Consider the following 72,089-nt stretch of genomic DNA (forward strand, 5'->3'; position numbering starts at 1 on the left):
TGGTCAACACAAGAAGGGTCCATAAATACGACCTTCAGAAGTCGAGGGTTAGCTAGTGCTGCTGAATATTTACCAATGCGATAGGAGTTACTGACAGAGGCATTCAAGTGCAGAGTGTTGAAGATTTTATTTACTTCATTAGTATCATGATTGTTTCTGACTGCTTGCTGGGCTTCCTTGGACTCAGTAACACCAAACATGATAATATTATTACGGCGTGAAAATTTGTCTTCGTCTTCTGCCAAAATTGTGGTGTTTACAATCTCCTTATTAGATAAAGATTGAACCTTGTCCTTAAGTATTTTAATGGTTCCAGTATTTTCCTTTCATTCTGCGTGAATAGCTGCTACATCAGTCACAATAGCTACATTATCATTCTCAACAAGTGAGACTTTGCCGCTAATGGCCTGTGTTATTTGTTGGAATGATTTACGAAGCAAATCTACGCTATTTTGAATTGGCTGCAAGACATTTTGAAAGTCCGCTTGAATCTCAGTCCGGAGCTCTTGATTTTCATGTCTGAGCAAATCCCTGATGTCATCCAACGAAAGCGCCTTTTTAGGTCCACAGCATCTCTGAATCCCTCCATTGGATATTGTGAAAGTACTCTTAGCACACGATGGATGATAAGATGTAGCACACTTAGGACAATTGACGTAGTCAGTGACAATCGTACTTCAACATTCTTTACATCTCCTCTGTGAGTTACCAGTATTTCCATCCTTGTCTTTACCGGACATTTTTTTTTTCTGATAAAGTAGAAACAAGAGTTTCGGTAGATAGTTGATTACCGAAACGCGCCCAGAGAAGGCACCAGGTGATACCACGAGATACTAAGCGAAAAATGTAGTCCAAATGCTCAACGTGTAGGTTGGAAATTTTTCACCAGATTATTTATTGAATATCACACTTGCGTGCAACTAGCCAACAACAATTAATAGCACAAATTGAAGCACAATTTTTTATGAATATAATCAAATAAACCACTTTTAGCTTGACAGATTTAAACTAAATACTGATCAAATAATTCACCTTAGATAAAACTGCACTGTTATACTCATGCCGCCATTACATACATTATTGAATTTTTATTAAAATTATCAATTATTTTAACAGAGTAAAATTTATTATTTTGAGTTTGAGTGAGGAAAAATTCCGTATCTTTCTCTCTCTCACAAGTGCTGAGAGATAATATTGAATAAAAATATTGTTATTATTTATTATTGTGGAAAAGTTTAAATAAAATAATTGTTTCTTTTATTTAATATTAAAAATCTATAGTATTAATTAAATTCAATTATATTTATTTTTTTTTTTTTTGGTTTATTGAGTTTATATAATTTGTTTTGATACTGCGATTATTGTGCGATACAAACTACCCCAGCGGCTGAAATTTATAACGATTTTAATTGTAGTTTTGGCAATCACCAGATATTATTGTTATTCATTCAAACAAAACTAAATATTGTGTAAAATCATTATTTTTATTATTATTTATATTATTAAACAGTCGGGAACCAACAGCTGTCGGGGAAAATTTAATATTTATTTTCCTCTAGATCTTTTCCTACTGTTTTATCTACTTTTTCCTAATCTCATTTATTATCTGTATGTAATTGACTACTATTTATCTACAATTTTTTTTTCTATTATTTATTTAATTTCTATTGGGTCGCTCGAGTGTTTATCCGCTTCGTTACAACCGCTTGCTCGGATTTTCCCTCGTAAATCCCCTCTGAATAATTTTTGTCCGTTTTGGATAAACGACCTGGCGCCTGTGTGCACTAACCCAGCCTGAGGAGCTGGTTCAGGTACACTAATTATTTATTATTTATAATTTAACAATTATTTAAATTCATTATTATATTATAATTTGATCTCAGTATTTATTATCATTTAATATCATTTTTATTATCATATATTTATCACGTGGGTAGCTACATACAATATCGGACTGTTCCGCGTCTCCGTCGAGGAATTTTAAGACAGTATACGTTATATGTTATTTAACTATTTATTTATTAATCTACCATCATTGTCTACCAATTCCATGAGAAATCTTTGAGCTTGATATTTCAGTTTTAATTTTTAAACATTAAAATGTTTGCTTGCGCCGTTTTTAATCATTTTTATGAATTTATAACTCTCAAATTTTCGATGAATTGTGTATGTTTTTATCGATACATATTTTATTACGTATGTATATTTTCATTTCTAACCAAGTTTACTTAAAGCCAGTTTATAAATCCGAAATTTTAGTAATACGCGGTTAGCTTAGTATTGCCCGTACATTTATATCTAAATAGATAAGTATGCTAACAATATTTTAATCTCTGATTGAAGAACTGACCTTCAAAAATTGGCTTCAACATCAGTAAAAATGAACAAGGGCTGTCTTCATTTTAAACTAAGCGCGAGCTAGCAAAGAGAGAGGTGTAAAAATTTTTTAAAAAATCTACCTTCAATTCTGGCTGCCAGATGGCATTTTTTATTAATTATTTTTTTCCTATTTATGTATCACATTTCAATTATAAAATTGTGACTATGTTAACATAGCAACTATTTTTTACTCTTTTTTTGTTGAGGGGCAAGGTTCATAGCACTAGTATATTTCCGAATGTTCTCGAACGTATTAGATATACTACTTGTCTAATTATCTACAGGGGTTAGTTCTTACCTGTACACCATCCTAGATGGACGTTGATTGCTCGGTCGAATGGCTCAGTCGAAGTTGAAATAGTGATCATAGATGTCACCAAAATTTGCTCACCGGGTAGTTATTTATTGTATTTAAATAATTTGAAACCACGAGTCGATGTCGAATTTTTCATCATGTTACAATCCTTATCAGGTTATATCAGGGCATATGAAAAAATTATACATAAACATATTAAGCTAGATCAAGACATATCAAATCTAATATGGACACATCAAGTTGATATAGCTTAATTTGGCCAATTTTCATATCAATCTATATCAGGACATATCAAAAATTATATATTGGCACATCAGATCAGATCAGGCCAGATATGGATTGATTAAATTTTTTGATATGGCCATATCAGGTCATATAAGGCCTGATCAGAAAATTTTTTGACGGGTATGTACGTAAATATTCTATAAGTTTTGAACGGATGAACCGATTTTGATCTCCAAGGTGGCATTTGACGTGGCTTGTTAATTTCTACAAGCTGCAAGAAATTTGGCTTCATCGGTAAGGTGTGTTCGAAGATATGCCAAAAATACAATTTTTCTAAAATCGAAAAGATATCGTTGAAGAATAGTATATTATACAACTAGTGCGGTAAGTTGTCGATTGCCCATCAGAGCGAAGTTGAGCGCACGAACGAATTGAGTGCGCTCATTCATTCGTGTGGGTCATCGACAGCACCGCACGAATTGAACATACTTTTTTATCATTAATGCGATATAAATACTATTTGAGTGCATACTGTTTTGTTCCTCGAGTAACTTTTTGCTGATTCAACTATTGCCACGTCATTTTTGTGGGTTAAATTATAATCTGCATGCGACTATAAGTAAATGTGCGTGCGACAAGTTTGCTTGTCGCACTCAAATTTATTTGTCACATTTATTTAATCGTTTAATGCACACAAATGTCGTGAAAACAGTTGAATCGGCAAACAGCTATTTGGTAGACAAAAAAGCGTGCGATAAGACAGCACTTATATTGCATAAATGATAAAAAAATGGTAAAAAACGTTTTTTTTTCCGAAAACAAAGGTATACAAAAGTATTTTCGAGCTCGAAGAGCTCGAACATGTATTCACAACAATGTTTCCGAGCTCCTTGAGGTCCTTGAGCTCCGTGAGCTCCTTGAGCTTGAAAACAGCAGGAACTTTTGGAGCTGGCCCACAAGGTCAACTGAGAGACCGATTTTTTTAATTTTTGCGACAACGGTATCTCTAGAACTAATGAACCGATTTTAATAGTTGAGATGGCACTCGACGCAGCTTATAAAGTTTTAGAGCTGATTAGATTTTGTAATAAATCCATTGAACACATTACAAGTTATCCAAAAAAAAAATTTTAGAAAGAATTTTATTATTGAAATATCTCCGAACACACCCTACTGATAAAGTTCCAATTTTTATAGCTTGTAGAAATTAACAAGCCGCGTCAAATGCCACCCCACCCATCAAATTTGGTTCATTCATTAAAAAGTTACAACTATTAACATACGTACGTACATATACACATACATTCATTCGGATATCATCTTAAAATTAATCGGAATAATTCCTAGAACCTCAAAACGTTAAAATCTGATTGAGATTCGATTTTTGAAAATCGGACTAAAATCAATAACTTTCTAAATTTTTGAAAATTTTTAATTTTCTTAGCGGAAAGTCAAAAATTTAATTAAATAGCAAAACTTAAAGAGAAATAATAAAAGATCAACGGAATACGATCTCGTTTTCTTGGCGTAGATATACTGTTGGGACTTTATAGTTGGTTCTTGGTGTTAGTAGTGTTGCATTACCCCTTTCGTCTAGAGTTTATGAAGGATCGCGGCACTGGATGCTTATCTCTGCATCTTCTAACTTGTTAATATACCTAACCTGCCTACAACCGACAACTTTACGAGCTATACCTCATCACCAGTAACCAGTAGACAAAACATGAGTATTTTACATAGAATCAGTAGGTATATATTTACGATATCAGCAACAACTTAAACTTTGTTCACTATGGTGTCATTTTTTTACCATTCTTATTCTGTAGAATTTAGGAATTTCGAGAGCTTCGAATAATGATAACAATTTGATATTTATCGAAATTTTTAACTCGTCTATTATTTTCTTGTTAGAAGAACAGGACAAGACAAATTTTCGAAATATATTGACTTTTTGGGATTATGGTAAGTTTATTATTGTAGATAGTAATATTTCAAAATTTTATTTTTTAAATGGACGTAATATACAAAGAAATTTACATTAACTGATGTTTGTACGATTATAACCCCAGTCGAAATTTAAGGTCTGTTTCGATTGTATTTTCTTTCTATACAATTTAGACACAAATTTTACGATTAAAACGACTCTCGACTGTATTAATACCTGTACAATAGCCCGCCTGGTTTCATCGTAACTAGTTGATTTTTTTCCACTTTTGACTGTTTTCCGATAAAAACAGACCAGAAATAATTATAACCATCTTCAAAAGTATCTAACGAGCGTGGGTTCGAATCCCACATAGATTTTTTTAACTGCTCGCTCTGGAAATTGCAAATATTTAAAAAAAGGGAAGTAATTGGTTTTAGTCAGAATTTTGGAAATCGAGTTTTCATCAGATTCGACATTTTGAGGTCCTAGGAATCTATTCTGACTATTTCAGGGTTGACGTCCTTGTGTATGTGTGTGTGTCTGTGTAAACTTTTTTTGGCCGACAATATCTTCGGAACGAATAAACCGATATGTTCTTGGTAGCAATCGAAAGGGCTCACCAAGGCTTGAAATTGATCAGATGTTGAAATCGATTGATCATGTCCCAGTGAACTCATCAACGTAACAGGGATGTCACATTTATAGAATGAAAACTTTTGATTACGTAAAATCGTAAGTCAAAAGTACATCACATCTTTATAACATGTATATCACAATTTCACACTTATTTACGTAACATTGTTACGTAACATAGTAAACGTAAATGTGATATCAAAGTGACGTAAATGTTACATTGGTGATATAGCGGTGATGTGATTTGAATATCATATTTACATAACATAGAAGTCATGAAGAACTACAAATTTTACGTTGAAGTTATATAACAGTGACCTCTAAGTGACATCATTTTCTGTTAAATTGTACAAAGCACTTTTATGCGCTAGAAATTATAATTGCAATGTTAAAAAAAAATAAAATCATAAAGAAAAAATATGAGATATTAATATGTGATATATTGGCTGAAAAACATGCATACATTTTTTTATACGAAAGTATATTTCTTTTTAATAAATATTTCAAAATCTCCAAGTTCTTATTTTTTTTAATACTGAAATATTTTGTTTTTATTCAAGTATCGTCCCACATGGGCCCATACGACAAAAATTATTTATTTTTATTTATTTATTTATTTATTTGGCTATGAAGTTAAGACTTCTTGCAGCCATCCAAGTACAATATAATGCAATACAATAGCATATTACAGGATAGTATAAATTGCTTATTACAATATAAATATATATATAGAATAACTTATTAAATTATTAATTTATATTTCAATATCATTCATTACAATATCTATTGGTATCATTCATTATGTCTTATTCAATATCGTTACAATGCTAATTAGTTAGTTACACTTAAAAAGTATTCAAAACATGATTCACGGAACTCTTTAAATGTTAATTTACTAGTACAATTTACTGGTAGGTTGTTCCATGCCCTTATTGCACATACAATGAACGACTTGTCATATTTAGTACTACGACAATTCGGTAGTGCTAATAAATCTTGTCGTATATCACCTCTGCGTAATTTAGGCTCCAAATAAAAATTTCACGGTGGAATAAAGGCATGTAACCCATATGGATTGACTTATACATTAAACAGCAATAAAAGAATTCACGCCTTGCTTTTAGTGTATGCCATCTTAATTTTTTATAATATGGAGTAACGTGTTCGTATTTAGGGATATTAAATATGAAGCGTACGCAGGCATTCATTTTTCTCTGTAATTTTAATTGTTGCTGTGCAGTTATATCGCTATAAATTGCTGCACAATAATCAAATATTGGCCAAATTAATGTGGTAATGAGTTTCTTTCGTACTTGCAAATTAAATATGTCTTTATTCATTATTGATTGTGCAAGTGCTCTCATACTTTTGAAACATAAAACTCATACTTGTTCCGTCCACGATAGTTTACTATCTAAAATAACACCTAAATACTTAACAGAATTCGAGTATGTAATTTCAACATTATCCACTTTAATTTTAGGAGCTACTTTACAAAATTCTGAGTTGACCCTATTAGCGCTTCCAAAAATAACTGTTTTCGTCTTATAAGCATTTAATTTTAACTCATTTACATTACACCAATGATAAATCAATTTAATTTCATTATTAAGTATATTAACAAAGTATGAAATTTCATTAGCTCTACATTTTAAATAAATTACCAAGTCATCGGCATAAAATAAGCGTTTACAATTATTTAATAATGATCCCAAGTCTGATACATACAGTGAGTATAATAACGGACCTAGAACACTGCCCTGAGGGACACCTCTCGAAATTTCATTCCAGTCCGATTGTTAATTGGTATTTTTATTAATAATTTATTGTAATCTGCCTTTTAGATAAAACGATAACCAGTTAATTACGTTCTCTCTAAAACCCATAGCTCTTAGTTTAAATAGGAGAATGTCATGAACAACAGAATCAAACGCTTTACTGAAATCAAAAAATACTGCGATAGTTACCATTGATTCCTCAATACCTAGTCTAATATCGTCACAAAATCTTAACAAAGCATCCTGTGTATTCATGCCATTTTTAAATGCTGTCTGAAAGCCATCAATAACATTTTTATCTGATACAAATGTCATAATTTGATCATAAACGCATCGTTCTAGAGCTTTCGATATCGTACATAATAATGATATTGGCCTGTAATCATTGAAGTTATTTGGATCACGTTTTTTCGGTAATGGTAAAATATAGGAAGTCTTCCATAATGACGGGAAATGTTCTAACTTTAAAGATAAGTTAAATAAATCTGTAATTGATTTTAGAAAGTATGGTAGTAATATTTTATAAGTCTTTATAGTAAACCCATCTGGTCCAATAGCTCCAGAATTTAACCTCATTACTGCACTTTTAACATTAGAACATTCTAAAGTTTGGAAAGTAAAAGTTACGTTAGATTTTATTGCACATATATCTAAGTATTTATAATCAATTTCATCAACGATTACTGAACAGCAGCTAGTATAATAATTATTTAATTCATTTAGATCTAATTCTGGTGATATTATAGAGGAGTGAGTTTTAATTAGACCAAGAATCCTAAATTCATCCCAAAGAGATTTCGAATTCTTACAAGTCTTAACTCGCATATCGAAATATTGTTTTTTAGATTTAATTATTCTTGTTTTTATTAATTTACGAATATTACAATATTCTTTGTATGCGAAACCTGATCTAATAAAAATCCTATATAGCTTCGATCGACGTCTTTGTAGTTTTTTAATATCCTGCGTAAACCGAGGTACTGGAGCATCACGAACAGTTACTTCTTTTAGAGGTGCAACTTCATCAATCACACTATTGATTACATTATGTAAATAGTTGTTTCTCACATCAACAGTTTTGATAGATTCTAAAGTTTCGTAATTTACACTATTACATAACAAATCCAACCTTTCTGAATTTATTCGATTCCACTTTCGCTTCCATATCTTTCTTTTACGATTCTTCGGAACATTGTAATTATACTGAATAGATATTAAATCATGATCCGCTAAAAACGGTTCAGCTGATTGATGTGATGATATTACAAGGTCCAAGTCATTTACTAAACAATGATCGATCCATGTATGTGCCGTCGATGAGTGGTGTGTTGGATCAAATTTAATTAATTGTAGTCCTAAGCAATTGCAGAATTCTAGAAGATAATCAGATTTATTATTTATAATATTTATATTCATGTTAAAATCTCCAAGTAATATAACGTGTTTATAATGTGACATAATTTCATCCAGGTCTGATTCTAAATGATCTAAACAGTTTGATGAAGGTGGGTTACATATTGCACCTGATAGAATCTTATGTCTTGAGGAGGCCCAGGTTTCAATTAATAAATATTCTGCAGTGTTTTCTAAGTACATAGAATGTGAGATATAACGTGATGATAAGATATCCTTAACATAGATAGCCACGCCACCGCCACGTTTATTCGAGCGATCATTACGAAATAGTTTATAGGTTTGTAAAGAAAATTGCACATCAGACATATTATTATTTAGCCATGTTTCGCTTAATACAATAATGTCGTAGTCATGTGTCCTAAAATATTCTTTAAATTGATTAAAGTTACTATTTAAAGACCTTATGTTAACATGGCAGATATTTAAAGATCTAGACGAAGACGATAGGGAAGATTGTAAACCGTGATCTGATTGTAATGATGATATTAAATTATGTTAAATTAATTTTTGACGAAGGGCCACCATCCCTGTTGAAGGAAGAAGTTTTAAAGGTGGTTTTTCAGCAGAAAACCTAACAAAAACAAACGGGCCAGCAATCCACACGCTTTTTGCAGGTAATTTTTTATATTCAGTAAGAATCTGCTTTTTAAATTTGTAGAGTGCCGATAGATGTCTACGATGTATACGCACTGGATCAGAAGATACGTTAGCTGATTTAATTAACACATTGCCCGGTATATTTTTATGCTTAGCTTTGAGAATTATGTCATTCACTAAGTTTTTTGAATCGAATTTTATCATAACATCACGTTGCTGTTGACTAATTATCTGCTCAGAAAGATTTTTAGGTTTACCTAGCCTTTTCACAAATTTCATGTTATTGTCAGTAAACGGAATATCTAGGAATTGCAGTAAGTTATTAGCGACATTTTTAATGTTCTCGTTCTGAGGTTCTGCCAGTCCTGAGATGGTAATTTCTTCAGCCAGATTATTGGATTCAAACTGCAATGCACACAGTTCAATATTATACTTTTCCAACATTTCTGATGTTTTCAATACTGTATTTGAGATTTTTTTAACTTCTTGCGAACAATTACCGCCTTTGGATTCCAATCGTGTGACTCTACTCTCCAGTTCATCAAATTTATTGGTTAATATCGCTTGCTGCTTACATAAAATATCAACTTTTTTATTTATTGAAGCAACTGAAGTCTAAAGTCCATCTAGTATATCTAGCTTTGATAGTTTAGTTAATTGCGATTGTAATGACAGTAAAACATCTGTAACATTATTCTCAGCACAAACTGGACATTCGTTTTTTATAGAAGAAGCAGCTTCAGTGGCTGATGTGAAGTTATATTTAATTTTTGCACATGATGTATAAAATTTATGTTTATATTTACAACCATTGCCTGCTTTGACAGCGAACGCAAGGTCATCTATCACCGCAAAGCACAATATACATGCCATTATGGTAAAACAGTCAAAAAGTTTGAGATATGTCTAATAGCAAGCAGCACTGTCTATTTAACACTATAAGGGAAAAAACCAACCTCAAATCTAAATAATTGAAGCAATCGCAGAACTATAAATTATAATTATTGAAATAATTTCGAAATTATTAGCTTCAAACAATCACTGAATTATTCGGTACACAATGACACCCAATATAACTGATAAAATCTATTAGATTTGTTGCATTTAGAATTAAACATAGAGCGAAATAATAAGCGTCTATACTACAATATACTATACTCAATGTATCCGTTGTAGTGGTTAACTCGAATGTGCATTCGATTGGGGGATAAAAGGTGAATCGCATGTATCCTTGGAGGATAATTTGCGCGCCCACGAATATCTTAGCGGTGGATTCCTGAATTACCAAATATTCATTGTGCAGCAACCGCATGCTCTCACGTCAGACACTTTACTAATTTTTTCCTCCTGCTTTTAAATAATTATTTTTACCGTTATTTATTTATATTTAATTTGATCAATAAGAATAATAACAATAGAAATTTAAAAATCCAAAGAAAATGTCCGATAATAAAATAAATATATTTATAAGCAAATGAAAATACAGATGTAAATTCATATAAATTAATAAAAACGTTTACTCCATCGATTCGACATGAACCTCAGCGCGTTTTAATGTTAAATATTATTTTTTACATAAATAAAATGCAAAAATATTAATTATTACGAATACTTAATTTTTATGCATAACCCTTTCTAACACGATGCCGTCGAAATACGTACATCATTTTAAAGTAAAATTTTTCACATAAATGTGATGAAGTTTTTCGATGTAAAATAAATATGACTATTTTTTATGTAAGAGTGCTGCAACAGCATGAACATACCCGAAACATTACATTGTGATATAAATGTGACGATAAAATAGAATCACCAGGATTATGTCATTTATAAGTCGATTTTATTACGTAATTTTGAGGTAATATCTAGAATGTAAAGCTGATGTTACTATGCGATATAAATATAACGTCACATTAAGGTCACCAATGTGATATTACTCAGTCAGTAACATGCATGTAATTTTAATGTCACATTTATGTCACAAATTTGACGTACCATTCACATTATAATTTACATAATCAGAATGTAAAATTTACGTTGACTTTGTTACATGTTCTCTAGATGTGATATCACTGTTACGTTGGTGTGTTCACTGGGGTAGCTTACTACTTATACAAAAAATAAAAATAGAAATTGTAGTGTAGAAATAGAAGTGTAGTCACTTCTCACTCTTGGTGACCTTTTTCGATTGTCACCAAAAACGCTCGAATTGGTTCATTCGTTCCAAAGATATCATCAAAAATTATTTTTCTTCAGCAAAATGTGTTTTGTTGGTCTAACAGTTTTTTGAGATTGAAGGTTTCTTAATAGTTTAGTGAATTTTATAAAATTTTCTGCTAATGTGTAAAAACTTTGATTTTCATAACGATTTGTTTTGCTGGCTATGATTACGTTACTTGTGAGAAAAGTTTCCATAGGAAAATAGAAAAAAATCTGATATTTACATTGAAATGCTTACTCAGTGCATGGGAGAATAAATCCTATATTTTATGGAAAATGCTTCTACAATATGTGTGAAATATTTCGATGACTTTAGGGTAATTATACCCATAATAGTATGTAAACTAATGAACATTTTGGAAAATTTATTACTCTGGTAAAAAAAATTCTGTGTAATTATTTTTACTTAAAGTTATATCTAAACAATATCTTACTATAACTACATATAATTACGCAAAGTGAGTGAATGATCTGTGGAATTCCGGTGTAGGTGTGGTGAAGTTTAATAAGAAATAACACAATATTCATTATAATCAAGTTAGATGTATTATTAACACTTTATACAATTTAAACTGGGAAAACCAAAAATTAGAAAGTGAATGCAAGGATGTAAAAACTCACATACAACTAGTGACACGAGGTGTAAGTTTGAATCAATTACGCAGTAAATTAATTGCGTTTAATTATACGCGAACAAATCTATATAATCAATAAATAGTCGCCTTATTATACGAACTAATTGTTGAAAATGTATCAGTACTTAATTAGCGGTTTCAACAATCAAGAATACTGAGTAGTAATAAAAGATAATCAAGCGGTTTAATTATGATATGGAGCCGATGTTGTTTCATCAGTTACAGTAGCACGTGCAAATACAGTTGGTATGTTATCTTCAGCAAACCAGTGTATGTACTGTAGATGATGATCTTCTATGTCAACTGTGATCTGACGAAACATTTTAGGTACGTCAGTAGTGAATACGTAGCGGTGACAGCGGATGCGAATAAATACGTCACTGATGTCAACTTTGATTTTGGGACTCACATAGAATATCTCGTTGACTGATACACCAGAAGTTGTCTTCCACCATCCGTTAAAAACTACTCTAAGCTTGATGGTGGTGCTTCGTTATTTTAAAACCCCACGATGAGTCAAAAAGTAGCTGTTTGGTGGTAAATATATCATTTTTATACGTTTCGTGTGTCCCAAGTCTTCATATTCTTTCAAGAAATCGAAGTACAACTTCTTGTAGACTGAATCATTTTCCAATCTCTTGCGAAGACGTAATAAAGCGTATTGAGTGGCCTCTAGTGAATCACCCAGTTGACTTGGTGTAGATTTAAGCGGCAAGCGAACGACATATCGACCATCGAAATTTCTGTAGTGCGTATTGACAAAGTGTTGTTCACACTCTTCTGCATCATTGTATAGCGTGTAGCGAATTCTATCTGTGGCTCTTCTTGATACCAAAACTTGCTCAGCAAATCTTGTTGTTAATCATCAACAGCATCATGATCATATGCATTGAGTTTTTATGTAGTGGTGTCCACTGAACCATAAATGATCCAATCAAGTGTTGTGAACAGAGCGATTGGGTCATTCTCACTACCCTTCTATATTTTAGCGTTTATAATACGTGCAGCTGGTGCTGTGCCCAGTATGATGTCGATAAGTCTTGACGTTAAGACGTCTGGATCAGTGTGCTGTAGCTCAGGTTCTTGTTTAGCAGATGCGTCACAAAGGATAACTCTGATCTTTGATAAACGAGTACACGGGCTTTGAGTGTACTTTCTTTTAGAGAATGCAATCTTACTAAAGCGGTAGTGAGTGATATATCGATTTAAAAAAAATTAACTAAAATAGATGAACATGGAGAGTTCTGCTCCCCAACAATGTAGAGATTTTGCCTTACCGACCACGGACTCGTGTCCGTTTTAACTTGTTTTACTGATGGTGTTAGAGATGACAGTCGATAGTGCAGGTGGGTCTGTTTTACCGGATAAGCTTATTTTCGAGCTTATCTAGGGCCTTTTTGTCGCTAATTCACGCCTATTTGAACTTATCTAGGGCCTTGTTGACATTACATGGATATCGGCGTTGAGAAGTTAAAGAAATAACATTTTATGCTATTTTTTCCGGATAAATCATAATATAATGTACTTAAATGTGTCTGAAATCATACCAAGTCTGCCACTTCCAGATTTCTTTTGTTCATTTGAATCCAATAACTGTACAATGTAATTTTTCTTAATAATAATTACTTACAATAATTTTTTAATGAAATCAAACTTATCTGATATCCAAAAAAAATTAATTTTTTTACCTTTTTCAGAAAGTACTCCATTTTGCCCACAAAAATGAAAATTTTTTCTTATGGTAATTGAAAATTTTGTCTATTCACCTGAATATCATTAGAAAAAAAAAATTTAGAGTATTTGAGTCCTCAAAAACTTAACATTTCCTTAAATACCCCGATTTGCCCCTCCCGACCATATATATACATAGATTTTATATCAATAGAGCGTGATCAGTTCTAATCATATATAGACATAACTATATAGAAGTATAAACTCATATATATGATATGAATCAGTTATGTGCAATCAGATCACAACATTGTTTAAAATTCAATAAGATCCCAGGGATAATGTGTCTATAACATTTTAACAAATTTTATAGCAAAATCAGATAAAACTGTATGCATACAGTTGTCATGGCAATTTTTATAATGCTACAAACTTTATAAAATTTTACAAAATTTTGTGGAATTTTATCAAATTTTACAACATGCTACTTTACACTAGATCGAACAATGACATCAAATTCTCTAGTTTTATGAAATGTTATTAGATTCTATACAATTTTATAAAATTTCATACAATTATGTTGCGTAATTACACCTACATTTGAATTCAAATGTAGTTTCACTTTATGCAGATAGAGGCAGCATCTACTGAGGCCTAGTGTCTGTAAAATTTAAACTTGATCATGCCCAGTGCGGCGCATGCGCATTGACTGTTTCCTGCCTCGTGTCGAGAAGACCGACGCCTTTATATTTTATTACGTACATTCCGAGTGTTATTACGTGCTCTAAGTAATCGTACAATTTGGTACTCGTCATCAAAAGATAATTAATTAAAATAATAATTAAATTAAATTAAGCAATTATCAAGCTCCATACAAGCATAATTATTTTTATAATTTTGGGCACTAGAACTCATCAATAAATCTGTCAAGAACTCAAGAACTCCAGCGATCATCGATTACGTTTTTCAAGAGGTTATTTATTTGGAAAACATTACGGGTGCCTACTTATTAAATGAATAATTATCACAAGTTCTCAAATAAATAAGAGACTAAATTTTATAATTATTTTATTTGTCATTATGCTCAATGTTTTAATTAAACTTAAAGTTAATTCTCGCTCAGTAGCCCATGCAGGAGCTGTCAGAGCTGAAATACGGGTCCCTACTTGGCCCAGCACGGAGGATCCTCGCTTTGGCACACCTGTATTGGCCCGTCCTTTGCTCAAGATTGGGTACTCAGTCCTGGCCGTTACAATGATTACCCGGGCTTGGACCAAGACTGGGTAACCTAGCCTTGGGCATTTAATAAGTAGATCACATAAATGTATTAGTTCAACATTAGTAGGTTTGTCTAGTAGCTACCGTTTGGACCCAGCAATCAGAAGGACGGCAGTTCGTGCTCAGAGCGCAGCAGAATTTTCACCGAGTCCTTTTTACATCATTTACCTCCCTTAGATAGTTTAAACGTTAACGATCATGAACTCTACGAGGTTAATAGTAATAAAAATTTTTTTTAATTAAATTTATTCGTGTCCTCGATGTATGGGTCAGGCCTGGCAATAAAACTTGGGCCAGGTCTGGCAATAAAGCATGGGCCAGGTCTGACAACCAGCCTTGGCCCAAGATTATCATTCCAGACTTTTATCAGAACTGTGCCAAGACTGGCTTATAAACCTGGCCCAAGGTCCTATAAAGTTGGGCCAAGTTTGGGCCCGTGGTACTTTCCTCTCTTCGAGTCTCTGCAATCATGTTACCACGTATTCAACAAATAAATTCAATTCAGTGTAATGTATTATAAGCTCATCGGAATCAATTAAACTAAGTGATCATAATTATTAAAGCTCAATCAACGTAAAATTATGCGTTTAGAGCTATTAAAAATAGTTATTAGAGTGTTCAACTACTAATTTCGCTAGGTAACCTCTGATTTAATGTTGCTTATTATCATGACATTTTTACAATCAACTTAGTGTTCAAATAGACTCAACTAAATTATCTCAATTATTTCAATAAATTACTCAAGCCCCATTCTATATTTTTTATTCGACTAATCACGTATTCACGAGCTCAAACACCTTACAGTATTAATTAAATTCAATCAACGATTTAAATCTGTAACCCAGTGAAATTATGTGTTGTGACAAATAACAATAATGTTATATTCGTTGATATTCATATTTTTACAACATCCCAACCACCAACCAGTCCTAGCCTGTATTTATTAAATCAGAAGACATGGTAGTGTCTCACGCCAAGTACACATTCAAATCAAACACCTGCATATGTGTGAAGTGTCATGGCGCGAGCCTACCGTGTCTCTATACCGTAGACAGAATGATATTTAGCTCCACTTTTTAAAAACTTTAAAAAAAAAAAAAATTCTAAGAAATTCTTTTTTCAGTTGAAAGATTATTGATTGTTCGTCATAAAATTATGAAACTTTAGAGACGAGAAAAATAGTATACACTCCTCTGGAAGTAAATAAGAAAGCTTCAGATCACATGTTTTTGACCTCGGCTTCGCCTCGTCCATCAATTACAAGGACACTATAAAAAAGAAATACTTACAATTACACAAAGATAAATAAATAATTAGTTTCATAAATCGATGCTCCTGATATGTTATTAGAAACTTATTTTTTTATTAATTATTCATTACGAAAATGTTTTTTTTTTTTTACTGCATTTTTTTTTTTTTTTAGTATTACACCTTTAAAACATAATCACGTCGATTTCTGTAAAATAAATTTATTTATACGCCCTTATGGCTCCCAGTACCCAAGTTGGGAGCCATAAGAGCGTATAAAAAAATTTGATTTTTTAAAAAAAAATTTTTCGTATCTAGTATACGTATAAAGCATAATGACGTTAATTTCCGAAAACAAAATTTTGATACGCCCTTATGGCATCTGTAACGCGATGTATTTAAAAGACTTCATTGATTAATTAATTTGAGTTTTTTGGATTATATCTGTGTCTCACAATATATCAGTTCTTTTATGTTAAATAAATATGTTTTAGGCGCCTCTTATGCTCAAAAGCTGAGTCGGAAGCTTGCAGCGCTCAAGGTACGTTATCTTCAAGGGAGGAATTTACTTTTAATCGAAACAGAAATGTACATTGCCACGAACCAGATGAAAATGCTAATTGTAATGCTCGATTTTTATGCGACTTATACGAAGCAAGTACACGACACTTCCGCACCCTACAAAAAATTTATGATGACATCGCACCTTTGTAAGTATATATGAAGAATTATAACGGTTCAAAGAAAAGTAATTGTTATTAAACTAAAATGGACTGACCTTAAAACAGTTCAGCGGGCATCCAATCAATTCATTTATGCTGCACTACAGGGATTGTTGCAAAAAAATTTTGATGAAAACTTAAGAACCTTATTCGAATTATTATTAGAAGTTATGAATATATTATTATAATATTAAACTTAACAATAATTGTTGTTGTACAGCATAAACAATTTTCGAAAACTCATAAAAATATTTAAATTCAATCGACAATACAAATAAAAATTATCAAATTTATGACGCCATCATGTTTCTCTGTGTTATTATAATTACATTAAAAAAAATTGTTAATTATTTTGTTAGCTATTTTAAAACAATAATATAATTGTAATAACAAGCGTAAATTTTTTTGTAAAACGACAACCTCTTTATGTCACACCTTAATTATTATTAATACTTAATTTAATTATTATGCAGGCAACAAGAAAGTGCTGCTGTTCTTAATTTCGAGAGTGTAAGAAATAAAATGCAGTATTGGCAACAAAATGGAAAACTGCCTGATATTGAGACATGTAACGATTTCTACACATACCTCGAAAACTCAGATTACAGTAACATAAATCGACACAATCTGGTAAGAATTGACGTGCAGTTTCGAATAAATGAAGCAAATTAGCATACCGCCATAGTATTGGTGGATGAAGATGTTATTAATAAAATTGATATTGATGAACTCTTTGTTCAATCAACCACTGCAGTTCTTCCAGCGAATGTTGGTGCTATTCAAATGACATGTATCAGTACCCATTTCGCGGATCATGTAAGATAAAAGAAAAGACTTAGATAAACATATATTTTCGATATGTATAATAAAACAATGGCAGTCGATTTCAGATTTTACCAATTTGTTGGGTTTTGGTGTTAGAAAAAACGCCAGAGAGCTGCCAAAATCTTGCAGAAATGTTAATGTCTTTAAAAACGGGTTTATATCCCTTAAAAATATTGCATGATTTTGATGATGATTATTTCAAATCTTTTGAGACCACATTTCCTGGAGCAACTAAAAAAGGCACATCCATGTCTCATTACATGGTATAAAAAATTTTTTGTGAAATATACTGTAAATGACGTTTAAAATTTTTTTTTCTATATTTATTATCTAAAATAATTGGAGTAGTAAAAAAAACATAATTTTTTCAGATCATGATTAAGGAAGCAAATCGCTTAAATATTGACCTCAATGACAATTTCACTATGATTATTTTTGCGAAAATAGTTGCATTAAGCTTATTGCCTCCGCAAAAAATAAAACCAGCATTCCAATGGATCGTGTCATGTATGAGCGATGAACAGTTCACAGTATTTCAAGATTTACTTAATTATTATAACCAAAGCTGGATCAATAAAATCGGTGTAGTGAATCTCAGTTTTTTTAATGACGAGCGTAGTTTACTAAAAAATAGTGACTTGATCTTAAAACGCATGAAAAATAATGTACGTAGAGGCTATACCGCATGGAACTCTCTTGGTAATAAGCTTAAAGTGGCTATTAGGGTAGGGTATGTCAGATAGTAGTCAGTGCCATCTGTAGAAAAAAAATCGGTCTGTCGGTTGACCCTGCGGGCCAGCCTCAAAACTTCCCGCTGTTTTCGACCTCAAAGAGCTCGAAAACATTAGTGTAGATATATTTTCGAGCTCTTCGAGCTCAAAAATGCTATCACATGCAATTGTTTTTTTATGATCTTTTTAAGCTCTAACAAGTTACCTGTTTTGCTGAAGTTTGTAAATTTAAGAATCGAAAATCGTCAATGAAGCGGTTTTTAAAATTCAGTTCCTGATTATGTTCAGTAAAATAAGTGTATTGAGGCAGGAATCAATGTTGGGGATCAAAATCAAGATTTAAATAAATTTTGACTCATGTAAGAAACAATAAAATATGAAATATCCGATAAAAATATTAAAAACTACGTTTTATCGATTTTTTTGTTGATAATATGATTTAAACTAAAAACCAAGTTCGATGACATTATATGATCGAAAGAAACAATAAAAAAGATGAGTTAGTATGATATCAGGCACATTTTAGTACGTTATATTATGATTTATCCGGAAAAAATAACATAAAATGTTATTTTTTTAACTTTTCAACGCCGATATCTTTTGAAATAATCAATCGATTTTGATAGTTGACAAGGCAATCGGCGCGTTTTATTGAATTCTGGAGCTGATTAAAATATAAAATCGATCGCGTCAGTCGTTTCGAAAATATTTAGAAAAAACCGTTTTTCACCATTTCTTTCTCCCGCGATAACTCTCGAACGAATTATCCGATTTTGATGTTTGAGGTGGCAATCGATGCGTTGTATTGAGTACTAGAGCTGATTAGATTTTGAAGTCGATCGTATAAGTCGTTTTTGAGAAATCAATAAAAAACTAAAAAAAAAATTTTTTTTTTTTTTCGTAATTCGCCAATATTTTCGAGTCTATTCGATCAAATAATTTGAAATTTTCAGGAAAATTGAAGGCCAACAAGCTTTTTCGATTGCCACCTCAACCATCTAAATCGATTCATTAGTTCAAAAGTTACAAAGAGTTTACATACATACACACACACACACACACACACACACACACACACACACACACACACACACACACACACACACACACATACATACATACACACACTTGGACATCATTCTGAAAATAGTCAGAATAGCATCCTAGGACCTCAAAACGTCGACATCTGATGAAAACTCGATTTTCGAAAATCGGGGTGAAAACAATAACTTCCCGAAATTTTTGAAAATTGTCAATTTTCTTAGCGGGAAGTTCAAAAAAATAAATCCTACCAAAAACAGTGTTACGTTCTGGCTCTGATTACATTTAAATAATTTTTTTTTTTTTTTTTTTTTTTTTTGGCGCCAAAATATATTTGATGGGTCAGGGCTGGCAACCAGGCTTGGCAAGATGTTATCATTCCAGACTTCTACCAAGGCTGGCTTACAAGCTTGGTCCAGAGTTCTACGTAGTTGAACCAAGCCTGGGCCCGTCATTCTTTCCTGCTAGGGTTTTATTATATTAAACAAAACAGTTTTTTGATGAAAAATTAGGTTTTTTCATCTGAGCTAATGTTATCTGTCAATTTTTTATTGAACACATGGGAAAAATTTTCCTTACTTTCAATACTGAACTTCCTTTTTTAATTCTAAAATATAGAAAGAAAAAAGATTATATTTCTTAAAAAAAATATTTTTCTTCCGAACTTTATACGGAAAATAAGTAAGATCTCATGAAATTTGATTTTCAAAAATTGGATTGATACCAGTAACTTTCCGAATTTTTGAAAATTCGCAATTTTTTTAACGGGAAGTTAAAAAGTGTTTATTTTGAAACACCCTAATCTGACATATATTTCACATAAATGTTTACATATATATATTGACACATACATATATTTATATGCCACCACATACATTTGTATACATATATTCACATGTGTCTGCATATATGTCGACATATATATCTCGAAATATGTTGGCATAAATGTCTACATACATGTCAATATATATATTTACTGATATAGCTACATATATGCCTTTATTTGTATAGCATTTATTCATAATATATGTATTATATATTTTTAATTTTATGTAAACATTTATGTTTACATGTATGCAGATATTTTTTTTTAAATTTGGTTAATATATTTTTTTCTGCGCACATATATATTATATAGGTGACATATATGTTACATATAATTTTAACATGTACATTTTTCCATGTGGGCTTTGATATAGTAAAAAACGAGAATAGCGCGCATGAGTTTAATAAACATTTTTTACGATTTAATAGTATCTAGAACAATTCATTAAAGAAATCAAATTCAGATGTACACGGAAAAAATTTATAGTAACCGTTTCTATTACGTCTATAGAATTCCATCCTATGCCGTTGTGGTAATCATTACTTGGAATTATTAGATATAGGCCCAAACATTCTGGGAAAACTTTCTATCACTATGGAAACAATTTTTATCATTATGTACACAGTTCCCATATCGTATGCTAATAGAATTATTGTGAAAATAACCTTACTCATAGGAATAGTTATAGTTCCTATAAGCAAGTAAGAATGAATCCTATAACCACATTGTGATTGCTTCTAAGTATATATGGAGATAAACCCTATATATTATGCTAACCATCACCATAGTATTATGGTAACTATAACCATAATATTATAGTAACCATCACTATAATACTATGGTTGTCATCGTCATTGATTATTTGAATTATTACCATAATATATGGGAATTATTGCCATTGTATATGGTAACGATTACTACAATATTACAGTAATGATTAAAATAATATTACAGGAATGATATAAATAATATCATACTTTTCTGGGAATAATTACCATAATGACGTTATAACAATCACCATAATTCTAAAGAAGTAATCCGATATCATAAAAGACTTCAACCCACATTTATAGCAGTAAGATCCATAATATATATGAGTGCCGTTCCTATAACTGATATTTCCAAAAAATCGGATACAATGCGTTGTGAGAACCTTTCCCATAATATATCGTAATTGACATTCCAATGTCAAGTCGCTTTTAATCTATTTGAATTTTTTTTTTAATCCGGTAACTAAATTCCGATTGATAATCGCTAAATTTTATAAAATGCATTGGTGAAAGCGGAGAATACGAGACGCTTATCGTATCAACACAGTGCGCATCAAAAAGCATCAAAATATCTTGTTTATTCGCGATAAATATTTCAGCAATCACGTATTTTGTTAAAGAACGTGACTAATCTAATTATAAAAAATGATTATCATCACAAAATAAACAAGCGTGTAAGTTAAAATCAGCTGTATAAGGAATTTTTTTTCACAACTCTAGTATTTGTAACAAGTATCAGAATAAATAGGTTATTTATTTCAGTATTTTTAATTTCTTATTAAATTAGTTTTCTGACTCCGTCAACAATTGACTTTTTATGTGGTCATAATTAAACTGTTTAGGTGGTAAGTCTTGTACGATTGGTAGAAATGATTCGAAAACCATCAGTTTTCATATATTATATAATTAGCCTTGGCTTAATGACATCATATATTTTCGCACGTGATCACTGCATATTCCATTTTTCCGAGGTGAGTACACTTCGAATTAATTTGAATGTAAATATGTCAAACAATTCCAAAGGATTAAGCAAAATTTAATTACAATCATCTTCAAGTGTGATCCTGATTCTAAACAATCCTGTTGTGAACCGTATCAGTGTGTGCTGGACCAAACTGAATTTGTACAGCGGGGCATTTCACGATTCATATGTGCAAAGAACGGTAGTTATGGGCTATAAATTTCTGTTTTTAATAATAGTTTATAATGGATTATAAAAAATTAACAGTAACACTGGGCAGTCCTTGTAATAGATTTATCGATTGCTTGCCGATAGCTAACGCTAAATGTTCGGAAAATAATACATGTGTTTGTCAATTTGGTTCTTATGAATACAACGACACGATTTGTTTGCATAAAAAAGTATATGGAGCATTAAAATCTGAGTTTAATGTTTATTATCGCAGCGCAACTTATGGAAGATTTCGCCTGAAAGAGAACTTTACTTCGGAATCTGGTCTTCATAGAGAATCGAGTAAGACACATTGCTAGGTAGTAAAATATTTGTAACTAATATATAAATTAATAAAAATTTAATTCTTACAATAGAAACAAAATGGGGTGATCCGTGTACCATGTGTATAACAAATCCCAACGGTCTCTTGTGCAACATTGAAAATCGGGTACTGTGTCAGAATGTCTAGGCGTAATTGATTTGTTGAAAACAATCATCCACTATGTCTCATAGGGTGTTTCATTTGTAGGCGATATTTTGAATTTTCCGTTGAGAAAATTGAGATTTAAAAAAAAAAAAAAGAAGTTTTTGGTTGTGACCCGAATCGCAAAAACCGAGTTTTAAAGAGATCTCGACGTTTAACGGTCCTAGGAAGCTACTCTGACTGATTTCGAGATAATTTCCGAGCGTAGATATTACGTACATACGCACGTATGTAAATATTCTGTAACTTTTGAACGAGTGAACTTATTTGCCTTTTGAGCTGGCGTTTGAAACGGCTTATTAATTCTAACAATTGTTGAGAAATTGAGTATAATTGGTACAGTATATTCGGAGATATTCTGTAAATAAAATTTTTTAAATACTGTTTTTTTCGAATAACTTGTAATGTACTTGATGGATTAATTTCAAAATCGAATCAGCTCTTAAACATTATAAGTCGTGTATAATGCCACCTTAACCATTAAAATCAGTTCATTTGTTCAAATAAAATCACTGTTAAAAAAATTTTGAAAAAGCATTTTTTTTTTTTAATAAATTCCAAATTATTGATCTAATTAATGACCGGATTTTTTAACGTTAGTATTCAAAAACTGCATTGAATGTAACCTCGAACGTCGAAATCAGTTTATTATTCCAAAAGATGTTGATTGAAAATAAAAACAATAACGATTTATTTTATTCTTCCCAAATAAGTAATAACATGATTTATTAATATTTTCTTTCAGTCAATGATTAAAACAAATATAATTGATATTTTTTTGCCATCTTATAATTACAATAAAATAAATTCTTAGTTTTTTATCCAATTAATGATTAAGTACATTTAATAAAAACCTTTCAACTACTCGCTATGAAAATTGAAAATTTTCACAAGAAAGGGAAATTGATAACACAACAGTTGGCCTAATGCCAAAATACCCGCGGCAAATTACCCGACGACAAAATATCCGCTGCCAAAATAACCATAAACCAAAACACCCCCGACAGAACACCCATAAACTAAAACACGCGTAACAAAATACCCTCCACAAAATACCCGCAAATCGGAATATTTTACGTTATTAATAAATGTATTTATCATTTTGCATGAATATATTAGTTTAATAATATACTCAAATTGAATTACCCGCGGTTCTGTTAAGAAGTGACACGCTTCGATATCATCAGACAAAATATCCTCATGACGAAATATTTCTAAACAAACTATCTACATGACAAAACATTTCTAAAAAAAGTGACTTAATGGTAAAATAATCGAAAAAAAACCTGCGATTAAAGGGAACAATAATATTGCAAGGGTGTGCGTTTACATATTTTTATATTTACACACACAAAACGCATAAAAAAGGGCATGTGATATTGCATGCGTGTGCATTAATATACACTAGTCCCAAAAATTAAGGGACCAAAAAAAAATTCGAAAAAACAAAAAAAGTAAATTGTAGCCTCAAGTTTCTAGTTTTCAGATCTGGCCTTAAAATTTTTTTATCATGCACGGTCCCGGAGTAATCTTAAGAAAACCGACGAAAAAAAAGTTGTCCAAATTTTTGCTCGTCTTTCAAACAAGACTATGGGCTTCAATAAATTTTTTTGGATAATTTGACCTCATGAGTTTTTTAGGAAATTTTATGCCCTTTAATTTGGCGGCCTCAAAACGGTCTCGACGACGAGTTGGCACCGAGTTATCATTGATCAAAGCAAAAAAATCCATTTTGGCTTTGATAATCAATAACTCCGGACGTATTGGTCGTACAGAGAATGGAAGTAGGGTTTTGAAAACTGGAAAATATTCTCTATAGGACAAAATTAGTCGCTTTCGTGTCAACAACGTGACAACGCTCAATCATCCACCCATGAGTCCCGATTTAAACCCAATTGAGCATGTATGGGACTTGCTTGGGCGTCGATTGCGACGAGACTATCCACATCTGCATACTTTGCAACAGTTGACTCAAGCGTTGTTACAATGTTGGCAAGGGATTACGCAGCGACAAATTCGGCGGTTCATCAACATGCGGGAGCGCTTACAAACGGTGATGCAAAACAGAGGTGGCAATACGCGGTACTAAATTGTGACCCAGAAATTTAGAGGCCCTTCACCAGACGCCGACAAAGACACAAGACAGACGTAGAGACATAGACATTGACAGACGGAGACATAAACGCACGCGCGCACACACACACACATATACACACACAGACGGACACACACACAGACACGCGTGCGTGTGTAAGAAGCGTAAATCGGACCGAGAAACCTTCACGTGGTACGCTTTGGGTAACGCTAATGCCGGCGGTAAAAAAAAATTGAGGAATTTTTTTTGACAATGATAAATCATTGCAAATACAACGAAAAAAAAATGTTAAAAAAAAAATTTTTTGAAAAAAAAAAAAAATTTTTTAAAAAAAAAAATTTTTTTTTCAAAATTTTTTTTCTCAATTTTTTTCGATACTCAATCTTATTGATCAAAGAAATCAAAATTACTGGTGAAAAAAACATTTTGAAATCGAAAAAATGACCAAAAACCGAGAAACTACCATTTATGGAGATTTTTGGCAAAATCGATAAATTTAAAGCTTCGGGACACTAAGAAATAAAAATCGCAGCGCTTTGAAATTTTCAGAGTTTTTTCAGGACACTTTAAGGTTGAAAAAGAAACGACGATATCTTTTGTTCATCCGTTATATCCAAAGTTATAGCAAGATTTCCGAATATCCTTAAATATGCGAATTTTGACCTGTTCTTTAATAAACATTATCGCTTTAAAAAAAATTTTTTTATCAAAAGCGACTAATTTTGTCCTATAGAGAATATTTTCCAGTTTCCAAAACCCTACTTCCATTCTCTGTACGACCAATACGTCCGGAGTTATTGATTATCAAAGCCAAAATGGATTTTTTTGCTTTGATCAATGATAACTCGGTGCCAACTCGTTGTCGAGACCGTTTTGAGGCCACCAAATTGAAGGGCATAAAATTTCCTAAAAGACTCATGAGGTCAGATTATCCAAAAAAATTTATTGAAGCCCATAGTCTTGTTGAAAGACGAGCAAAAATTTGGACAATTTTTTATTCGTCGGTTTTCTTAAGATTACTCCGGAACCGTGCATGATAAAAAAAATTTAAGGCCAGATCTGAAAACTAGAAACTTGAGGCTACAATTTACTTTTTTTTTTTTTTCTACGACTATTTTTCACCGAGTCACAGCATGTTGAAAATCACCCAAAAATTTCGAATTTTTTTTTGATCCCTTAATTTTTGGGACTAGTGTATTTCAGTAATTGCACACGCACAAAGCCTGTGGAAAAATGGCACAATACCATTACAAGTCTGTCTTATTTTTCTGAATTTCATCACATTTCGTTAATTTCACACATTTATTTAACTATGTTTTTGATTTTTTAAGATATTCCACATCTATAAGTATCTCACTTATAGATATTTTGCGATTATCTTGTCACGGCTATTTTGGCAGTGGTAACTTTGTCGCGGGGATTTTAGTATCCGGGTATTTTGTCGTGGGTGTTTTGGTTTTCGGGTCTTTTGTCGCAGGTATTCGTCGCGGGTATTATGTCATTGGGTTAAATGTTACGCAGTTTTTTTGATTTCGGTCCGATTAACGAAAACCGTGCTTTTCAGGAAATCTCGGCGATTTGTGACCCTAGGAAGCTATTCTAATTTTGAGATGATATCCGAGAGTATGTATGTACGAACGTATGCACGTAAATATTCCATAACTTTTGAATAGATCAACCGTTTTAAATAGTTAAGGTAGCATTCGAAGTAGGTAATTAATTTCTACAATCTGTAAAGAACTAAGCTTGATCAGTACTGTATGTTTTGAGTTATTTGAAAAATAATATTTTTTAAAAGACGTTTTTTTCACATAATTTCTGACTTACCCTATCAATTGATTCTGAAATCTAATCAGCCCTAAGCCACCTTTAACGTTATAATCGGACTATTCATTCAAAAAATATTAGTAATAAATATTAAAAAGATTAGAATTGTCCTTATTTTCCCTTCCCCTTGGCTTTAATCGTGCTCATCGATTTTTGTCTGGATTCATGGACTTCATTAAGCAAAATCGTAAACAAAATTTAAAAAACTGCTTGTTAAAACTTGAAGAGCTCAAAAATACGAACGTATTAAAAGATATGTCAAGATTTTCGAATAGGTATTTTTACAAAATCGTCTTCGAATTCAAAGAGCCCAAAAACAGTGGGAAGTTTTGAGGCTGCCCTGGCAGGGTTAACAGGTTTTCAGATTTTTTGTGATCAACTGGATTTTTTGTGGTTAAAGAGTTCATTAAAATGAGTATAAAGTGTGTAGAGCATAAAGTTTGCTACAAATGATCTAGAATCCAGTTGACCCCGCGGGGTAGCCCCAAAAAATTTTACGTAATAAAAAAATAAACGATACTTATAGTCATTATTATAATTTATTTGTCAAAATTTGTATTTAATAATTGATTTAAATGAATAGTTTTCGCTTTTGTAAACTTTTTCGTAGCGAGAATATTTTTTTCTTATCAATTATCAGTTTTATAGACAGGACAAGAAAAAATATCGCCTACAAATAAAACACCCTGATGTTTAATAATTTGTCATACAAATCATGTCGAAATCTACTTAACTTCAGACCTTTCAGGTGGTACTTGATTCTACATTCTATTTCCCAGAATGTGCGTGTCCGAACCGAACAAAGTTTAACGCAAGCAGTTTATCTTGTGAACAACCAGAATTCAATGATTGCTCCAGCAATAAGGATTGTAGCGACCTCGATTATGCTTCATGTTCTGGAGGTAAATGTAGTTGCTTACAAAATTATCAACCCGTAAACGGACGGTGTTTGGGAAATCTTGGCGCAAAGTGTAACCATGATATTGATTGCCGTGTTTTTAATGCAATCTGTCAATCAAGTAGGTGTCAGTGTGAATACGGCTATTATGAAACATATGGTTTATGCAGAAAGTACGCAGAAAGTAAGTAGCGAATGTTTCACCCCCCATTAAATGTTGCTCATTGTTAATGATATAAAAATGCCTATCATTCTATAGAAGTAGAAGGAGATTGCCGCACCAATAAGACTTGTGAGCTCCTCGATCATACTTCATGTTCTATTAGCAACAAATGTCGTTGCTTACCAAGTTATATAAATGTCAACGGAACTTGCCGTAAACATATTCACATGAAAAATAGCGCTGAACCAGAGCTTACTGTTAAAAAACACACTTGTCAAGCCGATCATTATTATGAAAACGGTCACTGCCATGCGTACGCGAAAAGTCAGTCATAAATTTGCTTCCTATCCAACTACTTGCTATTGATATTTTTTACTTTATTTAACACCTTTCTATTATAGGACTGAACGATCACTGTGCCAGCGAAAAAGCTTGTGAACGTCTAACTCTTACCTCATGTCTTAATGGTCGATGTAACTGTTCCAAGTTCAATATCATGTGCAAGGTGTTAAACGTATGGAGTTATTTTGTTTGATTATGCAGATCTCTTCAGCTCAACTGGACTCAGGAGCAGTAAGCAGTTTTCTTGCAGAAAAACCATTCCCGTTACCATTGTCTGCCCTTATATTGTTTCTAGATTTTTACGTTTTTATGCATGACAATTATTGACACATTCATTTTACCATTCTCATAATTGATAACTATTGTATTGCTATAAGTACCATCAGTAAATACTTATTATAGGAATGAATATTAATAAGTTAATATATTTCTGATTATTCATAAGCAAACTTAGGTTGAAAGCAGTTCAGAGGTTTTTGTCTATATTATAACTGAAATGTTAGGATATGGGGTACTTCGGACCAGACTCTTTTGAAAAAAACAATTTGCCTTCATTGAATTCAATCGTGAATATTAACTTGTTTTTTTTTTTTTTTTTTTAATTTCTTCATTGATCTGAACGATAGATGTAATTGGCAACTATTTATTCTATTACTAGCGACCCGCCCCGGCTTCGCACGGGTGCAATGCTGATACTAAATACACTACAGAAAAACTGTGAACGTTGTATATAAAAACATAGCGACCCGCCCCGACTTCGCACGGGTACAATGCTGATACTAAGTACACTACAGAAAAACTGTGAACGTTGTATATAAAAACATAGCGACCCGCTCCGGCTTCGCACGGGTATAAAATATATAGCCTATGTGATTAAAATCGATCCAGTAGTTTTGATTTATTCATTACTGCCCGTGGCCCGCACGCGTTAAGTTTGGAGTAAAACAATCCCCCTTTCCCTATACCATGAAGATTTCCTGCTATCTTTGGAATATCTAAATTCATACACTACATTTTTACTTATTTACTTTATACATTTTTACCTATTTATTTTATTTTTACAAAACATTACAGAATGTCTTTATAAACAACGTTCACAGCTTTCTTGTCATTAGACAATACAAATATGTTTTCGGCACTGTTAGTTAAATCTGAGTTAGTAGTATTAGCTGGCATCGGCAGCCTAAAATCTTTGATCGATTTACCCGAAAGTAATTGCACTACTTTGTTCAATTCCAATAATGCTTCGTCAAATATGTTTTGATCATATTGTACATCATCTGAGTTTAACTCTCTCCGTCGCCGAATCAGAATATCACTGGCCATATTTTCTTGAAATTTATTCCATAGATTAACAGAATCAGTTACTTGACAAAACACTACTATGACGGCAAATAAATATCTTAATGATGTAGCTGAACTACAAACAACTGCTTCTGATAATGTGTTTTCCCAGTGAGAATCGTCTTCCAAGAGCCCCATAGCTTTGCATGCTGCTTGATAAGTATTGTAAACAACATCTTGTACAGTTTTTAGGTGTGCAAAGGATGTCGGGCCTTTTACAATATGCAGTAACATTCTCAGATAAAAGCATTCGCTGTTGTTGGGATGAACCACGTAGACTCTGCCAAGAGCATCCGTTTTTTTTACTCCGGGGAAACCATCAACCGCAGTACCTTGTTTTCGCCGTTGAAAAGTTTTAGAACTCTGGTTCCATGTATAGTAACCTGGAACTCTGTCATATGTCAGTGTTTTCGCGAAATCATCTTGAGCACATAACATGAAGAATGCGGTCAATGTTGTATCCCGCGGGTTATTAACAACTTCTTGTATATTGTTCTCTGTGAAATATACTCTTTGTCCGTTTTTTAAATGAACTGCAAGGTGGACAATTGTGGGAGCCCGGTCGTGCACTTCGAATGATAAAATCCTCCATACAGCTTCAGAGCTGCAGATGTAACGTCTAGACTGATATTTTTCCACTTCATTTGGTGATTGTATGCTGAAAGTGGCTTGATCACTGCCTTTATTAATGTACTTAGTAACATATTGAATTGACTTTATTGAATTGCACAACTCTACGTTGATGTGGGCATCAAAAATTTTCAAAAGGAGCGGATTATAGGGATCGATCCATCGGTTATCAATATCATGGTTTCGGACGGTAGCATTTTGCCCACCCTGTTCTGGCGATCGTCGACGATATTTGGGATATCCGTCATCGCTAGTACTTGTTTGAGTTTGGAACGACTTCGGAAATTTTTTGCTGCATTTAGAATCTCGCATACATGGAGAATTCGGGTTGAAAGTCCCGCAAGGGCCGTGTACCATATGTTTCTTTACGATTTCGTACAGGATAGGATCTTCATCTTTATCCGGTAATTCAGCTGAAATAACCCTGTCAATTTGGTTTGGTCTAATTTTGTTCACTAACCACCTCAACAGGTGTACATGTGGCAAGCCACGTTTCTGCCATTCTATTGTGTACATATGACAGCGCGGCGGACCGAATATATGAGACTTGTTAATGAGGTGCAGGAGTTTTTGTACTCTTAAATGGAAGACTCTGTTAACTATATCGTATCTTTCTTGTGGAGTTAAGTTGGTGTTAATATTTTCTTTGATTTCCGGCCAATTTGGGTTACATGTTGCAGTTATAAATAAATCAGGTTTGCCGTAATTTCTTACGTAAGTCATGGCGTCTTGCGATTTTTCGTGTAAATATCGAGGTCCACCTGTGAATGATGAAGGTAGTATAACCAACTGCCCAATGCCGTTGCGGTGTTCATTCGCCTGTAAAGCATCCTGAAGATGAACGTAATTTTCAGCTTTCAATTTAGTTTGATTATTACGAATGTAGGCCAATCTCTCAGATTCAATTTTCGCATATTGATCTACCAAGTATTGGTTTGTTAACATTCCATATCTAAGCAAAGTATTGAAATTGTTACGTCTTGTCATTATACGGTAGCAATAGTAGTTCATACATGACACTGTTTTACGCAGAGGTGTACCACCGATTGGGTCAACTTGAGAAATATTAATGGCATAACCATTTTCTCCACGACATAGCATCAAAGGATATTGTAAGCTGTCATAAGATCTGTGTAACTCTGAAATTTTTGCAAATTATCATCACGACTATGCAATACAATATCTCTTTTGTCAAATTGCTGTCCAGCTATCACCACTGCTACTTCACTCGTGGAAGGCACATTGTATCGTCCTCTGTGTTCTCCAACAGGAACTTTATTTGCATGGATTACGACATTAAAGTCAGGAGTATTTGCTGGAACACTCTCAATCACAGTTGTGAAAGACTGTAAGTAGCAATTATGAGAATGTAACATATCTTGGAGAGATCTAATCAAATCTCTATCAATTGGTTGTGCAACACTTGTACACCGCGTAGATGCTTGTGTATCTGGATCTGCAATAAGATATATTTGCAGAAATTTGTAATCATCGGGACGAAGTGGTAGCAAGCTCCCAGCTAAGTGGTACACTTGCCCTTGAATTTTAAATGTAGGCATGAACCCACGCTCAACGACTTGCTTACTCTTAAAAGAGGTCATTTGAAATGTGTTATTATAACGGCGTATATTGCACATGAATTGCTTGGATTCCAGATGATCACCCGTAAGAAGAGAGTGAAGTGGTTCAGGTGGAGGGAGAACTTCTTCTAATTTGACTTTTCCTTGTAAGCAACACATGCCTTTTGATTCGTCCTTGAATTTCAATGACAAGCAATGTTCACACACTACTGACATAGTACCTATTGATACTATACGATCGTCCTTGTAAGAAATCGAAGGATCGTAATTCATGGCAGAATTTTCTTTATTCACCCATGAATTAGTAACTCGTGCTGATGATTCTCTGGCACTCTGTATTCGATGTCTTTCCCTATCTCGGCTGCGGTGAACCTCACGCTCTACTGAAGATTCTCTCTCTCTCTCTCAGCTCTATATCTATCCCGAAGCTGACTGAGGCGAGCCTCACGTTCCGTTGACGATTCTTCATCTCTTGCTGAACGTCCTCTTCTGGCATTCACTGTACTACGACCTATGTTCGAACGACGACGTCTTCCAGACATGACTTTATAATTTCTGTACAAAATTTACTCAGTTCTATATGTATGATTACCTATGCACAAATTGCCATATTATTAGTATGTGCCGCAGTAAAAAATATCTAAATTCTTACCATTTAGAAACAAAAGATTATCAACAATCATAAAAAACAAAAGATACCTATTCTATTCAGTTCTTTTTTTTTACTGAAATACCTCAACTTAAACAACGATTTTAATTAAATTAAAAGTACTTAAAAAATAATTTGCTTTTCGTGCGACTAAAAACAAAAGATAATCAACAATCATCAACAACAAAAGATACCTATTCTATTAAGTACTTTTTCTGAACTTACATATCTTACCTTAAATCACGATTTTTGAAAATAATTTCCCTAATATTAAATTGATCTAACTGTAAATTTTAATCAAGATTTTAATAGAAAATTGCAATCCATAAATTATGGTTTTATTTAATCTAATCTTATCTCACCTTATGTAGGTACTTATAATTACTATAAGTGCGATTTAAAAATTAACCTTAGAATAGAATATAATTTATACTTTAAAACTACTATCATACAATTATTTATCGTAACTTACTTATAATTACTGATACGTTGTCGCGCTGAAAAGCACGTTTTTATTACCTAAGTATTGCTATTTTCCTCGCTGGAGAGCTCCGATATAATAAACGCGTCCGATCGCTGCTAAATTCGAAGTGCTACAGGGAAAACCGCGGCCTCAGACGCGCTATTTACAGGCACGCTCTTGCCGCACTGGGCGGCCGGCCGGTACCGCCGCAAACGCTACGTCCCGCAATTTTTAAATCTGTAATATCTTCGAAAATATTCACTTGAATCATACGGTGTAAAGGGCCATATAGATCTATATTAAATGAACAATGTATTCAAGGTATTTGATTGGTTAAGGATTAAGGCTGTATTGGTTAAAATCGCTTTGAAAATTAGCCATTATTTCTCGTAAAAAGTAAATGACAAAAAAAAGTTATTGTGGGTTATCCATAAGAGATAGACATATACCATGACGGACTTTTCTGTAGACCTTTACAATGTGTACAATACTTAGTACATTATTTTGATAAAACTCGTAGGGTTTAGCCTGCGTTTGCAATGTAAGCGGAAAAAATGTAATTATTTACGACATCACATTAGAAACCTCAAAAATAACAGTACTTCTCCACTATTTAATGGATGTTATTATACATATTGTCACGATTGGAGATCGTGATGGGCGTAGGTACGATATTCGTATAAAGTATAGTGAATAAAAAGGTACTTACATTGATCAAGGACCGATCCTATGACCTGGGCTCACGTGACCAAATGCTCAGTTTATTCTATTTTATATTTAATTCGCGCCCACACAATATTGTTGAAGACAATATTGATAAAACCCAAAACGATTTCCAATTTATTATGTGACTGATCTAATTTCACAATCAAACGTCGAGCGGTAAACGTAAGATTGTGTACCCCCTACTGTGAACTATCGGTCTGAGCGGCTAGACAGGTAGTAAAATAAGGGATAAAGGAAGGTGGGTTGCCGAAAAGCCTCGTGAAGCTATTATCTCGTTGTTAAAGTAAAATTGTCTGATAAATAATGTTTTTCAAATGTTTTATGTTAACGAGTATTTATTTATTAAATGACTCAATATTCTCAAAATACAAAAGGGGTTACAAATGGCAATATTAAGAATAGTAAATATAAAAGCAAATGTTTCGTGCATATGGGTTACAATTATTTCAGAGTACATAAAAATAAAAATACCAAACAATGGTTACAATATTCAAAAACTTACCCTAAACAGGTTTTGGTGAGGTGTCAAGACTGTCAGCAGTTACACAGGACACTTATTCACGACGCGTTCTCGCGGTCAATTAATGTGATTTTAAATTTATCGAATTATTTATTTATTTAGTCTACCTTGTTGTAGAAGCTTCAATGGTTATGCGTTTTTAAATCTCTGTAGGTTAAATTAAAAATGAAAGTCTTCGCGCTTTTCGCGGTAAAATAATTTCAATGTATTCAAATTCTTCGCGTCTTCGCGGTAATATAAATTTATAAAATCTTCGCGTATTTTTCGCGGAAAAAAAATATTTCTAAATATTATTCAAAATCTTCGCCTTTTCGCGGTAAAATATTCTTTAAAATCTTCGCATTTATCGCGGTAAAACATTCTTTAAAATCTTCGCATTTATCGCGGTAAAATATTCTTTGATTCTCCACGTTTCTCGTGGTATATTTCAATATAAAAATAATAAAATGAATGAAATTAAATGGTTTATAATAAGATGAAGATAATCAATGCTGTACCGGTGCTAAACGGTTGATATTAGTTCACGACTTACAACGATCAAGGACCAATCGTACGATCTGGGCTCACGTGATCGGATGCTATACGCTAATATCGCGTTGATTATGCTTCTGAAGCTAGTAGAAAATAATATACCGATTATACGAGTGCTTACGACGATCAAGGACCGATCCAATGATCTGGGCTCACGTGACCGAATGCTCAATCGGGATATCAATCCTCTAGCCACGAACACCGTCAAGTGTCTGGAGTTCGGTAAGGTTCAGAGTTTGATGCCCAAAAGAACTAATGAGCTAAAGTCCATGGTCTTTTTATATGATCCTCGCATATGAAAAGTGGTGGTAACCAGTTTCCCATACGAGAGGACTCGGACTCGCCCGAAAGTTCTAGGCCCATGCACACGTGTGATCCCTGGGAAACAGATTTTGACTATTAAAGTAGGCTGATGACCTGGCGTCACTCTGTCGCTGAGCATGCTCGTGTAGGAAACCATAAATTTGGAGATTTCCATTAGCTTTCTCTAATTTCCAAGAATCACATGCAGGTGCGCATGAGTTGGGTGGTCTATAATTTTAAGATGAAAAATCAAAGAATATCACCGCTTCTATGCTTAGATTAGTTAAATGGGAACGGATACATAAATTTCAAAAGTACATTAAGTAAAAATGATGAAATTTCCAGAAAGAGAAGATATAAAATACGCGTGGTCCATTAGTACAATACGACTTAATTGTAAAGCGTTGACAACGCTCAGGTAGGTATATTTGTCCGGTACGACTTCTGGCGTCAGTAAGTTGGCGTTATACATAAAAAGGTTTACGTACAGGAGGTTTTAGTGTGTACTTATTTTGGAAGAGAGAGAAAAAAAATTAAAAATTTTTGAATGTAGCAGCCGTGACAATATAAACCTTCCTCTTGAATCACTCTATCTATTAAAAAAACCCGCATCAAAATCCGTGGCGTAGTTTCAAAGATTTAAGCATACAAAGGGACATAGAGACAGAAAAAGCGACTTTGTTTTGTACTATATAGTGATACGCTATGTTTGTATTGATTTTTTATTGTCCCTTCATATCATAAAGCACAACCTCGCCACTTCGCGTTCGAGGCGTGCAATAAAAGAAACAGAAAAATTTTAGAAATTTTTTAATGATTTTTGCAAAACTGTAGCTTTGTAAAAAATAATCGTATTAAGATTTTAAAAAAATGCATTTTATAGCTTGAAATCTCTAGTTTCGACGCATTTTTAACAAATTATTTTGCGAGCTACGGACATTGCGCAAACATTATAAATACCGCGAGACAAAAATTTTCTAAATTTTTCATTTTCTTTGACAGAGTCCACGGGCTTTGGAAAAATTTAATTAGCTCAACCAATGCATAGGTCAGTTAGAAAATTTATTCAGCTTAAATTTGATTTTTTTTTAAGACTTGTACGACAATCTGTTGCAAAGATATTAGCTACAAACGAAAAAGGATTTTTTTTGGCTTTAGTAACCGATATCTCAGCTACTAATAATTGCACGGAAATTTAGGAAAAATTATAATAAAGAGTGTGACGTTCTGGCTTTAATTAAATTTAAATAAAAATTTTAGAAATTTTTTTTTCGAAGTCTCGAATTATTTATTCACCAAAATAGGCGAATAAATGGATCGACACTTCTTATAATAATAAATAAATCAATAAATTTTTACTTTGTTGGTAATTATTTCTTTTCACCACTAACAATGTAACGGAAATCTATTGCGATAAGAATATCACGGTGGCTGGCGGATAGTCTAAACAGATGTCGACGCATGAGACCCGGGCCACGGCGATTCTCTAATAGAAAACCTGAGATGCAACGTTAACATTTCGTTGAATGTACTTAGTTGAAGAGTAGCAGAATCAGCTCAGTTAATCGCGAGATCTCAAAGAGCACAAAACTCTGTATCATTAACTGACTGATTCTCTTGTTTCCAAATTCAGAGGAATCAAACCTAAAATTTAACCTGAATACAAATCTTTTATCTAAAGAACCTTAAAAGGGTGAGCGCTTACTAACTGTTCCATCTTTCCTTTGCTTTGAGCGCTAATCAGTAGTTCGGGCTCCTTCACCACCTATCATACCACCATTTATGCTGCGAGGCCGATAAAGCAGGAGGCCAGGATGTACAGTACAGCTCAGTCGCGGGATTCGAGGTGTCATCACGGAACTCACCAAAGGTCGTCCGAAAATTAAATTTGAGGAAGTTGTTATAGAGCCTTCGAGATCATGTGTTGCTGAGCTTTCGAGCTCATGTGTTGTTGGGTAACACGACAATTGACCTGATGCTAAAATACCTGACAACAAAATACCCGCAAACCAAAACACCCCCGACAAAACACCCGCCACACAGTGTGACGCTTTTTGAGACCAAGACAATTCATCTTCTGATAACTCATCCCCGATAATTCATCCCCGCGACAGTTCATCTTTTGACAACTCATCCCCGACAATTCATCACTTAATTCTAACTTTCTTAATAGAAATCTAGAGAATTTTTAATAAAAATCAATAAAAAAAAAAAAAAAGAAGAAAATCGTTTTGTTTTTTTTCCGTGAAAAAAGAGTCTCTCAATAAGGGGGTCCAGGGACGAAGCTCCGGCAGGGTTCAGGGACTTAGTGCAATTTTTGACATTTTTTTATGTGTGGGTATATCTTTTTAATTGCCTACACACAAAACTCATGAAAAAAGAGCGCAACTTCTATACTGTTTTGTGGTGTTCCAATCGATTTCAAAATCTAATCAGGTTTAAAACTCATCGATTGCCATCTTAACCGTCTCAATTGGTCAATTTGTTTGAGAGATATCGTTGGAGAAAAAATGGTAATAAGCGTTTTTTTTTCGGAAACATTGGCATCCAAAAGTATTTTGGAGCCCGATAAGGTCGAAAACGCATACACAACAATGTTTTCGAGCTCAAGGAGCTTGAAGATAGCGGGAAGTTTTAGGGCTGGCCCACAGGGTCAATCGGAAGATGGATTTTTCTAATTGTACACACACAAAATTCGTATTTAATAATTATAATGGTTGTTAGTATTTTATTTTTTTGTGAAAAAAAAAAAAAAAAAAAAAAATGTTTGATTAAAAAAATTAATTATTTGCATTTCTCTTCATTTGGAGTAGTTCGGAGTAATTGTGGTAGGAATGAATTGTCGCGAAGGATGAATTGTCCGGGATGAATTGTCTTGGTCTCGAAAAGCGTCATACCGTGTGGTGGGTGTTTTTGATTGCGGGTGTTTTGTAGGTGGTGTTTAGGTTTGCGGGTGTTTTTTCGTCGGATATTTTGTCGCGGATATTATGTCGTCGTGTCAAATTTTACGCAGCCGTGTTGTTGAGCTTTCGAGCTCGTGTATTGTTGAAGCTATCGAGATCATGTGTTGCTGAGCCGTCGAGCTCTTGTATTGTTAAGCCTTCGAGCTCTTGTATTGTTAAGCCTTCGAGCTCTTGTGTTGTTGAGCCTTCGAGCTCTGGTGATTAATCGACTAATTGGAATTACCTTTCCTTGCTGAGGAACCAGGCTTTCAAAGCTCGTCTTGGTCGCACTCAAAGGAGGCATCAAGGGATTATTTGGGCCGACTTATAGGGCCCATAATCTCCACCATGGTAAGTAAATAAACTTATTTTGCATAAATTAAAGGAAGGTCAACAACTGACCCACTTGGGGTCTATCGACACCCTAATGACGTCAACCTAGTCTATTTAAAAATATTCTGTGTAATAAATAGATAAGCCCGAACGCAACAAAAGAAAAAAATATTTTTAATTTTCAACATCCATTAGAAATAAGTACAAAAAATGACTTTTTTTGGATATTTAGTGAGTCAACCGCTTTTTTGTAAATATCGATCAAAAGACTAATGCTGCCAAGTTTTTTTTCTGCTTAATGCACCCCCAATAACTCTGTAAATTTTTAAGTTGATGCATTTAAGTTGAGTTAATTCTGTCCGTGTAAAACATTAATTAAATACGGCAAAGTAATAATTTTTTTCTTCAATGTTTGAAACTCTAGAACATTATAAGATGCGTCGATCGTCGCGAGAATCATCTTAATCGATTAATTTGATTAAACTATATTTACTTAGTTCTAATAACTTTTTTTGCGTGGTTTTCTGAGCATTAGCAAGATAGTATAAAAACCCGAATTTCCCAAAAAGTTCTGATGAGTAAGAAAATGTTGATATTTAGTTATAAAAAACCAAAATTTGCCAATAATTTCTTGTAAGAGTAAAAAAATGTTCATAATTGGTTCTAAAAACTTTTTATTCTGAATATTTTCTGAACAAGTAGCAAGATAATAGAAAACCTCAAATTTGTTAGAAAGTTCTAATGCGAGTAAAAAAATGTTCATGATTAGTTTGAATCATGACCATTTTTTGAACTATTTTCCAATAAGGCAGAATATCATGAACGGATTCAATTCTGATGATTGCGGTAAAAACCAGGAGACGTTCATAGTAACTCTCAAATATTTAATTTTAAAACAACTAAAAATATACAAAAACAAAAATTTTTTAGACTCAGACCTAAAAAATTCCGATATGAGTTAATATATTAACATTCTAATCTTTATAATCCTCAAGTAAGTATATTTTTTTCAAGTTTTTTGAAACTATTAAATTGCTAATCTAAATTATTTTCGCTCTTATAATAGAAAAATCCTGCAAAAACATATGAAGTTTTTTAAAATTTGTCTCACCTTTAATTTTTTCAATGTTCCGAAAATGTTCATTTTGAAAATTTCAACTGTTCCAATTTCTAAACGTTCGCTGTCATGAACGTTCCTGGAACGAATTTTTTCTTACACGGGTAATATTTATTTCACGACTATGTTTCACTTTACTCATAAGTAATTTTTTAACAGCAAATAAGATCGTATAATGACATGATGTTATACTCTGTTAGGTTTCCATATTTAATCAGTTATTATAAATACTTGATCTTGATCTAACAATTTTTCTTCTACGTGCATTAATTTTTACTCCCCAATATAGGGAAAGGGAGAGGGACGAGATGGGCCCCCTAACATTTTGGACGCTTCTAAATATTTAGGGGCGACATCGGCCGCCTAAAATTTTTATCTTATAAAGTGTTTAAGGTGTGTGTGTGGGGGGGGGGGGGGGGGGGGGGTGGAGCATTGAGGAAAAATGGGCCACTGAGTCAAAATGCTTCCCCCAAAATTTTTAACATGAAAAGTGCTGAGGAGGGGAAGGGGAGTAGACTGCCCAGACTTCGAAAATCTACAAATATTTTTTAGCCAAAAGGGTTCTTAAAATTTTTTTAACAGAAATGATTAAAGAATTATGATAAGAGGCAAACTAGGTCGCGAGTTTAACAGCATTACTAACTATCAATTTTTTCAAAAACAATTTATTCTATATGAATGAAAGTAATAAAAATGTAAGTAAAATGAAAAAATAAGTAACGAAAAACATAACAAATAAGTAAAGAATAAATAAAAGTAAAGAAAAATGAAAAAAAAAAAAAAAAAAAAAAAAAAAAAAAAAAACGGTCTGTCATTTGACCATGCGGGCCATCCCCAAAGCTTCCCGCTGTTTTCGAGCTTCTCGAGCTCGAAAATACTAATGTATGCCTTTGTTTCCGAAATAAAAATGTTTTTTACCATTTTTTCTCCAACGATATCTCTCGAACGAATGAACCGATTAAGACGGTTAAGGTTGCAATTGACGCTTTTTATTAACTTCTACAGCTGATCAGATTTTTAAATTGATTCATGTAGTAGTTTTTTGAGAAATTTCGAAAATGCTAAAAAAAGTTTTTTTTTTTAATTCTTTCGACAAAGGTTTCTCTTGAACGAATGAACCGATTTTGATGGTTGACATGACATTCGACACGGCTTGTGAAACTTAAGAGCCTAGTTGATTGTAGTATCAATTCATCATGCACATTACGAGGTATTCAAAAAAAACATTTTTGAAAAAAGTTTATTTTTTGGAATATCTCTGAACGAGCCATACCGATCAAGCTCCAAGTTTTTAAGCTTTTAGATATTGACAAGCCGCGTCGAATGAGACCTTGAAGATCAAAATCGGTTCATCCGTTCAAAAGTTATAGGTGCTTACATATGTACGTACGTACGTATATACATACATACATTCGGACATAATCTTGAAATTAGTGAGAATAGCTTCCTAGAACTTTAAAACGTCAAGATCTCTTAGAAATTTGATTTTAGAAAATCGGACTGAAACCAATACCTTCTCGAATTTTTGAAAATTTGCAATTTTTTTTAGCGGAAAGTTAAAAAAAATGAGTAAAAAAAGTAATCGAGTAATGAAATTATTAGTTGTTACAAGAGGTGATTAAAATATAACAAAGTAAGTTTTCAAATTATTAGGTTCTGTAACAAGTTATTAATACACTGTTAAAAATACTTGTAAACTTCGTACATTTTCAGTATACAATGGAGTACTAATCTTAAAAATTCAATGTACTGATAGAAAATATAATTCGGGTTCGGTAATATTAGAATACTAATTCATAATTTTATGAAAAAAATTTTAAATTTACGATTTTGTGTACAAATGTAACTTACATATCAATGTATCATAAAATAACAAACTTTTCTTTAAGTTTTACCAAACAAAAGTATTGCAAAATTAAAAACTCCAGTTTAGATTATTAAGATTCTAGTTTGCAAAGAAAAATCCAAACTCAGTAACATAAATTTTGGATGCCGTTTTTGAAAGTAAAACATCAGATTATTGTTTTAATAACAGTTTGTCAAAAATTTTTTTACTGACCCACGTATCATAAAAAAAAAATTTTTTTTCTATTATTGCATGATAAAATTATTGTAAAATTCAAAATTCTAGTTTGCATCATTAAGATTCTTGTTTTCAGAAAAAAATTTGGACACCGTCATATAAATTTAGGATTCTGTCTCCGAAATAAGAATATTATATCATAATTTCAAAAACAGTTTGTCACAAACTTTTTTACTAACCCTCACATTATAAAAACAAGTTTTTGTTTCTGTTATGCTTAACAAGGATATGAAATCAGTAATAGCTTAAGATTCAAAGAAAAAAATTATTTAACTTACATTATTTAAATTTTTAATTTTTTTGTTACTTTAAAAATTAATTACTAATGAAATAAAAATATTTTATAAACTTTTTTCACGTCATCTTGTTGAGTATGTTTATAAAAAGGGCTCCAAGAAACAAAAAATTTATCGATTAATTATTTAAACTTTTACACCGCCTTTTATGACAACACATACCCGTAAAAAAAATGTTAATTAACAATCGAATAACTTTTTGAAAAATGGTGATACAACTTTGAATACCGCGGAATCATATTCTTTGAAGTGTTTAGATGACACCAGAATTTTTTTAAATTTTTTAATTAATATTTAATTGTATAAAAAAATTATTTAACAACTACGCTCACTAGAGCGGCGACGCACACATGTCTCAACTGCCGCGCAAAAGCCAATTTTCAACGTTAAATAAAAATTACAAATATTGGAGCTACAATTCAGGGAGTCGAGAACTTTTTTACTCAAATTTTCTGCTTTTTCAGAAACGTTTTAATATTTGAACTATCACTTATACTTTTTGAGATTTGGCCAAAAAACTGGACGGCTAATTTTTTTAACGGTTTTTTGTTAATAACAATTGTAATTTTCTTTTGCTAAAAAAAATCCAAAAAACGCTTTTTTCTGGACGCCATTCTGGATCGTTTAAGCCATCAACCATATTTTTAGGAGACTTGTAACTATTTTTCGCAGGTTTTCATCTTCTCGACAAGACTAAGACGTGGGCATCAGATAAAAATTATAATTTACGATAATTGAAAATGAAATGTTTATTTTCAACTTCCCATTATAAGAATTGACGATTCTCAAAAAATTCAGGAAGTTATTGTTTTCACTTCGACTTTCGAAAATCGAGTTTTCACCAAATGTCAACGTTTTACGTTGATGGTTATCCCAATTTATCTATAAATTGTCTTATTGAGAAGGTTTGCATGTTTTAAGTTTCCACTATATTAAATTCCACTATATATATATATATATATATATATATATATATATACATATATATATATTAGCTCGCCCGGCAAAAAATGGCATACAGAGCTTTTAAAGATAACATTTTTCTGATCTGACATATATATATATATATATATATATATATATATATATATATATATATATATATATATATATATATATATTTATTTATTTGATACTTTAAATCAAAAACATTTTTATTTGTCAATAAAATTAATTGAAGTAATGCTACATAGAACTTTATTATTGTTATGATTAAAAGAAATAAATTTATTTAATTTAATTTTTCCCGCTACTATATTCAAGCACCTTCGCGTGCACCCAAAATATTATACAGACCTGATGTTTACATCTGTCAAAATAAAAAATTACTAAATGGCGAATACAATGTTGAAATTTATTAAAGAAACTACGCTAACTGAGAGATTGTAACTACTTCGAGTAATTTTTTAAATATTCAACGCGTTTACGAAATTACTTATACAAAGCTCTTTTTTCGATAAATTCCTTAATTTTTTTTAATCACTTATCGAAAATAATTGTGATTTTGACAGGTAAGGTTCAATGCAAATATTATTTTTCAATCTCGGGTTTTAGATTTTTCTGGCATTAGCTAATGATTCAAAAAAGACATATAAATTTTTTTATTCATTTAAAAATTAACATTTTTGGAATTTTATCACTTTAAATAATTTTAATTTAATTTTAAAGTTTTTCATCTCTTTTATTGTTTTTAGTTCAGCTGATGGCCACCAGGTAGAGCCACATTTTTTTGAAAAAAGTGGGAGGGCCCTTGAAGAATGGTCTCAATATAGTAGGTAATTAAACATAAGACATACAATTGATCCCCACAATTTCGTAACAACTATTTTAATATTGTATAGGAATCGGATCCATCGAGATAAAAAAATTTGCCTCATGATTACGAAGTACCTAATAGCAATCGACTCTTTGAATCGTTTAAAATAATTTTGAATCGCCTTAAAATGTTATTTTCTTTTGCGATTTAATAGCATATAAGAAATTTTATTTGAGTTAAGAAATGAAGTCGAAATGTAGCACTAATACATATGTAAAAAAAAAAAAAAAATACGTGTGATCGGCAGTATTCGTTAATCAGTAATGTTCAGGTTTAATAACGACGATGTTTAAATGATTGAAAACTGTCGAAGTCACATGTGAAAAGATCTAACCCTGCTACCCAATGCATATAGGCGACGTTAGTACGCAAATTATATGAAAATACATGCCGGTTGCGTGTTGTGTGCGTATGTGTGCGTACGATTGGTATGTGTCTGTGTGAGAGAGAATACAATTTTGGCAAATAATATCTCAAGAATAAATTAACCGATTGAGAGACGTAGCATAAAGTTCAAAAGGTCCATTGAGACTTACATCTCATTAAATTTTAATGTCGATAAATCGTGTGTTTACAAGGTTATTGAACATATGAAAATAAAAAAAAAATTCTATACGTTTTGGAAAATAAATTTCAGACGTTCTAACTCTTCGATTTCTTGAACTTGATCTATGTTACTATATATATATATACACATATATATATATATATATATAAATAAACATATATTTCAGAGATTGATAACAAGAAAAAAAGTAGGACGGAATTCAAGACAAGAAATAAGACAAAATTAGAGACACAAAGTTAATCAAAATTCATTATTACAAATAAGATAAAAAATAAGTCGAAAATTAAAACAAAATTCAAGATTAAAAATGAGATAATAAATAAGACAAAAAATAAGACCCAAAGTAAGACAAAATTCAAGACTAAACATAAAACTTAATTTTTGTCTTATTTTTTATCTTAATTTTAGTCTTGAATTTTGTCTTACTTTGTGTCTTAATTTTTGTCTTATTTATTATCTCATTTTTAGTCTTGAATTTTGTTTTAATTTTCTTCACATTTTTTATCTTATTTGTAGTCATGAATTTCGATTCACTTTGTGTCTTAATTTTTGTCTTATTTGCAGTCTTGAATTTTGTCTTACTTTGTTTTTTTATTTTTGTCTAATTTTTTACTTTACTCGTAGTCGTAAAATTCGTCTTCACTTTTTTTTAATATTCTGTCTTAATCTTCGTCTTATCTTTAATCTTATCTTAAGTCTTTAATTTTGTCTTATTTCTTGTCTTGAATTCATTCCTACGATTGTTCTTGTTATCAATCTCTGAAATATATGTTTTTATTTATATATATATATATATGGGTCATTCCATGTCAAATCGACCAGTACTTAGAATCGACCTCTTTCAATTTAAACGAAATTTGGTCAAAACTTTTCTTTTATCATAAAACAGAGATTTGCCAAAGGAAAAAAATTAGAAAAATTTTTTGCGAAAGTTATTCAAAATTCAAAATTTTTCTAATTTTTCAACTTTATTTTTTGAATGTCTCGAAAAGTATGATAGATACAGAAATGGTCTTATAAAACACGCAACCGGCATGTATTTTCATATAATTTGCGTATTCACATCACCTATATGCATTGGGTAGCAGGGTTAGATCTTTTCACATGTGATTTTGACAGTTTTCAATCATTTGAACATCGTCGTTATTAAACCTGAACATTACTGATTAACGAATACTGTCGATCATACGTATTTCTTTTTGTAATGTAATAGTATTTCCCCTTCCACACGAAGTCCCTGACCCTGATTATCACAAACAATTAAGAGTAAAGTCTCTTTTAATCTACATAAATTCTCCCACCTTTTGGTTTCAGAATTCCTAATGGATGTCACTCGATAGTAATTAATTCAATCCTGATAGCGAATAATACGAGGTACATGGCTACTTATCGTATGCACCCAAGGCACGTGAAAACGTATCAAAATATTTTGTTTATTCGCGAAAAATTTTTCCGCAGTCACGTATTTTGTTAAAGAACATAACAACTAATTATCAAAAATGATTGTGATCACAAAAGAAACAAGCTTGTGAGTTAAATTAACCTATAAAAAGAATTTCCTTTCACAACTTTTGTATTTGTAACAAGCATCCGAATAAATGTGACATTTATTCCAATATTTCAAAAAATTTATCAAATACGTTATCTGACTTGGTCAATAATTGACGTTTCCTTGGTTGTTATTGAGCTGTTTAGGTGACAAAGCATTTAGAATTAGCAGGAATGATTCAAAAATCATTTTTTATATTCTATATAATTAGCCTTGATTTAATGGCATCATATATATTCGCACGTGATCATTGCCTACCACAGTTTTATCAGGTGAGTATACTACAAATTGATTTGAATGTTATAGCATATTCTGTGACACGAGATGAAACAAGATAACTTCAGACCAGAATTAAAGTGGCTGCGCGAGGCATAGGCGAGGATTGACCTTTTACTCATCGTCTGAAATCGTGCTTCATCTTATGTCACACACTATATTTTTTATGTTTATCTGCATTGGACCTTCAAGTTTTATTGTTAGCAGCCAGTCAGACAGAAGTCACTTTAAATCCAATGGTGTGATGAACTATAAGTGTAAGCAGAAATTGTGATTTGCTATTTATGACTAAGCAGAAAAAGTAAATATTGTTTATCGCTTACGTCTATTTGTATAATATTCGACCACAAAGCTAGAACTGTCACTCGCATAATCTAAATTAGTGATATAAAATAACTAAAATACAAATAACAAATATTGGAGCTATAATCAAAAGTGAAACTAACGTTCAGCGGGCAAAAAAATTATTTCTTTCTTCCCAAAGAATGAATCGAATTTATTCCTTCTTACTACCTAGAAGCATATGGGGCATTCTACGCAAATCGGACGATTTTAAAAATTTAAACTTATGATTTCCGTAATTTTTTGATATTTTTTAGTACTCATCAAAAAACTCATCCTTTTCAATTTTAAAATTTTTTTGATCATTGGTTCAAAAAATATGGAATTTTCAAAAAAACCGCTCTTTTCATAGTTTTTTGCTTATAACTTTTTTAAAATGGTGTAAATAAAAAAACTCAAGGGGCAAAGAAGTTTTGTTTTCCTATGTACTTTTCGAGTTTTAAACTTTAATCTCGCTTTCTGACAATCATGCATAGTTTGATTTTCCTGAAAATTTGTGACAACAAACTACTATCTATGCCACAACTTTTCAGGTAGTTCCAGTCGTGGGAATTCCGTAGCTATTTTTTTTCTTTTGATTTCTGAAAAGTAAAAAAATTTGTTTTTTTTTTTTTTTTTCCTATTAAAAATCATTGATTGCTATTTTTGTCATTATATATTATTTTTTCCACCTTTTTCCAGTATTATCTTAGAATTCTACGCAATTGAATGATTTTCCAAATAGCCCATTAAATTTTTTTACTTTTAAAATCGTATTTTTTAGCAAACAAAATTTGGTAAAAAAACTAAAAAAATTTGAGAAACTATCTGAAAAATCATTCGAGTGTGTAGAATTCTAAGAAAATACTGAAAAACGATATAAGAAATAATATATAATCACGAAAAGTGCAAATAATGATTTTAATAGGAAAAAAAATTTTTTTTACTTTTGAAAAATCTAAAAAACAAAAAATAGCTACGGAGTTCCCACGACTGGAACTACCTGAAAAGTTGTGGCATAGATAGTAGTTTGTTGTCACAAATTCTCAGAAAAATAAAAAAATGCATGATTCTCAGAAAACGACTTGAAAGTTTTAAAACTCGATAATAACGCGGAAAAATTTTCCGGAAAATTATTCGTATTTTTTTTTTCTAAAAGTACACGGGAAATCGAATCTTTTTTATTCTTTGAGTTTTTTTGTTTAAACCATTTTTCAAAAAGTTGTAAGCAATAATCCATGAAAAAATCGATTTTTTTGAAAATTCCATATCTTTTGAACCAATGATAAAAAAAATCTCAAAATTTGGATGATGAGTTTTTTAATGAGTACTAAAAAAATAAAAAAATGACGGAAATTAAAAACTAAAATTTTCAAACTCGTCCGATTCAGCGTGAATGCCCCATATGTAATTTACGCATCTGCCTGCCATTTGCTCGTGGCATTGGGCTAAAATAAGCTTGTTTTGATTGACTCTACGGACGCTGAAACTTAAAGTCACGATGCTGGTATCATGAAAATATAGTAAACAATTATAAAAACTGAAACGAAATCATTTTTTAATCATTTAAAAGTGTGATCCCCATTCTACAAAATCCTGCTGTGAACCCTACCAGTGTTTGCCGAGGCTCACTAGTGTCTTACAGTGGATGGATAAACGACACTTTTGCGCAAAGAACGGTAATTATGTTCGATAAACTTTTATAGCTAATAATACTTTTTTGTGACTAGTGTATTTTATAATTGATTATGAAAAAATTATCAGTTACACTGGGCAGTCCATGTAATAAATTCATGGATTGCTTACCAATAGCTAATGCTAAATGCTCAGAAAATAATACATGCGTTTGTCAATTTGGTTCTAATGAATACAACAACACTATTTGTTTGGCAAAAAAAGTAAAACGACAGCTAAAATTAGGGTTCAGTATTTATTATCACAACACTACTAATGGAGAAATTCACCTGAACAATGATTTTACATCGCAATCTGGTTTTCATAGGGAATCAAGTAAAACGCATTGCTTGATAGCTGTATATTTGTAATTACTATATATATTAATAGAATTTTATTTACAGATACAAAATGGGGTGAACGTTGTAAAATGTGTTTGCATATTGAACTCGACGGTCTCATTTGTGATGTTGCAACTCAGGTATTGTGTCAAAATATTTAGGTGTAGTCAATAAAAAAAAAAAAAAAAATCAATTATTTTAAAACTGTTATAATTTGTCACAAGGATAATGTATAGATCTACTTGATTTCATGCCTTCCAGGAGAACTTTAAGAATGGCTACGACTTCAAAGAATGTAGATGCCCAAAGGGAACAAAGCTCAATTCAAGCAGTTTATCTTGTAACGAACCAGAATTTAATGATTGCTCCAGCGATGAGGATTGTAGCTATCTTGATTACGCTTCATGTTCTGGAAGTAAATGTAGTTGCTTACAAAATTATCATCCCATCAATGGACGGTGTTTGGGAAATCTTGGTGCAAAATGTAGCCATGATATCGACTGCCGTATTCTTTATGCAATTTGTAAATCAAATAGCTGTCAATGTGATTATAATTATTACGAAAAAGATGGTTCGTGCATAAAGTACGCGACAGGTGAGCAGCAAATGTGTTTTGCCATCTATTAATTGTAATTCATTTTCAATCATATAAATAATCAATATCTTTCTATAGAAATAGAAGGATATTGCCACACCAATAAGAGTTGTGAGCTCCTCGATCATACTTCATGTTCTGGACGCAAATGTCGCTGCTTACCAAGTTATCAAAATGTTAACGGATATTGCCGAAATCATGGCCAAAGGAAATATAGCGCTGAACCAGAACTTGCTGTTACAGAACACACTTGTCAAGTCGATTACTATTATGAAAACCATTACTGCCGTGTGTACGCAAAAAGTAAGTAACAAATTTGCTTTTTATCCAACTATATGCTATAAATTATTCTTACTTTATTCACCTTTATTTTCAATAGGACTGAACGACCAATGCTTCAGCGACAAAGCTTGTGAACGTTTAACTCTTACTTCATGTTTTAATGGTCGATGTAACTGTTCCAAGTTCAATATCATTTGCAAGATCTTAAACGCATCGAGTTATTTTGTTTAATTATACAGATCTCTTCAGTTCAACTGTAGCCAGGAGCAATGAGCAGTTTTTCTACATAGAAAACATTTTCGTTACCATTGTCTGCCCCTAAATTTTTTCTAGACTTTCAGGTGTTCAATCACGAAAATTATCCACTAGTCTATTTTATTATTCTCATACTTAATAACCATTGCATTAGTCTGAGTATTATTAGTAAATATTTTTCACAGTCACGAATATTAATAAGTTGGAATGTTTTTAATTTTTTATAGGCTAACTTCGTTTCAAAAAATTTTTAGTGTTTTCGTCTATATTATAATACAAATGTTAGTACATAGGCTACATGGACTATAAGTGTTAAAAAAAAACATGTTGAGCTTTCATCAAACAAAAGGATAATTGTCAATATAATTAACAATATTTTTATGTTTTTTTCTATTTTTGTATTTATTCTATCTTACCCGAAATAAAAAAAAAGGGGAGTTCTGTGTTAATCCTCGAAAAACTCAAAATAATCAATAAGGATTGTTTTTCGAAATTTTGATTACGATTACGCTTAATAGATTAAAAGTTTTGGATGGAAATTATAAGAAGTGATCAAGATGAAAAGTTATATTAATTGTGAATTAAACCAGTGAGTTGATATATGAATCATCTGGAAAAAAATTTCAGATACAGTGATTTTTAAAAATTATTTATGATGATATTATTTAGACTAACGAATTCATTACAATAATTTTTATAGCCGTCAACAAACATAATGGAACTACTAGGCATATGACATGGAATATGTGAGGATTGAAAACATACGTTATTCGAGAATAATGAAGTAAATTGTTGTTTTTTAAATTTTTCATCATCGGCATCTTTCGAACCAATAAATCGATTTTTTCGTGATCATTGGCATTTTCAGTATTCAGCACAAATAATACGTTTTAATTAATTACAATGAAATTTAAAGGATTTAAACAGTGATTTTAAAAGGGTTCTTGTGATAAAAAATACGCAGAACATAAAAAAAAAGTTTGTCCGACCAATAGTGTCTATCAAGATTTATCGTGTTTACAAAGTTTTATAAACGAAAATGTCTCATGTCTCTGAGGTTAAAATAATTTATATTTAATTAATGGAATAATCTATCGATTTATTATTGGGTCGAAATTGTTCTTTAATGAATTGTCTTTGTACTAGTTTTCAATGTCATCCATTTTGATGCAATCAAAAGAGTGTAGCGATAATTAGATGTAAGTGAATAGTGACACAACGGTTGAAACGAAGGCAATCAATCCGCGATAATTGATCTGCGACAATTCATCCAAGCAATAATTCATCTGCCGAAAACTGCTCCGAGCGATAATTGATTCATCGACAATTTATCCAACGATAATTGATTTGAGACACAATTGATCTGAATAACAATTGACCGAATGATATAAAATTTGGTTGCAGTTTATCCTCAGAGTACGTCGTTCTGATGTGAATTAATTTCATTAGATAATTTTTTCCGTACCGTTGCAAGTGTAGGTGTGTTAACATACTAATGTAATTACAAACCGAAAATTTTCGACGTTACTCTCTGGAAGGACGATAACTGATATTTTGTATTCAGGGGTATTAACGTATGCAACCAATGATATTATATGCATTGTCGTTTGAATCAATTGTCAGCGAATAAACTGCTACTCGGATCAATTATCCCTTAGATGAATTATCGGTAGATTAATTGTCGCTAGGATCAATTCTTCACGGATTAATAGTCGCAATTCAATTCTTGCACATCAATTTTCCACAGACCAACTGTCAGGTAATCCAGTGAATAAGTCGAAAATAATAGACTGATCATCAATCACCCTTAGCGCTTCGCGCTTGAGGTGTGCAGTAACACTAAGTGTGTGAGTAGAAAATAAGTATAGCATATACCTCGGGTGATAACAAGTAAGATGAATAATTAGAGTAAGCTTAAACTCGTTATGATGGCAAACAATGCTCGGCTATTCTTCGGAATAGGTCCCCCCGACGATTTTGCTCTAATTTCTCAGAGACCTTCCTTTTGGATCAAATAACATGGGAGCACATGATTTTTTCACCGGCGATACCCAAAATCGCAAGATTTTTTTTTTTTTTTTTTTTTTGTTTTCTAATACTATTGTTAAATTTTTTTTATTGACTATAATTTGATTAATTTTGATTTCTTATGAGCCAAATAACAGAAAAAAATATTATTATTATTATTATTATTATTATTATTATTATTATTATTATTATTATTATTATTATTATTATTATTATTATTATTATTATTATTATTATTATTATTATTATTATTATTATTATTATTATTATTATTATTATTATTATTATTATTATTATTATTATTATTATTATTATTATTATTATTATTATTATTATTATTATTATTATTATTATTATTATTATTATTATTATTATTATTATTATTATTATTATTATTATTATTATTATTATTATTATTATTATTATTATTATTATTATTATTATTATTATTATTATTATTATTATTATTATTATTATTATTATTATTATTATTATTATTATTATTATTATTATTATTATTATTATTATTATTATTATTATTATTATTATTATTATTATTATTATTATTATTATTATTATTATTATTATTATTATTATTATTATTATTATTATTATTATTATTATTATTATTATTATTATTATTATTATTATTATTATTATTATTATTATTATTATTATTATTATTATTATTATTATTATTATTATTATTATTATTATTATTATTATTATTATTATTATTATTATTATTATTATTATTATTATTATTATTATTATTATTATTATTATTATTATTATTATTATTATTATTATTATTATTATTATTATTATTATTATTATTATTATTATTATTATTATTATTATTATTATTATTATTATTATTATTATTATTATTATTATTATTATTATTATTATTATTATTATTATTATTATTATTATTATTATTATTATTATTATTATTATTATTATTATTATTATTATTATTATTATTATTATTATTATTATTATTATTATTATTATTATTATTATTATTATTATTATTATTATTATTATTATTATTATTATTATTATTATTATTATTATTATTATTATTATTATTATTATTATTATTATTATTATTATTATTATTATTATTATTATTATTATTATTATTATTATTATTATTATTATTATTATTATTATTATTATTATTATTATTATTATTATTATTATTATTATTATTATTATTATTATTATTATTATTATTATTATTATTATTATTATTATTATTATTATTATTATTATTATTATTATTATTATTATTATTATTATTATTATTATTATTATTATTATTATTATTATTATTATTATTATTATTATTATTATTGCTATTAATATTATCATTAAATTACGATTGATAACAATTACGACTATAATAAATTTTTGGTATTATTTTCCATAGGTATTATTGAAAGGAATGGAGAGAAAAGATATCGATTAGAGGTTTGTCCTGGCAATAAGGGAGATGAAGAATCTTTAATGGGATTAATTAAAAAAAATGTGGCGAAAGAAACAAAAATTCATTCTGACTGCTGCAAAGCACATAAAGATTTAGTAAATCATGTTGACTTGCATAAACCGGTCAATCATTCGAAAAATTTTGTAAATCCTGAAGATGGGGCTCATACTCAAAATATTAAAGTTCTTGGAGACATTTGAAAAGTAAATTGCGTTGAGGCGGGATCCATAATGAATACATGATCGATTATCTAAATGAATTTTTATGGCGAAGAGAACGTCGAAAGAAAAAAAAAATTCATTCTATGTTCTATTGAGGAAATCAATTATATATGTTCCTTACCTAAAAATAATTAATGGATTTAATTTCAGATGAATTAATAGACTTTTAATTTTGTTAAACATGCATTTTTCATTGTTTTTGTTTCAAAATGATATGCAATTTAATTGATGACAAAACAAAAATTGTTTTTTTCTTTTAAAGAAAATTCGTTATTTATTATTCGTGATCGATTACTATTAAATTTGTTAATTGTTAAAGATTCAATATTTATTAAAAACAAATTAAATCGATAAAATTGAATATTTATTATCTCTCGATTTTGCCTATCTTCAATTATGTAATTTATTATTATTCAACATAACTAGAATGTCATTGTTAAATTTAAGACATTCGAATAATGAAAAAAAAAAAAATTTTAAATCAAAAAATTTTTTTTCTCGCGATTATAGATATCGCCGGTGAAAAAATCATACTAATTCGTGTTATTTGACCCAAAAGGAAGGTCTTTGAGAAATTAGAGCAAAGTCGGCGGGGGGACCTAATCGGAAGAATAGCCCATTGCTCCTCAACATAAGTCATCGCTATTTATGTTAATTTTTGTTTGTATATCTTACAGCTACACTCTATTTTGACTCGTTAATAAATCGTCAAAATATATGTCCCTATTACGGAAATTACTCATCAAATAATTGCGCATAAGCCGACTTATATATAACACTTATGTTTATCTAGATGTACACTACTGTCTTCTTTCATGAAAGAAAGATATATAAGACATGACAAGATCATATTATACACATATCATGATACAGGGCGTATAATGCGTGAGCTTTAAAAATTCGGAGCACATGCTCCTTCAACCAAATAACACAATCCAGATAAGAAATACTTTCCCAAGAGGTCGAGAGACTAAGTATGTAGTATAACCAAGTAGAGGTAGGTGACGATCATTGACCGGGTCTCAAAAAATCTTTTTTACATTGTATACTTTTTTAACTTCCCGCTAAGAAAATCGATGATTTTAAAAAGTTTCGGGAAGTTATTGTTTTCACCCCGATTTGTGAAAATCGAAATTCCAACAGATGTTGACGTCTTGAGGTTCTAGAAAACTATTCTGACCAAATTCAAAATGATGTCCGAGTGTATGTATGTATTTTTGTACGTACGTACGTATCTAAATATTTTGTAACTTTTGAACGGATGAACCGATTTTGATCGTCGAGGTGTCATTCGACGCGGCTTGTTATTTACTATAAGCACTGATATATATATATATATATATATATATATATCTGAGGCGTTCCACGCCAAATTAGATACCGTTTAGCTTTTGAACCTCGGATTTTTTTCAATCTTTTTCATCTTTTAGCATATGTTGAAAGAAGCCTTCATGATTTTTTTTCAAATTTTTTCCTCCAATCGTTTTCGAAGTATCGAATTTTGAAAAAGGAAGAGACTTTTCTTTCAACTGCCTGTAACTTTGCGAAAAGTGGTTTACACAAAATTTTCAAAGAGACAAAAAATTTTCATTTTTAGATACTTTTTCGACAAAAAATATCAAAAAAAAAATTTTGAACCACGCTCCTATTGAAATTTTAACTTTTAACTATAAATTGTCGATTTACAAAAAACACGTACTGATCGATTTTCCTCATAATTTTTCACAGCAAACTTTCACCTATACTACAACATTTCCAACTATGCTCATAATGAGACAACGATGGGATCTGTTTTTTTTTTTTAGATTTTTTAAATATCCTATTCCAGTTTCTTTTTTAAAAAACATGTCTTAAATTAATAGCATGCTCAGGATTTACTGTTAATAATTATCTGACACACAAATATCATCAAAATTTTCTAATTTTCTTCCACAGAAAAATGATTATTAATTAATTCATAAATAATAATTTTAATAAAAATGTCATTAGAACGTTATGTCGATAATTTTATTCCTTACAAATTATTATGAAGAAAGTTTCACGAAATCCCAAATTGTTCACAAGTTATTTTCATTTCAATGTCATGCTCTTAAAATCAATTAGAAATTTATTTTTTTAAAGAGCTTAACATTGAAATGAGAATAACTTGTGCACAATGTGAAATTTCGAAGGACTTTATTCATAATAATTTGTAAGAAATAAAATTATCTACAAAAAGTTCTAATGACATTTTTTGATGAGACAGATAGTTTTGCCGGAAAAGTAGAAAAATTTCAAAATTCACTATAAATTTGTACAATGAGCCATTGCCGAGGTATCAAATTCCAAGCTTAAATTTTTTTAACTTCCAGCTTCGACCATCAATGATTTTAAAAAATTACGGGAAGTTGTTGTTTTTACCCCGATTTTTGAAAATCGAGTTTTCATCAGATGTCGACGTTTTGAGGTCCTAGAAGCTATTGTGACTGTTTTCAGAATGATGTCCGTGTGTCTGTATGTATGTATGTATGGATGTATGTATGTATGTATGTATGTATGTATGTATGTATGTATGTATGTATGTATGTATGTATGTGTGTGTGTGTATGTATGTGTGTGAATGGTCTATAACTTTTTAACTAATGAATCGATTTGAATGTTTAAGGCGGCATTCGAAAGAGCTTGTTGGTCATCAACTTTTTTGAAAATTTCAGATCATTTGATCAAGTAGACTCGAAAATATTGGCAAATTACGAAAAAAAAAAAAAAAAAAATTTTTTTAATTTTTTTATTGATTTCTCAAAAACGAAGAGAACGATTAACGCCGAAATCTAATCAGCTCTAGAACTCAATAAAAGGCGTCAAATACCACCTAAACCATTTCAATCAGTTAATTTGTTCGAGGGATATCGTCGGAGAAAGAAATGGTAAAAAACGGTTTTTTCAAATATCTTCAAGACGGCTGAATCGATCGCTTTCAAATTTTAATCAGCTCCAGAGTCCAATAAAATCCGCCTACTACCACTTCGAACGTCAAAATCGGTTAATTAGTTCAAAAGATATCCGCGTTAAAAAGTCAAAAAAATAACATTCTATGTTATCTTTTCCAGAGAAATCAAAATATACTGTACTAAAATGTGTCTAAAATCTTACAAACTTTTGCTCTTAAGGTCTCTTTTGATCATTATTGATTGCCATCAAACTTGTTCTTTAGTTTAAACCATATTATCAACGAAAAAATCGTAAAAACACAGTTTTTTATAATTTTCTCGAATATTTTATATATTACTGCTCTGACCAAAGCCAAAACTCATTTAAATCTTGATTTCGATCACTGACATTGATTTCTACCTTAATACATTTAGTTTATTGAACATAATTGGGAACTAAAATTTAAAAACCGCTTGTTCATTTATGATTTTTGATTCTTAAACTTTTAAACTTCAGCATAAAGCGTAACTTGTTAGAGTTTGAAAAGCTCATAAAAAAACAATTGCATGCAATAAGATTTTCGAGCTCGAAGAGCTTGAAAATACAGTCACATTAATATTTTCGAGCTCCTCGAAAACAGCGGGAAGTTTTGGGGCTGGCCCGCAGAGCCAACCGATAGTCTTTTTTTTTTCAAGTAACGCTCGCCACTTTTCAACTCTTTGGTATGAATCAGTCGTGGTTTTTATTTCAAATAGATTTGTCAATTTATTTAATAAAATATGATAACAAAAAACAGACAAAACCTCGTTTTGTAGTTGATTCAGTAGCAAATATGGTGGAAGTGCAATCGACAGTCGATGTAGATATTTTGCAAATGGACTTAGTCAACACCTCGCATTCTAACATCGGGATAGCTCGGGCACCTTCGGGTGATGGGTAACTAAAGAAATGAACAAGGCTCGGTAATCCTACCTTGGCCCAAGTCTGAGTTGCCATTAAATGGTCAAGACAGGGGAATTCAGTTTTAACCCAAGCTCGGGTAATGATTGGGTCGGCCAAAGCTAGACTACTCAGTCATGGCCCCAGTCTGGGTTGCCATAGAATGGCAGCGGTTTCGACTTCTTCTATGACGCGTCCTTCAATATCATTCCGAGACAACGGCGGTAATGTTTCATCTCCTCTGATGGAGATAAATCACCTGACCTAATCGAAGGATTTGGTGATCATGAGAAGCCCCAAAATTGATCTTACATTTCGAACCCATTTTTCGTTTGTTTTGCCTTGCGATTAATTTCGAAGTACTGTAGTGGTCGTCAGAGCTTGAAGAGGATTCTCTGGGGTTGACAGCAATCTGCTACCGACGTGTGGCATGACTTAACTGGAAATCCTGCAGTTTTCTTTCCTCGACGTTTAGAGGGAGGTGACGAAATACTCGTTGAGTGATCAGACGCGTCGGATTCACTTGGACACTGGGTAAGTGTCTTATGATCAAGATTTCGCAGACTGCTAGTATGACTCGTATCTGGAGTCTTGATGAGCGAACTATCAGAGCTAGAATCATTGTTAATGTTTGGAATTGAAGCAAGCCGTCTGCTCTGCGGCTTGGAAGTTCTCACCAGTTTTCAAACTGCAGTACTTCGAAAGTTCAACTTCGATGCTGCATTCGATGGTAGAGTTGGAAATCCAGCTGGTTTAATACTCAGCTTGAGGTTTCAAGTTTCATGCCATTTTAAGATATTTTTTTTTGTTGGTAAGAGGGGAAGGGAAAAATGTTTTTGCGCACCGTAGAAGACAATACCCATATAAAAAGCATAAACTGCTCTCCATATGCATATTTCCCTCCGTGTGTCGGACTCCTCCACCAAGGATGTATTACTTAAGGTTATACTCTAAGTAGATAACTGTATCCTTGGGGACCCTACCGGCTAAAGACCTCACTCCCTTCCTTCTTCGATCTAGCACGGCGAGACCGCGTGAGCATTACTTCACAGTGCTAGTCCTCCTCTTCTTCTCACCGTCACTGTCTATCTTCTCACTCTACTTTATTCTCTTCCTTCTTCTTTTCCGTCAAAACTTCTCGGGCGTACGTGGTTATGTTCGTGAAATTGTCTGCCGTCGCCATTTCGGAAGCACTTTAATAAATACATTTTTTCATATTTTATAATGAAATATTAATATTGAAGTTATTGAATAAAGGACAATCATTTTTTCACGAGTGTTCCTAATTTATTCTGTTTTTTTCACTGGTACGGTTATCACAAAAGTTTTGTATTTTATCATTTCAAGAGTTAAATTGTCACGTAACGATTCAAATTATTTAATTTTAATTAGTTTTAAGTTAAATATTTTAATTCTATATTTGAATTTGAATCGTTGCGCGGGCATTCCGCCATTTTGCCGATGAGACGGCAGTCTGTACACAGTGCTAGCGCATGCGCATAGAGTATGAGAGAGCACGTGTGTGGATTTATTTATTTTTATAATTTAAAAATACACATAATTGATTTTTGTATAATTTAAGCTTTTATTTATGATTTTGAGACAGTTGCGATGCATAATCCAGAGTAGCATTATGCCCCAACGATTGTTTAAGGTATTATTTGATTGAAACTTGTCATCCGACTAAGGATGTTAGTTAGTCGAAAATTGACCGCCGGGTAACGGCAAATCGATACGTTGACTAATGATTCCGATGTCAAGTTAATAAGTTATAAATAATTATTGTTTAGTTACCGGGTAAAATAAAAATAGGAATAAGTTGTAAATAAATAGTTCATATATATAATTAATTAATTATGTATCATTCAGATGTCCAGGAATTGTTTTTCATATTTTATATTTTTAATTTAAGTAAGGCCCAGGGCTGACAAAAGTAATTATGATAGAAATTAAGGGCGACGGTGGTGCCACGTGTGCGACGACCAACAGGTGGAGGTTTAGAAAATTAATTTAGAAAGATACGGACGAGCACTGTGTGTAGACGCTGTGTGGTACAACGCAGATATTACGTTACATTTTTTTGCAATAAAGTTTTTTTTTGGTTCAAATAAGTAAAGTTCACCGGGTGAATTTACTTGAAATTTACATCAGTATATATATAATTTCTTTTGGTCATTGGAAACCGTGAATTTCGAGTAAGTACTTTGAATTCCTTTCACGGCATTTATTTTTCATGTGATAACCTCCCCCGGTAGTTGTTGGTCGCCGCGGTGAGGAAAGTTAATTAATAAATAAATTGATGCTGGATGATACATGATTTCTATGGTTTATAATCATCATTAATTATTATTGTCGTTTATTATTGGTGGTTTTGTTCTGATATCATTGCGCATACATATATACATGAGTTGAGTGCAGCGTTGGAAAAGCGTTGCCGGTATACCTATATATACACGAACAGTATATATAGCTATAGAACGCATACAGTGCTTGAATAAATTCCTCAAGCACTGATGTCAGCACTCGGATGAAAAATTCCCGAATTATTATAATTATTATTTTTATTTAAAATATCTGTGCGTGTTCAGTCACGAGCTTGATTAATTTAAATCAAGCTTCGTGCATTTCCGCTCGGTTCGGGAGAAGCCGAGCTCGCTACTGACTGAAGGTCAGAATAGTGCCGGGTCACTCGCTATTTGGGCCCGGCACATACAATTTCTAACTCAGGATCGTGTCAAGACGTCCTGAGAACCCGCTACAAGCTGACCAATCACAAAATTCGTTTTATATTGGTCAGCCTATGAGAGAGCTCGCTATCAACTGATACCTGTTGGCGCGCTTTTAAGCCAATAGGAAAATTCGTTATATGCAGCAAGGCTGCCACGTCGACACCAAGCTTCTCGACAACTCAACGACGCTACCAATATTCATTCTACAACTATCTGTCTAACCGCTTCGCTCAGAGATTCTACAACGTGTCTTAGCTACTTGCAACCTCGTGCTTGAACCGCTTCGCTTATTATTTCTTGTGTGATACTAAACTAAAACAACATATACAACAACGCTTCTATTACCATCCAAGCTCATGTGCTTGCTCTATTGACTGTAAACTTACCGTCATTTACGCTAACTAAAAAGAAGAAATGGCCGCATATAACTGGGCTACAACTCGCTGATCCAGACTTCTTGACATCACGACCTATTGACATCATTCTGGGTGCAGCACCAGCTGCACATATAATCAACGCTAAAATACGAAAAGGAAGTGACAATGACCCAATCGCTCAGTCAACACCGCTTGGCTGGATCATATATGGATCTGTGGACACCGCTACATCCAAAATGACCGCTTATGGTCATCATGTCGCTGTTGATGATCAACTACAAGACTTGTTAAGCAAGTTTTGGTACCAAGAAGAGCCACAGACAGAATTCGCTACACGCTATACTGAAGAAGAAGAAGAGTGTGAACAACACTTTGTCAATACACACTACAGACAGTCTGATGGTCGATATGTCGTTCGCTTGCCGCTTAAATCTTCGCCAAGTCAACTGGGTGATTCGCTTAGAGCTGCACAATACGCCTTACTACGTCTGCGCAAACGATTGGAAGCTGATCCAGTCTACAAGAAGTTGTACTTCGACTTCCTGAAAGAATATGAAGACTTGGGACACATGAAACGCATTAAGTTAAAGGATTTACCACCGAACAGCTACCTGTTGCCTCATCATGGGGTTCTGAAAGAGCAGAGCACTACCACCAAGCTCAGGGTGGTATTCAATGGGTCCTGGAAAACTACATCTGGCGTATCTGTCAACGAGATACTTCATGTGGGCCCAAAGATTCAAGTTGACATCAGTGATGTACTTATTCGCATCCGCTGCCATCGCTATCTATTCGCTACTGACGTAACAAAAATGTTTCGTCAGATTGCAGTTGACAAGGAAGATCATCATCTACAGTGCATACTCTGGTTTGACGAAGATGACATCCCAATAGTATTTGCACTCGCTACTGTTACTTATGGAACAACATCGGCTCCATATCTCGCTGGAAGAGCACTCTTACAACTCGCTGAAGACGAAGGGAATAAATTTCCGAAGGCTGTCGAACCGCTAACTAACACACGCTATGTTGATGACATCTATGGAGGTGCAGATGAACTCGCTGAGGCAATCCAAGTTGCTCTCGACACAAAAAATATGTGTGCCACAGGATGTTTTCCGCTTGCCAAGTGGGCAAGTAATTCAACTGAATTACTCTCTCAAGTCGCTCCAAGTGAAACCCAAGAAGATACACCAAGAGAACTTGGAAATACTACAGTAAAAGTGCTCGGGCTAACCTGGAATTCAACACAGGATAAATTCCAGTTCGGCTATTCGCTTCCAGAAGCATCACCAACAACTAAACGCACAATTTTATCTGAAATTTCTCGCTTGTTTGACCCACTGGGTTTCTTGGCACCGATCATCGTGAGAGCCAAGATGTTCATGCAGAAGCTCTGGCTGCAGAACTTTGACTGGGATGCTACGCTATCACCGTCGCTTTTTTAAGAATGGAATTTGTTTCGAGATGAACTACATCAGATCTCGAAGATTCAGATACCTCGCTGGAATCATGTAAAAAATGGTGTATCAATCGAATTACATGGATTCTCTGACGCTTCACAACTCGCTATGGCTGCTGTAGTCTATCTAAAAGTTACTGACGCTACTGGAAGTTCCAATATTTCGCTAGTGTGTGCCAAAACACAAGTTGCACCACTGAAGCCTATAACTATACCAAGAATGGAGCTCAATGCCGCTGTCTTACTCGCTCAACTGGTACTCTACGTCAAGAAGGTTTTGAAACTTGAAAACGTTCCAGTTTTCATGTGGACAGACTCCGCTGTATCCTTAACGTGGATACGAACCAACCCAGCTAGATGGAAAGTCTACATTCGCAATAGAGTCACCAAGATTCAAGAATCGCTACCAAGTGTCAACTGGGATTTTGTTCCTGGGAAACTTAACCCAGCTGACTGCGCTTCAAGAGGTCTAACAGCAGCCAAACTAGAACAGCATTCGCTATGGTGGACGGGACCAAAGTGGCTCAGTCAATCAAAAGATAACTGGCCATCTTTTGCTATCCCTACGCAGACGGTATCACATCTTGAAGAACGTCCAGGTCTGGTTTTTACCATCTTCAAGGCAGATTCACACCCGCTATACACGCTACTAGAAAAATTCGCTAAGTTGTCACCATTACTTCGAACGCTTGGAATCTGTCTCCGTGCCATCGCTAAATTTAAAAAAGTGCCACAGTCCTCACTGGACACACCACTCTCTACAGTTGACCTGGAACTCGCTAAGACTTTGCTGATCAAGTATACTCAAAGTCAGTACTATTCGCAGGAGCTGAAGCTATTGAAAGATGGTGATTCTCTACAGCGAAATCATCATCTCGCTAAATTGATTCCCTACGTCGACTACAACGGAGTACTCAGAGTCGGCGGTCGCTTGAAGAATTCGCTGCTGGATGATGAACAGAAAAATCCAGCCATTTTACCAAGGTCATCACGCTTAAGTACGCTATTGATAGATCATTCGCATCAAAGAACACTCCATGGGGGAACTCAATTGACTCTCGCTGATCTACGGAGATCTGTCTGGATAGAAGGTGGTCGAGTTCCAGTCAGATCACATATTCTTCGCTGCGTCGTGTGCACGAGACATAGAGGTGCTCGTGCACAACAATTAATGGGACAATTGCCATCCGCTCGTGTAAGACCATCTAAAGCATTCTTACACACTGGAATAGACTACGCTGGGCCAGTAACACTGAAGACTTTCCAAGGTCGAGGTGCCAAAACCTATAAAGGATGGATCGCTGTGTTTGTATGTCTCGCTACGTCCGCTATACACATTGAAATTGTCACCGACTACTCTACTGACGCTTTCGTCGCAGCATTTAGAAGATTCACTAGTCGAAGAGGTGCCTGCAGTATCCTATACTCGGACTGTGGTACAAATTTTGTAGGAGCAGACGCCACGCTAAAGAAAGAATTCGCAGCAGGATCGAGGCAACTAAAGGAACTTCAGTATTTACTCGCTACAGATGGCACAGACTGGAAGTTCAACCCACCAAGCGCTCCTCACTTTGGTGGCAAGTGGGAAGCAGCCGTAAAGTCAATCAAGTTCCATCTCATACGAACTATTGGTGAATCGCTATTGACTTACGACCAACTCGCTACAGTCCTAACACAGATTGAGGCTGTGTTAAATTCAAGACCGATCGCTCCTCTATCTGAAGATCCTGCAGATTTAACCGCTCTAGCTCCTGGACATTTTCTCATCGGTGAACCGCTTATCGCTGTACCTGGGCCCTCGCTACTGGAAAATAGTTCAGCTGCGTTGTCACGCTGGCAACAATTACAACAAATGTTCGAGAGATTTTGGAGTAGATGGTCATCAGAGTACCTGCAACGTCATCAATCTATTTCGAAATGGCATAATCCGCAAAACAACATCAAAGTGGGTTCATTAGTCTTGTTGACTGATGAAAGATTCCCACCATCGAAATGGCCGCTTGCTCGAGTACTCGCATTACATCCAGGCAGAGATGGCCTGACTCGAGTAGTCACGCTGAAGACCGCTACCACGGAACTTGTACGACCAATCGCTAAGCTGTGTGTACTACCAGTGCACTCTCCAGAAGACAATCCAGTCGACACAGTCGCCAGCGCTGGGGAGAATGTTCAGTCACGAGCTTGATTAATTTAAATCAAGCTTCGTGCATTTCCGCTCGGTTCGGGAGAAGCCGAGCTCGCTACTGACTGAAGGTCAGAATAGTGCCGGGTCACTCGCTATTTGGGCCCGGCACATACAATTTCTAACTCAGGATCGTGTCAAGACGTCCTGAGAACCCGCTACAAGCTGACCAATCACAAAATTCGTTTTATATTGGTCAGCCTATGAGAGAGCTCGCTATCAACTGATACCTGTTGGCGCGCTTTTAAGCCAATAGGAAAATTCGTTATATGCAGCAAGGCTGCCACGTCGACACCAAGCTTCTCGACAACTCAACGACGCTACCAATATTCATTCTACAACTATCTGTCTAACCGCTTCGCTCAGAGATTCTACAACGTGTCTTTGCTACTTGCAACCTCGTGCTTGAACCGCTTCGCTTATTATTTCTTGTGTGATACTAAACTAAAACCGGTACGCTGAATTATCCTCAATATTTAGACAGTATATCAAGGCTGCTATTTATTGAGAATAAATAAACTTTTCTGTCGCTAATAATTAATTGTTAATTAATCATTGTTGAGTTAACCGCTACTGATCACGTGTCAATTTTATACGTGAATAAACTATCTGAGTTGCATTCGCTATCGCGTGTTAATTATAGTCGCATTCGCTTCAACATAAGTTCTCATAATTTTAAGTGTAAATAAGTGTAAATAAATCTATAATTTATTTATTGATAAAATCTGTGTAATTTTTAATTGTTTAATTCACCTCGCCTAAACCAGATCCAATTAGTTTATTCGCTCATTTTACAGTGCGATATCATCAATTATTATTTCTATTTATTATTATTTAAAAGAATTAAGTAACTTTATTTTCTATGATTTGTTTATTTACGTACCCCAGCGGTAAACATTATTAATGAGATTTTTTTTATACTAAAAATTATAATTTAACTTTATATTTTATAAATTATAAATTAGTAATACTGAGGAATTTATCTTTTTGAGTGTGAGTGAGAATAATTTCCGTGTCTTTCTCCCTCTCACCAGTGCTGAGAGAGTAAAATAAAGTAAAGGGATTATTATTATTTGTTATATTGGACGTATTAATTATATATTGTATTATATTATTATATATATATATTATTGTATATATATATTATTATATTATATATATATTATTATTAAGTATATATATATTATTATATTATTTTCCCTTTTTTTATATAATCACCGAGTATTATTTTTTTTTGTTCTAAGTCTACCTGGAATTAAATATAGTGTAAAATATTATTAATATTATATTGTTTATATAAATTAAAAAAAAAATACGGAAACCAACAGCTGTCGGGGAAAATTTAATATTTATTTTCCCTGGATCTTTTCCTACTGCTTATTTCATTTTTCTGATCTTATTTATTATTTGTAATATAATTATTTATTATATATTTACTATTTTTCTTTTTTTATTATTATTCATTTTATTTTTCTCAATCGTTTGTCCGCTTTGTCGTGAGCCACTTGCTCGGATTTTCCCTCGCAGATTTTCCCCTGAATTATTTTTGTCCGTTTTGTGTAAAAACGGTCTGGCGCCTGCGTGCACTAACCCAGCCTGAGGAGCTGGTTCAGGCACACCAAAAATTTATTATTTATAATTTTATTATTGTTTAAAATTTATAATTTATCTTAATCTGAGGGAAATATTTAAAATCATTTATTAGTATTTATTATTATTTATTTTCCTTTTTTTTACACGTGGGTGACCGAATACGATATATCGAGGGAGTTCGCGTCTCCGTCGCGAAAATTGAGTAGATATACGTTATAAAATCATAAAAAGAAATCGATTTCTTAGTAAAAAATCAGTTTTTAATATTTTTTTTAATGTGACGTATTGTTTCGGAAAATTCCCCAAACTTGTCATTTCATCGGAAATTTAATGAGGAATTTAAAAAAAATAGTTTCAAATTTTTAGCGTTATCGTAACATGGTTAAAAATTGAAATTAAGAAAATAAACTTGTTTTTTTCAAGGTTCTTATGAACCGATATTTCTCACATTTTTTCTCAGACGCCACCATCATGCCCCAAAACGTATCCGGTAATTAGATCAATCGACTCACAAGGTGCTGAAAATAACAATTTTTACTGATCTTCAGTATTTTACGATTTATTTAGAAACGGTAATAGATAAAGATCTGAAACTCGCAGCGTCGAAGTATCTCATGATTTCCAACATTTACTGAAATTATGCGCCCGATACCTTTCTGGGGTCGATTCGGTATTCTGATCGTCCCATGGCCTTTATCCAAATGAAACGTCACGCATATCGTTTACAGCAATACTTAAATTTTAATAATTTATTTAAACTATTATGATTTAAGCTTTATATCATGAATTTTTAATGGTGCTTACTATTATTAAAAATTTTAGCGGTTTAATAATGAATATATTACAAGAAATCTACTCCTACTCCGGCTGTCAAATGCCTTTTTTTCAAATTTAGCTGACATGTAATTTAATAGTATTGTAATAATAGTTAACTTACATTTAATTATTCATAGAAGTTATGTTTCAGATTTCTAGGTTTAATAAATATTGGATTAAAGTAATTTTAATAAACCGCTGAAATAAAATGACCCAGAGAATAACCAACGATTTATTATAAGAAATGTTTTATTTTAATTAATTAGGATTAAATCTCAAAATACTATTGAAATGTTGCTTCTTATTCGATTGTAAGTCTATTTGAGTCATCATTTTTCGAAAAATTCCCAACAAATTGTAAATCACAAATGTTTTCCAAGTAAAAAATACCGATACTTTGAAAACTACTCATATAACAATCCTGTTTAATGCTTGGACAAACCTGGTCTCTAATTCGATAAAGCCTAGTGTCTTTTCCCACTTATGTGTCTTGCTGCAGATACTTGTGGCTACATTTCAACAGCAAGTCTAGTGCAAGCCTTAGTCTGAAAATTCATACCAGATTACAACTTAATTTGTGAAGAAGACTATAGTTGAAAATAGTTGTGCACAGTTAAGGCTCAAAATTGACCTTGAGCCTTAAGCAGATCTTGAGCAAGCCTTGTATAAGTACCTGCCGTAAGTTGCTGGCGCACGAAATACGTCAAACTGACTTAAATTTTTTTTATTTTTGGTTCAAACAATAGCTACTTGTTAGTTTAAAAAATTTGACTTCTTACGTAAAGACGTTGAATTTTATAGAATAAAATATTTTGTGTATGAATGAAGAAAAGCAAAATATTGACTTAAAAACAATTTACTTCCTTAAACAATTTTTTTTTTTCAACTAAAGTAATATATTTGTCACTTAAAACTCTTTAACCAATTTGGGTCGAAAAAATAACTTCTTAAATCAAAATAATCAGTATTAAGTGAAAATATATTTCAATTAAGATATTTTCCGTTTTCCTCAATATTCTCTTGACTCGAGACAATTCTCTTCGAACTAAGATTATCTTTCATTCAGAGTACCAAGTGATTTAAAGAAATATTTGCTTGCCTTAAGTAACTGATGCTCCTGAAAGTTTATTACCAAATCCAAGCAATAGTTTTCTTAAAATGAGAACTATAAATTTCACTTCAGATAAAAATGATCTATCTTAAATATTTATGGAAACAAGAAAAATGATTACTTTAATTTAATTTTTCTCTCTCTAAGTGTACAACCCTGATTAAACAAAACGATTTGTGATGAATAAAAACGATTAAAAATCAAATCATCATTAATCGTCATAATCGTCATGGATTTTCAGATTTAATCATCCCAAATCGTCAAAAGACGATTTATTATTTTTCGATTAATCACGATTAAACTTTGAAATCGTCTTTGATCTTCATTCGAAAAATTTAATCGTTTTTAATCATCAATTGACGATTTATGACGATTCGAAACGATTAAAACAATTTTAATCATCACAAATCGTTTTGTTTAATCAGGGAAAGAGATCTTATTATTCTTATTTATTTATGCACATATTTATTTAATATTATTTTTTTTTTTGAGGGCGACGAATCATAGAATGTACTTCTTACTCTCGACCGCAAGATTAACATCTCAACAACGTGACACACAGCAGGAGGTGTGCGGATAAGGATTGGCTTACTCGTACTGATATCCTTTAGATGGCACGTTCCAGGAGCCACAGTGGCGGCTCCTGAGACTCTCTTAACTCCAAAGGTAACGTCTCTGGTTTCAGTTTTCATTGCCGTCTATCTTAAAATTTTTTATTAAAGCGGCAAAATAAAATTATGAAAATGAAAATACAGATAAATTATTTTTAATTATATTTTTTAAAAATATAAAAAAATATTATGGACGTTGAAGAAATTTTTTTTGAATCATACCGACAGCTTAAATGCAGTCAGTGTTGTACAAGAAAGAGTCTCCACTGCGCTAAAATGAGGAATTACTCGACCACTTTCGGTCGGTAATATCACTTCCGTTTTTCTTTGGAATTTTGTATTTTAATCAATAGTCAGTTTTTTTATTTTTTGTGTATGTATATGTAATTAATTTCAATCATTTTGAATATAAGATAATAAGTTTCTATCGTTAAATTTGAAAAATTTATGAAAATTCTGATATTAAATACGGTTGCTGAGGAATAACCACAAATAATAATTGATTTAATTTAATTCAGTGATAAAAATTGAAGATTTTTTTAATCTTATCAAAAACGTTAAATTCTATATCTTCTACACAGAAAATAGATTTCCTGGCGAAAGAAAAATTTTGTATTATGGAATGAAAACAAAAATTTTCTGAGGACTAGAAAAATGTTCTTGGTGCAAGAAATTTTTCTTTTTGCCACGAAAATTGTTTTTTTGACTCATGAATATTTTTTTTTTCTCCGGAGAAAACTACCGTTTTCAATTTCTAATATAAAACGTTCCTTAGGGCAAGTAAAAAATTTCTTAGAGTAAGTTAACATTTTATACGCCAAGAAATCGTTTTTCCTTTATAAAATTTTCGATCGCATCCTAGAATAAATGTCCTGAAAGCTTCATTGGCTGCATAAGTGCAACGAACGTAGTTCCATTTAGTTTTCTTCGAGTGTAAAATCAACGACAGAAGATGTATCATTTTATTATTGTTCGGAAAGATGATGATCTAGTCACCTATTAAAGCATCCGACTGAAATGCATTTTTTAAAATCTAGAATTATTATTTCACTATTTGAAAAACTTGTTTTATTTCAATTCTAGAATTCAATGCTGTCTATTGAATCTGATAGAACGAAAAAATTTTCGAACTTTCCGAATATACCCATTTGATAGATGATAATTTTTAGTTTAAAACTAGCGAAGTATAATATGAATATAAATTATGGTCAATTAAAAATTTTCCTTATCACTTAGACAAAAATTTTTCAATTACTATTATTATTTAATTGACTATCAATTATTGGTTAATCTCATTATTTTACTTATAATTTATTGTAGTTGAATAATGTAAATTATCAGAAAATTAAAAAATTTACAATATGATGGAAAAAAGTTTAAATATTTTTTAGAAATCCAGCCCCAAAACTTCCCGCTGTTTTTAAGCTCAAAGAGCTCGAAAATATTAATGTGACTATATTTTCAAGCTCTTCGAGCTTGAAAATCTTATTTTATGCGATTGTTTTTTTATGAGCTTTTCAAATTATAACAAGTTACGTTTTGTGCTAAAGTTTGAAAGTTTAAGAATCGAAAATTACTAATGAACAAGCGGATTTAAAATTATAATTTTCAATTGTGTTTAATAAACTAAATGTATTGACGCAGAAATCAATGTCAGTGATCGAAATCCAAATTTAAATGAGTTTTGGCTTAGGTCACAGCAATAATATATAAAATATCCGAGAAAATAATTAAAAACAGTGTTTTTTCGATTTTTTCGTTGATAATATGGTCTAAACTAAAATTTATCTGGAAAAAAATAATATAGAATGTTTTTTTTTTATTTTTTCAACGCTGATATCTTTTGAATTAATTAACCGATTTTGACGTTTGAGGCGCAATACGATGCGTTTTGTTGAGTTCTAGAGCTGATTAGATTTTGGCATCGATCGTTTAATTTGTTTTTGAGGAATCAATAAAAAACTAAAAGAAAAAAATTTTTTTTTGTAATTCACTAATGTTCTCGAGCCTACTTGATCAAATGATCTGAAATTTTCAAGAAAGTTGATGGCCAACAAGCTCTTTCGATCAACGCCTTAAATATTTAAATCGATTCATTAATTAAAAAGTTATAAACCATTTACACACACACACACACATACACACACACACATACGCATAAATACATACAGACACTCGGACATCATTCTGAAATTAATCAGAATATTTTCCTAGGACCTCAAAACGTCGACATCTGATGAAAACTCGATTTTCGAAAATCGGGGTAAAAACAATAGCTTCCCGAAATTTTTGAAAATCATCGATTCTCTAAGCGGGAAGTTAAAAAAAATTAATTCATTTTTAATTATGAATAAGATAGATAATTAAAAATCTGAAAACCACCTGATTTTACAGGCCAGCCCTAGAACTTTCCGCTATTTTCAAGCTCTTGAACTCGAAAATACTGTTGCTAATACGTCTTAAGCTCTTCAAGATCGAAAACGGTGATTTTGTAACTCCCATTGCAAAAATACAAACAATAAACAATAACAAAAGAAAAGAATGAAGTAAATTGTCATTTTTAATTTCTAAGAAAGTTGAAAATTTTCAGAAGTTCAGAAAGTTAGTGGTTTCAGTCCGATTTTCGAAAATCGAATTTCTAACAAATCTTGACGTTTTTGGAATCTAAAAAGCTATTCTGACGAATTTCAAGATGATTGCCGAGTTTATGTATGCATGTACGTACGAACGTACGTATGTACAGATTCTGTAACTTTTGAACGCATGTATACCAATCTTGATTTCTAAAGTGACATTCAATGCAGCTCGATACTATTTACAAGCTGTGAAAAATTGAGCCTGATCAGTAGGGTGCGTTCGAAGATATTCCAAAAATAAAAATTTTTTTTTAAAATGGTTTTCTTGAATAACTTTTAATGTGCTCAATGGATTGATCCTAAAACCTAATCAGCTTCAAAACTTTATAAGCCGCGTTGAATGCCACTTCAACCATCAGTATTGATTCATTCGTTCAAGAGAAACTGTTGTCGAAAGAAATAAAAATAAATTTTTCTTTAGTTCTTTTGAAATTTCTCAAAAACGATTAAATTAATCATTTTTAAAATGTAATCTACTATAGATCTCAAGAAAACGCGTCGATTGTCACCTCAACCGTCTCAATCGAGTAATTCGTTCTAAAAACATCATTGAAAAAAAAATGGTAAAAAACGTTTTTTTTTTTTTTTTTTTTTTTTTTTCGAAAACAATAGCATACAAAAGTATTTTTGAGCTCAAACATGTGGATACAACAATATATGTACGTATGTATGTAAATATTCTGGGTGCAAAAAGATTCCAAAATATTCTAACATGAGGAACTTTTAAACTTGAGATGGATTGGAACTTCGAGCAGAATTTTTTTGAAACTTTTGTATTATAATAAGAAAAAATCTGGGCGTCGGTTGACCCTACGAGCCAGCCCCAAAACTTTCCGCTGTTTTCGACCTCAAAGAGCTCGAAAACATTAGTGTAGATATATTTTCGAGCTCGAAAATGCTATCGCATGCAATTGTTTTTTTACGATCTTTTCAAGCTCTAACAAGTTACCTGTTATGCTGAAGTTCGAAAATTTAAGAATCGAAAATCATCAATGAAGCGGTTTTTAAAATTTAGTTCCTGATTATGTTCAGTAAAATAAATGTATTGAGGCAGAAATCAATGTCATGGATCAAAATCAAGATTTAAAGAAGTTTTGACTCATGTAAGAAACAATAAAATATGTAATATCCGATAAAAATATTAAAAACTACGTTTTATCGATTTTTTTGTTGATAATATGATTTAAACTGAAAACCAAGTACGATGACATTATATGATCAAAAGAAACCATAAAAAAGATGAGTTGGTATGATATCAGGCACATTTTAGTACGTTATATTATGATTTATCCGGAAAAAATAACATAAAATGTTGTTTTTTTAACTTTTCAACGCCGATATCTTTTGAACTATTCAATCGATTTTGATAGTTGACGTGGCAATCGGCGCGTTTTATTGAATTCTAGAGCTAATTAAAATTTGAAATCGATCGCGTCAGTCGTTTCGAAAATATTTAGAAAAAACCGTTTTTGACCATTTTTTTCTCTCGCGATAACTCTCGAACGAATTATCCGATTTTGATGTTTGAGGTGGCAATCGACGCGTTTTATTAAGTACTAGAGCT

General features: G+C 32.0%; 3 protein-coding genes across 6 annotated transcripts; 2 read left to right on the top strand and 1 right to left on the bottom strand.

The window, feature by feature from the left end:
- Positions 1 to 21,966: 21,966 nt before the first annotated feature.
- Positions 21,967 to 28,611, top strand: LOC103580630 (prion-like-(Q/N-rich) domain-bearing protein 25). Of its 3 annotated transcripts, none has more exons than XM_008562452.1 (7): positions 21,967 to 22,209; positions 22,296 to 22,401; positions 22,467 to 22,712; positions 22,787 to 22,860; positions 27,567 to 27,900; positions 27,976 to 28,203; positions 28,281 to 28,611. In XM_008562452.1, the coding sequence occupies exons 1-7, from the start codon at positions 22,108 to 22,110 to the stop codon at positions 28,412 to 28,414; spliced, it is 1,224 nt and encodes a 407-aa protein (XP_008560674.1). In that variant the 5' UTR covers positions 21,967 to 22,107; the 3' UTR covers positions 28,415 to 28,611. The 3 variants fall into 3 exon arrangements, with proteins under 3 accessions (XP_008560674.1, XP_008560677.1, XP_008560675.1); XM_008562455.2 differs by having other exon boundaries at positions 22,480 to 22,712; XM_008562453.1 differs by having other exon boundaries at positions 22,515 to 22,712.
- Positions 28,612 to 29,289: 678 nt separating this feature from the next.
- LOC103580632 (uncharacterized) lies at positions 29,290 to 31,182 on the bottom strand. The gene has a single exon (XM_053742049.1). It carries the CDS (start codon positions 31,180 to 31,182, stop codon positions 29,290 to 29,292), a length of 1,893 nt encoding a protein of 630 aa, XP_053598024.1.
- Positions 31,183 to 45,685: 14,503 nt separating this feature from the next.
- LOC103580631 (uncharacterized) lies at positions 45,686 to 49,819 on the top strand. 2 transcript variants are annotated; one of them, XM_014440761.2, is made up of 7 exons: positions 45,686 to 45,943; positions 47,842 to 47,947; positions 48,033 to 48,278; positions 48,347 to 48,423; positions 48,545 to 48,878; positions 48,957 to 49,181; positions 49,258 to 49,819. In XM_014440761.2, exons 1-7 carry the CDS (start codon positions 45,845 to 45,847, stop codon positions 49,389 to 49,391), a joined length of 1,221 nt encoding a protein of 406 aa, XP_014296247.2. In that variant the 5' UTR covers positions 45,686 to 45,844; the 3' UTR covers positions 49,392 to 49,819. The 2 variants fall into 2 exon arrangements, with proteins under 2 accessions (XP_014296247.2, XP_014296248.2); XM_014440762.2 differs by lacking the exon at positions 48,033 to 48,278.
- Positions 49,820 to 72,089: the final 22,270 nt, after the last annotated feature.

This window comes from Microplitis demolitor, chromosome 9, assembly GCF_026212275.2.
Source record: "Microplitis demolitor isolate Queensland-Clemson2020A chromosome 9, iyMicDemo2.1a, whole genome shotgun sequence".
Taxonomy (NCBI): domain Eukaryota; kingdom Metazoa; phylum Arthropoda; class Insecta; order Hymenoptera; family Braconidae; genus Microplitis; species Microplitis demolitor.

Coding starts and splice junctions, on each gene's coding strand:
- LOC103580630 (XM_008562452.1), top strand. CDS start 22,108: ATGATTCGAAAACCATCAGTTTTCATATATTATATAATTAGCCTTGGC. Junction 22,402..22,466: donor ATTCATATGTGCAAAGAACG/GTAGTTATGGGC, acceptor AAAAATTAACAG/TAACACTGGGCAGTCCTTGT. Junction 22,713..22,786: donor TGGTCTTCATAGAGAATCGA/GTAAGACACATT, acceptor TTCTTACAATAG/AAACAAAATGGGGTGATCCG.
- LOC103580632 (XM_053742049.1), bottom strand. CDS start 31,182: ATGACAAGACGTAACAATTTCAATACTTTGCTTAGATATGGAATGTTA.
- LOC103580631 (XM_014440761.2), top strand. CDS start 45,845: ATGATTCAAAAATCATTTTTTATATTCTATATAATTAGCCTTGATTTA. Junction 45,944..47,841: donor GCCTACCACAGTTTTATCAG/GTGAGTATACTA, acceptor ATCATTTAAAAG/TGTGATCCCCATTCTACAAA. Junction 48,879..48,956: donor GTGCATAAAGTACGCGACAG/GTGAGCAGCAAA, acceptor ATCTTTCTATAG/AAATAGAAGGATATTGCCAC.